We start from the raw sequence: 72,089 nt of genomic DNA on the forward strand, positions 1-72,089 counted from the left end.
TAGCTGGAAGGACAGGTATTAAACTAATAAAGACTCAAAAGTTCTTTAGTTATAATTATGTATTCTTAAGCAGAAATACAATTCTGAAGATGTATAACCTGTTACTATTTTGAAGGTACAACATACCAGCTGGATAACTGATTCTTCAACTGTGGTTCCTAGACTAACTCCAAAGTAAATGAGTGTCTAATAAAATAAAGACTTTTGTTCCCATTCTAGAACTCCTGAATCAGTATCTCTGGGAATTGGACATTATAATATAAATGCTTAGCAAGCTTACCAGGTGTTTTTCATGACCCCAAATTTGAGAGTAACTATCAACACATTTAAAGACCAGGATTATGTATTTTTCACCCACTAGGAGACTAATATAATGCTGGGTGCATGGATACCTTTCAAAAATTTGAATGAAAAGCTAGCTGAGACAAATGGAAATCTGTCTTTTCTGAAAGAAAGACATTTTTATTAAACTCACTCAAATTGCATAGCTAGGTTTTGGTATTCACTCTTAGCATGTCTGTGTGTTCCAGACAGTGGCAGAACAGATGGGTTTTGCAGGGAGACTCCTGTCCAGTGCACACAGCACTACCTGATCCAGCTTCTCTTTGCTATGGTGACCTCCTCTCTTTCTGCTCTGGCCCAGCTCCACAGGCCTCCCTGCATCATACCCAAGGCTCACTCCTCTCAGGACTTTTGAACTTGCTTGTGTCTTCCTGGAACCTTCTTCTGTTAGAAACTCACAGGCTTGCACTCTAACCTTCTATCTTTACTTAAGCGGCACTTCCTAATGAGAACTTTCTTGGGCTGGCCTGTTTAAAACTGCAACTATGTTCTTACCCAGAGTTCTCCATCACCTTCCCTGGTTTATTTCTATCCAAAGCACTTATTACTTTTTAATATGAAAAAATAATTCATTTTATCACATGTCTCCTCAAACTGGATTATAACCTCCATGACAGCAGGGCTTTAGTTGGTTTTGTTCATGCTATAGCTCTAGTGTCTAGAACAGTACCTAAAACATAAGCACTCAATAAACTCTTTTTGACTAACCTAATATGGAGGTTTTTAACCTTCTATTATCTGTATTTGGCATCCTATATAATACATCTGAATGTATGCATTAATGTAATTTCTCTCTTAGAATTTGAATTATTAGGTGACAGAAAATAACATATTTAGTTCTTCAAATTTAGATAAAGTTTACATGCAAATCATGATACCATGGTCCACATAAACAGCAATGGGGGAACATGATTACAAATAGAGTGTAAAGATAAAATGTTGGGACTTAGTAATTGTGCCATCAAAGTTGACAATCTTTTATTCTTGTCAGCCATGGAAGAATGGGTTATCCAAATATTATAAGTTTAAAAAAATTAAATCAGAATAGCATTGAAGAAGTCTTTCCAAAGCTCTTAATACAAGAAAATTTCCTTATACATTTTAGTAAGAGGATGCTTTTTCTTCCTGATATGGTAGATTTCAATTTAAATATGTTTAAACACATAAAATAAGTAAATATTGAAGAATTGGGGGGAACATTCATTTAGTTAAGATGTATGGTACAATATTAGACATTTCTTCCCTCTGTCTCCCCTTATCTATCACTGTGGACCTCCATCTACTCTTTCATTTCTCACTATCTCCTCTGTTGCCATTATAGGGCAAACCACTTCATCTTTCTTCTGGAAAATCGTTACACATTGTACAAACTTCATGTCATAATTTAAAAATTGTTAATTGTTGAAAAAAACTCCCCTTCCATGTGTGGCAATGAGTGCTGCTTCCTGGTATTAGGAGGGTTTGACAGAGGGGAAGTAACCTGAAAACTTGCTCCTTTCTGATCTGGGGAATTGGGCGCAGAGTGTAGGGGTGCAGGAGGGAAGAAGAACCCACAGAAAGAGAAGAATCTGAAAATCACGTCACTTCTTTCTCCATTTCCCACCCCCACGATAGCACCCAGCTATCCTGCACCTTGGAAATACCCAAAAGACACCTTAGGGAGAGAGTCAGGGAGTGGAGAGGGAAGCCTAATGAGAGACATGGTGTTTTATCCAAGAAAGATTAAAACATCAAAGGAACTAACTATCACGTCTGATTAATCTTTATGTAAAATCAAGAATTTAGTTATTTCCACTCCATGTTGATCCATGGGTAAGAGACAGGAGGAAATTAAAGACAAATATGAGAACCTATAAACAAGCAACATAATACATATGTTTTTATGCACATTTGTAATGTTGTTTTAATTAAATTGTGATCCTGCTATAACTAAACCAAATGACCTCAATCCCATGGTTAAAACCCTTAATATCTTTCCCTTACTATAATGTACCCATTTTTAATATGCTAGGCCTAAAGTCTACAGAGTCTGGCCATTGCTTATTTTAAATGATATCATCTTGCTCTAGTTTCTGCCTGAGTCACAAGGTTCCAACAGATATTTCAATTCCTTAAATGTACTAAACACTTTGCAGTAGAGGGTCTGCCTAGCACATTCCCCTTCCCATTTTTCACCTGTCTATTCTAACTTACCCTCCAATGCTTACCTAAAATGCTATTTTCTATGAGTTTTTCTATAATATCTCAATCTTACTTCATTATTATTTTTCTCAGTATTCTTTCCTTCCTAGAACTATAAAATGCTGTAATTTTATGCTTATTTGTGTAAATCTGTTTCATGTCTGTAAGCTCCATGTGTTTGGGGACTATACCCATTTTATTTACACTACCTACTAGGGTCTGGAACATAGTAGACATTCCATACTTTTTCTCATGCAAGCTAGACATAAGTTGTTTTCAAGGTAGCTTTGATATCTGCTCTATCATGTCCCTTTAATTACAACATCAACATTTTGTAGTTATTTATTTATATTCTTTAGCACCATTAATCTTGTCGGGTCTAGTTTGAGCCCAAGTGATTTTAACCTCTAATAAAGTGTCTTACGTGAACTGAATTATTAAATTTATATAAAGTCTTCTTTGGAATGGGAGTAAAAGAAAGAAGTTATGAACTACAGCTAAATGGAAGCTATTTTCATTCTCATCACTGACTTACTTGTATCACTGAGATTTTAAAACACCAATAAACTACTGTTTTAGAGGTTTTCTTAAATCCCAGGGGAAAAAAAGGAGGTGTAGATAAAAAGGAGACCAGTTAGCAATTTTTCTGTTACATTAACATGATGATTTGTGTCTGAAGAAATGAAAAAGAGTGCATTTCGATGTATTGGAAGGTAATTGGTCAAAGTGTAGATGGGTTAATTGAATATTATGGTGAGATTACAAGTATAGATGCACCCAACACCTTAATGGTAAATTTTTGTCATCAAGGTCACAATGCCTCGAAGGTGGCTCTGGAATTTAGCAGAAAATTTATCAGCTGTGGGGTGACAGAGGTTTCCTGTTTGCCTCATCCCCTCAATAGCTCTGTAAACTCAAGTAATTTGCTTAATTCTCTGAACTTTGGAGTCATCTGTTGTAAAATAGGTACACCCAAAACTGGTTTCGAAAACTGCTAATACATATGAAGCACTAAACATTGTCTGCACACAGTAGGTACTCAACTAATGGCAGGTGTTTTAAAGCATAGAGCAGCTCTCGGCACACAGTAAGTGCATAATCACTGTGTGAGGAGGAACCCAGCCTCTGAGTTTTTATGTGGCCTGTAGAAATAAGCAGAATTAGGAGATCTTTTTCTTTTAACTTTTCATTATTTGGAGCATCAAGTGAAAAGTGGTTTTATTTTTATCTCTCCCCAACACTACAGAATAACAAGTAAACTGTTAACGCATTGATAAATGACTATCTCTTGGGCACATCTACCCACAAGTGTAAAGAACTCATTACTGACCTGGGGTCAAGCATGGTATTCTGCATACATAAGATGCTCAATATACCTTTGTTAGTCAGTTAGCTGTCACCTTTTAATAAACATTTATTTCTCAGATTTTAGCCTTTTAACTTTTCTCTTGAGGTTCTCTATTTCTCTTATACACTTTATTGCCTGTGCTCATTTTTTTCCATTTAAAAACTTTAATGGTTTCTGGTTCAACTCTATTTCAGAATCATCCCTGTTGTTCAGACATATATTAAAGATAGCTCAATATCCTTTCATTCAAATTATGCCAAAGAAACAAGGTATAATGATTCTGTACACAAATACATATTAAACCACCATTTTATATTTGAATAACCTAAGAGATCTTTAACTAATTAGTAACATAGTAATTGTCCATCACCTGGGGATGCCATCAGTATGAACTTGCTGGTCACCTCAGGTGAGATAAATCATTCTACATAGAAGTACATGAATGTGATAACATTGCTGACATTCATAATTTGGAATTTAAAAATACAGTCAACAGTTTAATCAAATACTGTTAGTAATAACAGAAAATTCATACATACAATAAAGAAGTATTAGAGCCTTTTTTCAATGTATATACTGCAACTTTAAAATCTTTGTAACTGCTTCTTACTATGTCAAGAAGAGCCCTGTGTAAAGTTTTTGTCTATTTCTTTGAGTTTTCATTCTGAGGGTAGAAGCTGTTTGATCTCTAACAAACACACAAAGTCTCTAGGCAATAGTATTGCTAAATGTGAATCTTTATATTAAACAACCTGCTTAAAAATCTTCTCTCTGAATATTAGTGATCTTGGAGAAGGAAGGTTATATAAAGACCGTTGTTTGGCAATTATAAAAAGAAAATAACCAGCAACCAGAGAATCATTCCATGTCCTTATTGGATCTATTAAAATTATTTACAGGAAGTCCTCAGTTTCTTTTCTCTTCAATTCTGAATAAAAGATTTATGACCTGTCACTTTTCTATTTACTTAAACTTTCTTCTGTGATCCTGATAACTTTTAAAGAAATTACACCAAATTTTAAAAATTAAAGAAAAGTTACACATAATTTGTTTCTTATGTGATATTTGGTAAAACATCAAGATAAACAACTGAGCTTTTGGTTTTCCATACTTTTTTGACTATTGTAAAATGAAGCTACAAAATAAGGCCCTAGTAGGGTAAACACATAGACACTTTGCTGATCTTATGTAAATAGCAGACAGAGAGACTACATTGGAGGGTAAATCATGTGAGCTAAACACAAATAAGACAGTGGTCATATTTCCCAAAAGTAAGCCCTGAGAAATGTTTTACTAGAAATCGATTCAAAGATGAATTTTTGAAAGTGTAGATTTCTCCAAGAAATCAAAAGAAGCTTCAAGTAGAGCACCTATGAAAGTCTATTTCAAAGTGAACATTATTTCCTTCAACTCACTTTTATGTTAAGGTACTTAAAATCATCTTGTAATGTTCTAGGATTATCCTTAATCTTAGCAGGATTTTTGAATTGGGAGTGGGTGGGCTAACACATAGAGACCCTTTGGAAAAGTAGGTTCCTGAAGGTCTCTATTATGGGGCTTGAAATTCTGGGGCTACCCTAGAATTTCAGAAGGTGAGTTTCAAGAGCTAATGCTCATTTACAGGGACACAAACAGGTGATACTTAGGCGCACAACACTGTTTTATCATGTCAGTTTTATCACTGAGACTTGGTTATCAGGCCTTTCCAAGGTAATTTATACGAAGCACCTCTCAAACAGCATTAGTCATCAAAGCTGAGTGGAACAAATATGCAATCAAACTTTATTTATTTAGCTCGAATCTATGAATTAGTTCCTGCTGTTTTAACAAGTATCCAACTGGCATTTGTTAGAATTAAATGATGATCTCCCAGGGAGAAATATAGTATGTTGGCAATCATTAGCATTTTATTGACCAATTTGGAATCACTGAATAAAACTGAAATGAAACAAATGGCTGTTTGTATAGTAAATAAGAATAAGAAAAAAAGAAAAAAAAAAACCTTTCCCCTCTGGCACTGTTAATTCTTTTCAAATGATTAATGAGGAAATATTAACGGGAAGTCAAAAACAACCCCACCTATCAGATTTATCACTAGCCCTCAAAGGGCACAGAACAGAGACTCAATTATTGAAGTTTTTACAGGTTTCCAACTCCTATTTTATATTTGGGAAACGGTGTCCTTAAAATTAACAGAATTGAAAAAACAATTAACAGAATTGAAATGTGCAATATTTATGATCTTCATAAAACTTTTCATTTTGTTTACATAGCTAGTGTTACAAAATTTTGAATATCTGAGTTATTATTTTCCCAAGATGTTTACAATGCTTTAGTAATACTTCCTCTCATAATGTTTCCTGTGTTAAGGGATACTACAAGGACATACAATGGTGTCTCTAGCATTTTTATATTTCCTTAAAGGCAGGGGATTTAGAAGGTTTTGAATTCTTGAGGTGAAGTGGGGACTACAGCAGTACTGTTTTGTAAAGTTATACTGAGGCAGGTAAAAGAAAGGGAGAGGAAAGAAAAGAAAGGGAAAGATGGAAATGGGAATTCATAGCGAGCACTGCTTTCACGGGGAACATTATACATGTCCTCTCATTTACTCCTTACACGCAGCATGGAAAAAAAACAATACTCGAATTTTAACAATAAAACAAACAAGGATAAGTAGAGATATAACTAGCAATTCTGAGAGAGGAAGGCTTTGAACTCAAGCCTTTCTTAAGCTACAGTACATACTTTTTCACTACATCCTGGATGACCAATATTTAGCAGCTCCCCGGACACTGTGTATATGGGAATAGACTGATCGTGAAAGTCGGTGCAGATGCATAAAACTAAACTGCACAGTCCCACCAGGTCTCTTATGATAAGTTAACAGTAGTAGTTGGGAAAAACCAGGGCCCTGAGATATGGCTTGCGTTCAATTAGACAGACACAGATGAGGCTGAGAATTTGAACCCTCAAATCTGCCTGAACGTAGCATTCTGATGGAGCAACCCCTCCTACCATCCTCCCTCTCCAACCACTCATTCCTGCCGAAGAGAACCAGGCCTGTCTCACGTTGGAAACCAAAAAACAATGCGAAATGAAACAAAAATCTTTAAATCATGTTACCTGGTGCAGATACTTCACAAGGAGATGCTGATTCTCTTCAGTATCCACTCCCAACATTCCTCATTGACTCCATTCTCCAAATGAGAATCAGATTCAAACATGACACAGACAAGGGCCTCCACCAGGAGGGAACTGCTTCCACGCCGAGACAGTTGTCAACTTGCAGGAAATTCTCTTCACTAATGCACTAAGGAGTCCATGGCTGAGGGGATCACCAGAATTCACGAAGAGGGCTACGGTGGCTGCTCTCTATGGGCTCAGGAAGACAGCGGGTCTGCTGCCATGGAACTAGGCTCCCTGCGGAAAAGATGGATCCCAGCGTGGAGAGGTCAGGTGCTAGCAGGTTACCCTTAGCTATATAGTGGGCACAATTACCATAATCAACCGCAGAGGTCTACAGCAGTGGCTAATTATTCCCAGGGCTCTGGGAATGAAATTGCTGGGCAACCTCTTAATGCGCTGTTTGACTTTTAAGCAGAACATTCCAGGCCTGCTGAGCAAAATTAAGACTTGAAATACCATGGTGAGGTTCACGGCCTCTTGTTAGGTTCTAAAATGTAAACTATCTCATAGACCCAGAATGATTGGCAGGGAGGCCAGCCCTCTTTGAGGAAAAACCCTTGAAAAGGGCCTCAACCCTGTACTGTGAATCTTCCTCCAAGTCCTCTCCGAAGGCTATAATCCCTTAACAATGTGACTGAGAAAAAGCAAATGGCCAGACCTTACATGATTATTAGATGCTGGCTCTAAGTGGAACCATGTGGTCCTCTGGTCAATTAGGGGTAATGGAGATCAGGTGAGAGATGCAATCTTGGCAAAGCCAATTTTACACTAAATCCATTGGGATTGTTTCTCCTGTTATTTCCCTAGGCCGGAGATATTTTGGAGTAAATATATATACTTAGTAACTGACAGAGTCCTCACATTGGTCCTCTGAGCTATGGAATGAGGGCTATTATTGTAGAAATGTTCCATATAATTTCCTCTAGTGGTGTTCTCCCTCAAGATACTAAATCAAATGATACCAAACCAAAAGCAATACCACATTCCTGGTGGGTACTGCAGACACTATTGTCGCCAACCAAGGACTTAAGAGATAATGGAGTGGATGTTTTTATTTTCTACCCATTTAACTTTCCGGTTTGACTACTGCAAAAGTTAGAGGGATCTTGGAGAATGACTGTGGATTATAACAACCTTTATAACCATCAGAAAATATGACAATTTGTATCTACAGTTCTGGACATGGTGTCTTCACTGGAGCAAGTGAATGGATGCCCTAGACCCTGGTATGCTATCACCCTTCACCCTAAAAAACACTGTTTTTAATGGCCAGCTAATTAACATAATCAGAAACAGATTGTCTTCACACATCACAAACACTATTTACCATCTTTTTTTCTTTTTCAGTTCTATGACAATTCTTTTGCTCTCTGTCATAATCTAGTACAGATGAATTTTCTTTCTTTATCTGGTTGCTTGTGGCACGCTGATCCATTGCATTACGCTAATTGAAACAGGTAAGAAGAAAGTAACAAGCACCATATTTTGATACATGCTGGCCTGCAAAATCCATGAAGTTTCTTGGCGTTTCTTAGGTGGGGAATATCTAGGGATACTCTCTTAAAGTAAAAGATAAGTTGCTGCACTTTTCAATACCCTTCCCCCCAAAATAGGCATAATGGTTGATTAACTTCTTTAGATTTTAAAGCAAATAACATAAAATACCTGGGCATGTTGTTTTGATATGTTTACCAAGTGGTCTTTAAGGCTATAGTATTGAGTGGGGCCCAAAGCCAGAGAAAGCTACACAGCAGGTCTAGGCTGCAGTGCACACTTCCCTGACATATGGTCCTTAGGACCCGGCAGGCACAGTGGTCCTGCGAGGGGCTGTGGTACACGGAAATACTTTGTGAGGTCTCTAGCAAGTGGAAACATGAGAATAGCAGCAGAAACCTGTTGGATTTTAGATTAAATCCATGCCCTATCCTGCCAAATAGCTATACTCGACTTGACAATTAGCTCCTGGCATACTCTTAAGTCCTGGTAAACTCTTAATGCCTAACCACGGGACACCAAGTGATTTTGTGACTCAAGCCGCCGAAATGGAAAAAAAAAAAGACAAGAACAGATGTTAAGGGGTACAATGCTGAGGGGTTGATTGAAAATTGTGTTGATTTTTCTGTGTGTTCTTCTGGTTCAATTCTTTACTTTTCTACACCCTGTTCTGTTCTCTGAGAGGCTGAAAGTATCCCCTGGACTCTCTTGCCCTGTAGCTTCTTGTTGTGTTTGGCCAACGGGATGCAATAAAATGGCAATGGGAAAGATTGATTATTTGTCCATTCCCTACACTTGCTCTCTGCTGAGCTGCTGTTTAGCAGCAGCTGTGTCCCTCTGTCTATGGCCACAGCTCCTTTGCCTATGGCCACAGCTCTAAATTCCTGGAGCAGCCTGAGGATATGTTGGCTTCCCTCTGTCACTAGTTCTTGGGATCTCCAACATTCTCTTTTGTTGCTTTTAATCTTTTCGACACCTTTATAAATAGTTCCTTTATTTAACTGTGGGCTATTACTCCTTTGAGCACGCAGTCATTTTTCCCCCAGAATAAATGACAGAACAAAAAGAGGATTCTGGGGAAATATCACATCATAATCTACCACATACTTAAGGATTTTTCTAGTAAGAGACAAATAAAATTGATCTTTTTAAAAGACACTGTTATCTTGGGGCTTTATATCATAGGCAGCCAAGCATAATCTTCAATGAGGTAATTCCTCACTTTGATAACTCCTTGTTCTACTTGTCTGGAAAGTGCTGCTTTACTGACCACATCCCAGCATCCACTGTATCCCTTGGCTGCCACTCCTTCCTCTGAATGTTAATAGACTTACTGCCTTTACCACTTACTTTTGGCTGAGAATGTCTAAATGTATCATTATCTACCATTCTCATACCATCCACTGTCCCTTAACTAAAACGTTGCAAACATGCCCTGAACTCAGAAGTTAATCAATGTATGTTATTGATAAGAATGACACTTTCCCCATTTATTTCGGAAGAGTCAAATTTCACATCCTTCTAAGTGCAGAAGACTGATAGTTTAAGTATTTTCTTTCTGGGTGCTTGCCCTAAGTCTGTCTTATGACAAGTTGTGTTTTTTCTTTTCCCTGAATCTGCCTGTAAAGTAATGTAGAAGAATGTGATTGGAGGAGGGGTGCTTTAGTAAAGAGAGAAGAAGGAATACAGCAGGGACCCAGGCCCTGTTTCATCCTGTTCCATGATCGTGAGCTGGGACAGCCTTTGGAGTCAATAGCTCCCACAGACCTCTCTGCAGGGTGTGGTCCTGTCAACATCTGCTCACTTGACCCCTGTAAAAACTCCTCTTCATCCACACCTGTTCCTCCACAAGCTACAGAGAAGACTGTCAGCCTCTCACTGAGGATTGATTTTTGTCTGTGCGTGTCTGGCATGTAACTCATGAGACTAGAGGCACTAGAAGGGCAAAGATTTTTCCTGCCTCGGGTATTTCTGTATCCTTAGAAGCTAGCACATGCCTAGCTCATAGCAGAAAATCAAAGAAGTAACTTCAAAGTAGTAAACACATCTTCAAGATAGCACTGGAAATCTAGCACAGTACTCCATGAAATCTTCCTTCCTACTATTTTCATCACCTTCAAATATGCTGTACCTAATGGCGAGATTTTACTCCTCTGTAATTCCATAGTAATTTGTATACGCTTCTCTTATAGAATTTTTTAATGTTACCTCACAATTCTATATGTCTTTCCCACTAGCCTATGTAGTTGTCGAGCACAGCAGCTTTTACAGCTGAGTGTTTTAAACCTTGGGCTCTGAGTCTCAGCTCTGCTACCTCATGGTTTTATCATCTTACTTAAGTTACTTAACATCTCTAAGATTCAGTTTCCTTATTTGTAAACTGTATATAATTCATTCATATATTTATTATGCGCCAGGTGCTAATGAAAGTATTGGACAGAGTTAAGTGGGGGGGGGGAGGAAGAAAGAAAAGGAAAGGAAAGGAAAGGGAAGAGGAGGAAAGGAAAGGAGGAAAGTTCTTGCCCTCATGGAGAGTACATTCTAGCTATGAATGTATTCATATCTATCCATATCTATACCTACAGAACAAATAAACAATAGAAGTTCATACATTTATAGCCACTTTAAAGAAAATAAAGCAAGGTAAGGAAATAGAGCTTGACAGAGCTAGCAAAAAGTCCTGATGTTTATTGGAGAAGCTGATTTGAGGATTGTAGAAGACCCTCAGAATTTTAGGGCTGCTCACACATATTGTTTCTTCTTGATGTATGATAGGATTACACTTTCTACCATCTTTGGAGTTAGGCATGGCCTAGTGACTTGCCTTGAAAGTTAAAAGTTGACTTGCTTTGACAGCAGGGAGCTGCATGCAGAAACTTTCAGAGGGGCCAATTAAGATTTGCCATACCTCCTCTCCCCTGCTGGAAGTACCGCAGAAACGTTTATGGAGAAGGGGCCTCCTTCAGCTTAGGCCTTCATGTTGACTCATGCTGGACATCAGAGGTGACTTAGGGATTGTTTTACAAGAGGATAACCTGTCCTATTCTTACTGATGCAAGCGTTATCATAATGTCTGACACCCAGAAAGTATTTGGTAAATTCTTACTATCATCATTATTAATTTTATTATAGCAACATTTGTATTGCCACTGTAGAAACATAATAGGGAATCGATATCTTTCTCTTAAATGAGTTTAAGGCATTAAAGTGCAAGTCCTTACATTTTTACTGGGAGCTTGCCTGTCTTATAAATAAAAAACCCAACTAATACAGACTGTGACTTCTCAAATTCCAAACCGTCTTTGCTAGATCTATGATATATTTCAGTTTTGTCTTCTTGCTTATCTAGACACAAGAAACATAGTCAAACTCTTTTAAAAAAAAAAACCAAACACATTATTACATGGTTCATGATAGCACAGGCTCTGAAGATAGATACCTGGGCTCTCGTACTAGTGTTTTGTTTTCTTTTTAATAAAAAGGTATTTATTGGTATAAATAAATAAATAAATAAAAAGTGCAAGTCTTTTGGTCCTATCCTCACAACTAGGAAAAGTAATGTTGAAGTATTTCAAATTACCTGTCAGAGGTGGCAGAGTGTCAGCACTTAGACCCAAAGAGGTCCCCTCGGTGGGGAAGATTAAACCATATTTTTAATGTTTTTCTATTGATTAGAAATATAAAACTAGATATACACACTTTAGAAGTCATGGACATAATACATTTAATTATGAATTCAAGAAACCTTTAAAAAATCAAGTATATAAATAAAAAACATTAACTCAAGGGAAATACCATTAGGAATAGTAAAATTTGTCTCAAAATGTCAATAGAAGCTAACAATGGTTATTTTTAGGCATAAAAATTAAATTTTCAAAGAAATAACTAAGTAGCTTCACGGGACAGAAATGTCCTTTTGAACTGAAATGTAGCTCATTTTCGCTTACACCTTTGCAAGGGGACCACAGGAAAAAACTAAAGCATAACTTTCTGTGGTGGCAGAAATTGCTAACAACACCAGAGTAAATCTGCTGGCGGTGAAACATGGAAGGACACATCTGCAGAGGGGCGGGAAATGCAAAACACATCAGAGGCAATTTTTCAGTGGATAAAATTAAATCAAAGGAGAAAGCAAATTTACTGGAACATAAATATAAATGATAAAATGGGAACTACATTTTCTAAAATAAGACTGTGTCTCTTAAATATTTCAGTGGTATCTACATAATCAACTCCATGATTTAAAATTCTACAAATGAAATTCTAAATATCCTATTCGTGATGCATACAAAAAACTACTGACGTGAGTGTATTGTTTCTTTTTTAGAACTCACCATCTACCACAAAAATAACTGCAGCAAAAGAATTAAATTGAATGTGTATTATATGTTAGTAAGGAATACAGTATAATCACAATGGTTGCTTTAACAGGCTTGGCTGGAAACAAAAAGCTTGATTTGAAAATACTCAGGTAATGCTTTCTCTAAGTCATTGAAATAACCAATGCACTTCTCCTGCTCTGGGGCCTGAGCAAGAAGAAATTATTCAATAGCCTAGGACACAGAGTTATACTGTACTTTTAATGTTCCTGTTGTTTGAAAATACATGTTAACCTAGATAGAACAGATTTGTAAAATGTGTTCTGGTAAGAATGAGAAATTTTTACAAATCTGTTTTGCTTCATTTTGAGATTATTTTTAACTTAATTAATTAAAAAAAAATTTTTTTAAACAGTACTGATTATATGACTATGAAAAGGAGCCTTACCCAATCAGCCAAGTTTTCAGCAAGCAGTCCCTAGGAACCGCATGGGTCAATTTTTGTAGGTATTAAAAACACACACACACACAAATCCATACACAAACTAAATCAATAAAAAAAAAATCTAATTCTTAAATTCTATCAATAAAAGCTTATTTTAATTGATATATACCCATTTCAGTTGATAAGCAGCTTTTAGATGCAAGAAGTTGAATATAATAATCTTTTAATCTTTTCAAGTAATAAAACATAAAGAAAAATGATTATTTGCCAAGGGGAAGATACACATATATATTTTATATAAGGTCATACGTATATATGTATATATACATACACACACACATACACACACACACGTGTGTGTGTATGTGTGTGTGTAAGGGGGAGCTTAAATTCTTTGATTTGGGTACCATATTGGAAACAATATGAGCAAAGATTGAATTAATTTAAACAGAAACAAATCATGTTTTCTTTTGTTCTAAAGTGCAAATACCGATCCTCTCCTTTTCCTGAGTTCACTGAGGTTGCCTCAAGTGACTCGACACTACTGAGCTAGCAGGAGCAGTCAAACTTCCCTGAATTTTTAAAATGTGTTAAAATAAAAGACTCTTCCACTAACAACTTCACTAGAATTATCAAATCTTCACCACTGAAGTTTAGTCATTAGGCAGATGGATGGGTTTTTACTCCTCCTATCATTTTTAATTGTCATGGAATTACATTTATCCTCCCTAAACCAGTACAATGTATGCTGTTCTAGGTTCAGTTGAAAGGGATGCACCCTAGAAGAGACAAATTATTCCACTATCACCAAAACATTTATTAAATGTCCATATTTTTAGAAGACAGTATTGAGTGTTATAAACAGGAATTAATTAAGCTCAATTCCTGCCTCATTGCAGGTTAGAGTGTGAGCTGTCCAGAGAGCAATGATGCAGGCATTTTAAGGTCATGCATTAAACAGACAGAAAGAGATAAGTAAGTTTTTACCATGAACATTTGCACTCTTGAACAAAGTATATCAGTGAACTGGGTGAAAAAAACTCAGGAGATGCATGTCACAGTGATTCATGACCACACCACCAATCATGTAGGAAAGACCCTGGCTGAAATCCCAGGACTTGACTGAATGCTGTTCAAATGAAAGCATGATAAGAAGGGGTGGGCACAGTGGAATTTTTCCTAAATCTTCTATATCGCATCTGAGAAATTACTAAAAAGAAAGGATTGCTAACTTGCATCTGCTTTACATGTTTTTAAAATGTTTTATATACTGTGGGGAAGAGGGTCAAATAAGAAATAAACTACTTACTGGCAAACACAGCAGAGAACCACACTAGAGCAATATATACTTTTCATTCTGGTAGAGTGTTAAGTACAGGCTTAGAGAATTACTGCCATTTTATATATCAGAAATCCCTAATACACCGACATATCACTACCTCTCCTTTACTCCACAACTCTAAATGGTTAACAGATCTTATTAATTCTGCCATATCTCTACCTCTCAAGCTCATCCTTCTTCACCATTTTCAGGACAACCAAATTAGCATGGATTGTTAATCCTTTCTTTCTGGATAATTGTAATAACCTCCTAGCCATTTTTCTTTCTAGTCTGTTTACCAATCCTTTCCATAACAGGTCCACACTGCTGACTTGAGATTAATTTTTTTTTCAAAAATACACATCGTATTATACATTTTCCATTTTAAAAATTCAAGAGCTTTCCCACCCCAGTGTTCACAAACTAGTGGTTACCAATGGGGAGAGGGAAGAGAGGAGGGGCAAGATAGGGGTGTATGATTAAGAGGTACAAACTACTATGAATAAAATAGATAACAAGGATACACTGTACAGCACAGGGAATAATAGCCATTATCTTGTGAAAACTTTAATGGAGTATAATCTGTAAAAATACTGAATCACTATGCCATACACCCGAAAGTAATATAATATTGTAAATCAACCACACTTCAATAATAAATAAATAAATAAATAAAATTCAAGAGTTTCCATCAGTTAGGCAATAAAATCTTGACTCCTCAGACTAACACATGAATGACCCTGATATACCAGTTCTGTTTTCAGCCACCTCTGGCTCACTATCTTCCCATTCCCCCATCTCAGCCACAAGTTTGATGAGTTCATTATGATTTTTCTTGCTTATCTGTAGGGGTACATATTGTTTCCTCTGTTCAGAATACTGTCTTCTTTTATCTCCACTTGAAGAACCCTTACTTTACCCCAATATCAAGTCCAAATGTTATCTCTTCTGTGTAGCTTTCCGCTATGTTCAAAGGAAGCTGAGAACTCCTTACTGTTTTACCCATGACATTTTATGGGTATGATTTTTCCACTTAAAAGGCAGACACAAGGTGTTGCTCATATATCCTCACTTGCCAGCACTACCAGTGAAGTAATAATACCATCTTCTCATGACCTGCTGCTTTTGATTTTCAGAGTTCTTTCAAGCACATTGTTTCATTTTATACTTTCAATAAGTTTGTAAAGTATTACACAGCAGATATCTTTCCCATATAGCATAAGGAAATTGAGTGTTAAAGTCAATAAATAACTGAGAGTTTTTGTTTTGTTTTAAATATTTGCTTTGTTTTATTTTACTTATACTTTAATGTGTATCTAGTATATCACTGTCTTTATTATTTTTTTATAGTTGATTTACATATAGTTGAAGTATAGTTGATTTACAATGTTGTGTTAATTTTGGCTGTAGAGCAAAGTGATTCAGTTATACATATATATACATTTTTTTAATATTCTTTTCCATTATGGTTTATAATAGGATATTGAGTATAGATCTCTGTGCTATACAGTAGGACCTTGTTGTTTATAGTCTTTATTATTAACATTACATTTCATCTCATATATACATGTGTGTACTTCCCCGCTGCTGTGGGATAGAAAGAAACATTACCCCTTTGTATATACATGATTTTCTTTGAACATTCATTAAGGATCAGTATATTACAAACCAAAAAATCCCTTAGCTTTCATTTCTTTCATTTTGATTCTACCTCATCATGACATAAACTATGGCTTGACTAATGATCTAACCAAGGTATTATAAAACATTTTAGATAGGTGCTTTAGGATAATGATTTATGAAATAATCATTGAGGTCAACTGCTATGAATGGAGCTTTCCAAAAGTCTTAGTACAAAAGTCCTAATAGATCATATTCTTTGTACACCTTAGGGGAGGTAACCATAAATTTATTTTGATAATGTCTATGTCAGTCAGTATGTTTTATTTCTCTTCTACGCAAAAGACTGAGAATTAATATAAGTGAAAACCTGTGAGTAATACAGCCAAATACAGAAGAAACTAGTCAGTGTTGTCCTTACATTTCTGTGTTGAAAATAAACCAGATTTTGTTTTCATCCTACATGGGAGGGAGAGGGGAAGAAGAATATTAACCAAATATACCAACTCAATTTTCTTTCCAGAAACTGTAAGAGTCTACACAGGGAAAATAATGAGAGGAAGAACATTCAGGCACTTGTAGGACTCTAAAAGGAAAAGCAAATGACAAGATAATAGGTTTTATGAGATAATACTATATTTTCCTATATACAACAAGGTCATTCATGCAGCTTGCAGTGGGCCACATTGCTTTCATTGCTTCCATAGTGGCTGCCACAGTTTTGTCCTGGTTCATTCACATTCCATTGCCCAATCCCTATTTTTGTGCGTAGCCCTGTATTTGTATGCAGATGCCTGGGATCTGTTAGTAACCTTCTTCTGACTAACTGTGTGTGAACAAATATATCTTCTTATCTGAACATTTAGAGTAAAGTTTGGTAAATAGTGCAAGACCCAGGAGGGAAGACAAATCAAAACTAAAATCATAATTTCAACGCCTTGAACTCTTGCTATATATTTTGTCATTCTTGGGCCTTACTCAAATGGTTAATGAGACCCAAACTATTTTAAATGCATGTCTCTAAAATCTAAGTGGGATGCAGCCACATTTGAGTAAAGAGCTATTAAAATGATGATATCATTATATTGTATCTAAGGATAAAACACACTGTAAATATTTAGTCTTTCACAGTCACAAACTACTTAAATGGATGAATATAGTCTATTCATTGGTTTATGGTTCTAATAGCCTCCAGGAAATGTCAAATTCACATGTTGTCCCAGAACACAAGATTTAGCTTTTGGATTTTTAACTTAACTAAAAGACGTATAAAAGCACACAGTGATCTAGCTCCCTATTGGCTCCACATCTGTGTAGGATTATATGCAAACAATATTTGAGCTAGCATTGGTCTCACATCAGTTCACTAACTTGAATGTAGTTAATTTTTTTTTAGAGACAAAAAAAGTGAAGGAAGACAATTTGGAGAAGCACTGTTTTCATCAATAATCTTACATAAGAGGTAAGGCTCAAAGTTGCCAAAATGGAATCTGGAAATAGAGATCCATAGCCTTATGTCTAAAATAAATCATAATTGTTCTGAAAGTGATTAATGCTGGGTGACAGCCAATGTTCCTTTGATAAAATAGAGCTGACTCTGATTCTACAATTGAGTAGACAGGAAATGGCTCACCATTTGGTAATGAATTAACTCTTTCTTAGAGGGCTATAGTAATTCTAAACTATAAGCCACAAAAATGTCTAGGATGCCAGGAAATTAAACAATGTCCAGGGGTAGCAAACAATTGCTCTTTTTCTATCACTGTCTCATGCTGCTCTTGCTTTTACTCTTTTCTTATCTGCAGATTTTGGTGGACAACGTACCTATTGCTCAAGGAGTTTCTTAAAAATTGGCTCTGATTTGGCTGCATCCAAGAGGAAGTTATTAAACAATGGCAGTACTCCTTGGTGGCTTTTCAGCTTGCAAAAGTTGCGCACACACACACAAACACCATATATATATATATATATATACGGCTTATGGAAGGAAACACATTTATTGAGCATCTGCTACATGTCACACACAACCTATGTGTTTGTTTAATCTGATAATAAATAAATGTAAGGCAGATTTCTCCCCAAATTACCCTTTAATATAAGAGCTTTGCCTTACATTCAGGTCTTACAATGTTTCCTGTATTATGGATGTTTTCTCAATTATTAATTTATTATTTATTTATTACATTTTAAAAATTTTATTATTTTTTTCTTCCAGTTTTATTGAGATATAATTGACATACAGCACTGTATAAGTTTAAGGTCTACAGAGGTAGTACGCTCTTTAACATAGGTCTTAGTAGTATTTTTTTGGATCTGTCTCCTCAGGCAAGGGAAACAAAAGCAAAAATAAACAAATGAAACTACATCAAACTAAAAGGCTTTTTAGTGAAAGAAACAAAACAAAAATTCCACCTACTAAATGGGAGAATATACTTGCAAACAATATATCAGATAAAGGGTTAATATCAAAAATACACCGAATAACTCATAAAATTCAACATAAAAAAACAACCTGATTAAAAAATAGGCAGAGAATCTGAATAGACATTTTTCTAAGTTAGATATATTCATGGTCAACAGGGACACGAAATGATGTTCAACATCACTAATCATCAGAGAAATGCAAATCAAACCACAGTGAGATATCCCCTCACACCTGTCAGAATGGCTATTATTAAAAAGACAACAAACAACAAGTGCTGGAGAGGGTGTGGAGAAAAGGGAACCCTTCTGCACTTTTAGTGGGAATGTAAATTGGTGCAACCACTATGGAAAACAGTATGGAGATTCTTCAAAAAATTAAAAATAGAACTACCATAAGATCCAGCAATTCCACTCCTGGGTATTTATTCAAAAAAAGGAAAACACTAATTAGAAAAGACATATGTATCCTATGTTCATTGCAGCATTATTTACAACACCAAGACATGGAAGCAACCTAAGGGCCCATCAGTCAACGAATGGATAAAGATGTGGTATTACATACAATGGAATATTATTCAGTCATAAAAAAGAATGATATTTGCCATATGCAAAAACATGGATGAACCTAGAGGGTACTATGCTATGTGAAATAAGTCAGACAGAGAAAGACAAATACTATATGATTTCACTTATATGTGGAAACTAAAAAACAAATGAACAAACATAACAAAACAAAAACAGAATTACAGAGAACAAATGGGGGTGAGAGGGTGAGGGAAATAGGTAAGGGAGATTAAGAGGTACACACTTCCAGTTGCAAAATAAATAAGTCACCAGTATGAAATGTAAGATGTGGGGAATACAGTCAATAATTATGTAATATCTTTGTATGGTGACTGATGGTAACTAGACTTATTGTAATGATTATTTTGAGATGTATGGAAATGTCAAATCACTATGTTGTGTAACAGGAACTAACAGAGTGCTGTACGTCAATTATACTTCAAAAACAACAAACAAACTCATAGAAAAAGAGATCAGATTTGTTACCAGAGGTGGGGGTAAGGGGAAGGGGAATTGGATGAAGGTAGTCAAAAGTTACAGACTTCATGTTATAAGATAAATAAGTCCTAGGAATGTAACATACAACAAGATGAATATAATCAACTGTACTGTATGTTCTATATGAAAGTTGTGTAGAGAGGAAACCCTAAGAGTTCTCCTCTCAAGGAGAACAGTTTTTTCTATTTCTTTAATTTTGTATCTGTAAGAGATGATGGATGTTCACTAAACGAATTGTGGTAATCATTTCATGATGTATGTAAGTCAAATCATTTTGCTGTACACAAAATATTTTTAAATACTATGTAATAAGCTGGGACACAGGCAGAGCAAATTCCCATAATTTGTCAAATGTAGTCATTAAAATTGTAATAAGATCTTGAGAGTTCCTGATTCCTGGAATGCAAAAAACTATGAAGCTGGGTCCCTGTCATCATATGGTATATTTAAATACCCCTTTTAGACACACATCTCCCCATTCCACACCACACTCCCTATATGCAACATTGTCAAGCCCAGGCTCTTTCTCCCCACGGGCATAACTTAAGTCCATCTAGAAAATGATTTGATCTGCAGAATGCAGATCATTTTAAACTGGAAAGAAGAATAAAGCCTTGGAGACAGCACAGAATGTGGTTTAGTAGTCCAAGTTAAAAATGACTAGAGCATCAGCAGGGGATTTCACTGCTAGACTAGTGTGGTTATTAATGGACAAATGCTCTTTCCTCAACTGGGGAACTGCTTCTACTTTTTGTGGTTATGGGAATAGGAAATGGAAGGAGACAACACTTTACTGGCAGACACATTACTGACCCTGCAGAGGCAGCAAGAATAATGAGCAGAGAAGGTTTTAGAGAAGACAGTCCTGCCAAGCAGAATAACTGCTGCAGGAAGTGCAGGATTCCTTGGACATGATGGTGACTGGGTTGGGTCACCCTCTATTAGAGTAGGATGGATCAAGCAAAAGGACTGGTGAATAAAATCATCCTAGAATGTTGAAATCACTAGGTAAAAAGCCAAAGCATCCTGATTCCTGTCCATTTGTGAGTCATGGTTATTGGAGGGAACCAACCTTTCACTTCACTTATGACACATCTTGACAATTACTTGCTACTCATATATCTGGTATGGTCCTGAGTTCAGATATTCATTCTGTAATCTGAGTATTCTTGATTTTTTGCTGCGATAAATATGGCTATCAAAATAATATAGAATGCAGATTTTAGACTAGTATAACTCTCCAAGATAATGTTTAAAATAAATTAAATGGTCAGGATTTTTTTTTAATTGCAGATTTTAGGAAATAATTTTGGCTGGAAAGAAACAAGTACTAAATGTATGCTTTTAGATTTGATGTTTTGCTTGTTTCACATCTCAAAACTGTTTACTTAGAATCGAATTCTTATGAAAAACATATTTGGAACTAGAGTCAATAAATATAATGCATGAAACAGATAAAGGAGGAATAAATAATGGAAGAACATAAATAAATAAAATTAAATGAGAAAGCAAGTCATGTTACTGTAGGCTAAATAATATCTAGAAGTGGCCCCTCCTTGGGAGATGATAACTCTGTTTAGTGTTTTTCCTTCTCTCTCTTTCACTTTGACTTTGGGAGCCCAGCAAATAGCTTTGCCTGGGAACAAAAATACAATTAAAGGAGTCAGGCGGAGGGACAAACCAGCCCTCACCTCTGCCACTAAGAACTTGAGGCATAAGTGGATAATTTCTGAAGCAAGATGCTTTTGCAGAACTATGTTTTTGAGATGCTTAAAATTCTTCCACGAACAATATATTCTTCCACTTTTGATGTATTATTAAATTTTAGAGCAGAAATGTATCAAGGGTTTTGGGGTCTCCACAAAACAATTTGTTTAAATGAAACTGCCCCTGGAAAGGGTCATAACATTATCTGCAGACTCTTGGGCAGTTTTCTTTGTAATCGTGTTAGAAAATCTGGCTTTCTGGAAAGGAAAAATAAGATGATCCTCTAAGCAGCTACGGAAAAAGAAAACTAGGTACCTCAACTGGGAAGCAATGGACGTAGAAAGGAATCAGAAACGGCCTTTCCCTGGATCTCTGCCTTTTCTGCCATTTGCCCCACTCTGCCTACAAAGGGCTACAGCTCTGCCCACTCCTCCTGATGATATTATTGGCAGTCAGCTGAATGTCTGCACAGAGAACGCCACAGTCACGGCAAGATTGTTTCTGTATTGAAAAAGCAGAAACCAGCTTCTTGGCACTCCTTCAGAATAGATGTAGTTTCCTAACAAAACAGGAATGCTCAATCAGAAGAGTTTTTGGAACTTTTCCATCTGCCATGAAACCTGGTGAATGGTCTGAGTTTTTCCAAAATTACTTGAAATGTCGCTGCTGGGAGGCTGTGCCGATTGTTCCAATTTTCCTTTCAATTTTGCATTTTGTTGGATGCTTCCCTCAAGTCTTCGGTGTAGTTCTATCATTAGTCAGAGCTGGAAGGTTTATTATTTATTTTGACAGTCACCAGCCTATTTTGTCAAGCAGTACACATTACTGCTCCATTTGACAGGTGTTACTCTTAAAATCCTTCAGTTTCTTTTTTCCCCCTCTGAGTGAGGCTTCTATATCTGCTGTCTTGTTTACCTTCCCAAAGGAAGCACAGTACATTTTCTGGTTGATAAAAGCTTTGTTTTGTTGTTACTTTTCAGTGACAGATTAAGCAGCCATTGGCCAAAGGGGGAGAAAAAAAACACCTTTTTTTGATTTAATCTGAATTTTGGTGATGTGCTTAAGCTGGGATCCAACAGGCAATTAAAAAAATAATAATAAAATAAAAATAAAAGAAAGGATAGTGAATGTAATGTAAATAGAGGAAAGAAAGTACTGCCGTTTCACCTACAATATATATATTGTGAGATTAGAAAGGTCAAAACGAGCTTTAAGTTTGGGGTAAGAAGAAATAAGCTGTATAAAATGTTCCAACTCTCCCAGAAGAAGATGCGTTGGCAATGATGATGTAGAAGAGGATACTGGCTCAGGTTAGAACTCAGGCCTTTCTGAGGAAGATGATGTGTGAACTCATTTTAAAATACAAATACTAATACAGACAAAAGAAAAGATGGTGAAGAGCCTTCTATATTGATGCCAATATAGAGATGGGAATTTGATTTTGGACATGCCGATTATAACCTATTATGAAACACTGGGGGATTATTTTTTTTCTGATGTTCATGGTTCCTCACTGCGACCTATTCAGTGCTCTAACTTCCTTTTCTGTTCAAATGTTACTTCCTCAGCAAGCCTTCTCTGACCACCCAATGCAAAACACTTCTCTACCACCTCCTTGGCAGCTCGCTTATCAAGTCCTGTTTTATGTTTCTTAATAGAATGCTTCATTTCCTGTCAGGAAGAAAAAGCAAATATTTGTTTAATTATGTATTGTCAGTCTCTTCTCTCTTTTAGCAGTACTGGGTAACACAGTACCCTACACGTAGTGGACTAAAACAAAACACATTTATTATTTATTTATTTTTTTGCGGTACACGGGCCTCTCACTGTTGTGGCCTCTCCTGTCACGGAGCACAGGCTCCGGACGCGCAGGCTCAGCGGCCACGGCTCACAGGCCCAGCCGCTCCGCGGCATGTGGGATCTTCCCGGACCAAGGAACGAACCCGTATCCCCTGCATCGGCAGGCGGACTCTCAACCACTGTGCCACCAGGGAAGCCCAAAACACATTTATTAATCATAATTTTGTGATTCAGAAATTTGAGCAGGGTTCCTCGGAGGTGACTTCTCTGTGCTCTGTTGTGTCGGTGGCACTCACCCATTCAGATGGTGCCTGGGCTGGAGGATTAGGATGGCCTTACTCCCAGGCTGGGGGTCTTAGTGCTGGGTTGTTGGCTGGGGCCTCTCTCTCCACGTGGCCTCTTTCTCCAGATGGACAGCCTAGACTTCTTTACCAGGTGGCTCAGGATAGCAAAAGAATAAAAGCAGCAGCTGCCATGTCACATAAAGCCTAGGACCTGAACTAGCACAGCATCACTTTTCCCACATTCGATTGATCAAGTAAGTCTAACCCGTATTCCAAGGGAGAAAAAATAGGCTCCAATGTTTAATGTGAGGTGTTGCATGCATGCACAGGCACAGGAGGAATTGTTACAGCCCTCCTTGCCGACTATTCATCACACCTCCTAAAATTTGAATTTCCAGATGGCATCATTTAGTTGTGTGGAATCAAGAATACACTTGCTCATTTATTATTATTTTTCATTATGTCTACAGTGAGACAATGTTGAATACCATACCCACATCTCCAAGACTGATTTCTTTTTTTAACTAGGATTTTTAATTGCTATCTGATAATGGAATATTTTTTCTTATATGTCCTAGTATTGCTTCAGAAACAATATACAAAAGTAAAGCCATCTCTCTTCCCATGCCAGCTTTTTCTCATCATTCTATTCTATAAATGCTATTATCTCAGACTTTTATTATCTCCAAGGATATAAAATGTGGAGTTACCTTTCTCCTCCTTTTGCAATCAGATAGAAAGAGAACCACATTTGAAACTGGCTCTACCTTTTACTGGCAGTGTGAAAGTGAGTAAATCACTTAGCCTTTCTGACCCTATTTATTCATCACTTAAAACTGATATGATACTTTCATCTCAGGGTCATTGTGGAGATTAGTTTTGAAAAAACTTTGAAAAGGCCCGAACACGTTAAGCACACACCAAATGCGAATGTCCAACTTCATGATGTCTTTCTCTAGGGCTCATGCGTCCCATACTTATTGCTAACATTTTCTGTATGCACTGCACCTCCACAATTAGAAACAGTAAACTCCCTGAAGGCAGTGACTCCCCAGGTTCTTTTTTTTTTTGCGGTACGCGGGCCTCTCACCGTTGTGGCCTCTCCCATTGTGGAGCACAGGCTCCAGACGCGCAGGCTCAGCGGCCATGGCTCACGGGCCCAGCCGCTCCACAGCATGTGGGATCTTCCCGGACCAGGGCGCGAACCCGTGTCCCCTGCATCGGCAGGTGGACTCTCAACCACTGTGCCACCACGGAAGCCCCATCCCCAGATTCTTGACACACGACCACACACATCCAGAACTCAGACGTGATAACGTCTGTCCGTTGACTCACATTAACATTAATTACAAAGTTTAAACACCATTTTGGGGGCAGTAAATGTGAATTCACTGGCTTTTTGGAAAAAGAGGCAATATATATTAAATAGTTTTTCGTTGTTTTGTGTTCTACATTATGCTGTGTTCTCTATGCAGCAAACTCTACTGAAAAGAAAACTATACAGGAAAATAAGAGGGCTGGTAAATGTATCTTTTGGTGGGAGCATTTAATCCATTTACATTTAAAGTAATTATACATATGTATGTTCTGATTCCCATTTTCTTAATTGTTTTGGGTTTGTTATTGTAGGTCTTTTCCTTCTCTTGTGTTTCTTGCCTAGAGAAGTTCCTTTAGCATTTGTTGTAAAGCTGGTTTGGTGGTGTTGAACTCTCTCAGCTTTTGCTTGTCTGTAAAGGTTTAAATTTCTCCATCAAATCTGAATGAAATCCCTGCTGGGTAGAGTAATCTTGGTTGTAGGTTTTTCTCCTTCATCACTTTAAATATGTCCTGCCACTCCCTTCTGGCTTGCAGAGCTTCTGCTGAAAGATCAGCTGTTAACCTTATAGGGATTCCCTTGTGTGTTATTTGTTTTTTCCCTTGCTGCTTTTAATGTTTTCTTTGTATTTAATTTTTGATAGTTTGATTAATATGTGTCTTGGTGTATTTCTCCTTGGATTTATCCTGTATGGGACTCTCTGTGCTTCCTGGACTTGATTAACTATTTCCTTTCCCATATTAGGTAAGTTTTCAATTATAATCTCTTCAAATATTTTCTCAGTCCCTTTCTTTTTCTCTTCTTCTTCTGGGACCCCTATAATTCGAATGTTGGTGCATTTAATGTTGTCCCAGAGGTCTCTGAGACTGTCCTCAGCTCTTTTCATTCTTTTTTCTTTATTCTGCTCTGCAGTAGTTATTTCCACTATTTTATCTTCCAGGTCACTTATCCATTCTTCTGCCTCAGTTATTCTGCTATTTATCCCTTCCAGAGTTTTTTTTTTTTTGGCGGTACATGGGCCTCTCACTGTTGTGGCCTCTCCCGTTGTGGAGCACAGGCTCCGGATGCGCAGGCTCAGCAGCCATGGTTCACAGGCCCAGCTGCTCCGCGGCATGTGGGATCTTCCCGGACCAGGGCACGAACCCGTGTTCCCTTCATCAGCAGGCGGAATTTCAACCACTGCGCCACCAGGGAAGCCCTAGAGTATTTTTAATTTCATTTATTGTGTTGTTCATCATTGCTTGTTTCCTCTTTAGTTCTTCTAGGTCCTTGTTAAATGTTTCTTGCATTTTCTCTATTCTATTTCCAAGATTTTGGATCATCTTTACTATCATTATTCTGAATTCTTTTTCAGGTAGCCTGCCTATTTCCTCTTCATTTGTTAGGTCTGGTGGGTTTTTATCTTGCTCCTTCATCTGCTGTGTGTCTTTCTGTCTTTTCATTTTGCTTATCTTACTGTGTTTGGGGTCTCCTTTTTGCAGGCTGCAGGTTCGTAGTTCCCGTTGTTTTTGGTGTCTGTCCCCAGTGGCTAAGGTTGGTTCAGTGGGTTGTGTAGGTTTCCTGGTGGAGGGGACTAATGCCTGTGTTCTGGTGGATGAAGCTGGATCTTTTCTTTCTGGTGGGAAGGTCCACGTCTGGTGGTGTGTTTTGGGGTGTCTGTGGCCTTATTATGATTTTAGGCAGCCTCTCTGCTAATGGATGGGGCTGTGTTCCTGTCTTGCTAGTTGTTTGGCATAGGATGTCCAGCACTGTAGCTTGCCGGTCGTTGAGTGAAGCTGGGTGTTGGTGTTGAGATGGAGATCTCTGGGAGATTTTCACCGTTTGATATTACGTGGAGCTGGGAGGTGTCTTGTGGACCAGTGTCCTGAAGTTGGCTCTCCCACCTCAGAGGCACAGCCCTGATGCCCGGCTGGAGCACAAAGAGACTGTGCTCCACATGGCTCAGAATAAAAGGGAGAAAAAATAGAAAGAAAGAAAGAAAGAAGAAAGAAAGAGGATAAAATAAAATAAATTAAAATAAAGTTATTAAAATAAAAAATAAAACTATTAAGAAAAAAATTTTAAAAAGTAAAAAAAAACCAAAAAACAGATGGACAGAACCCTAGGACAAATGGTGAAAGCAAAGCTATACAGACAAAATCTCACACAGAAGCATACACATACACACTCACAAAAAGAGGAAAAGGGGAAAAAATAATCTATCTTGCTCCCAAAGTCCACCTCCTCAATTTGGGATGATTCGTTGTCTATTCATGTATTCCACAGATGCAGGGTACATCAAGTTGATTGTGGAGATTTAATTCACTGCTCCTGAGGCTGCTGGGAGAGAGTTCCCTTTCTCTTCTTTGTTCGCACAGCTCCTGGGGTTCAGCTTTGGATTTGGCCCCGCCTCTGCGTGTAGGTTGCCTGAGGGCGCCTGTTCTTTGCTCAGACAGGACGGGGTTAAAGGAGCCGCTGATTCGGGGGCTCTGTCTCACTCAGGCCCAGGGGAGGGAGGGGCCCGGAGTGAGGGGTGAGCCTGCGGCGGCAGAGGCCGGCGTGACGTTGCACCAGCCTGAGGCGTGCTGTGTGTTTTCCCGGGGAAGTTGTCCCTGGATCACGGGACCCTGGCCGTGGCGGGCTGCACAGGCTCCCCGGAAGGGGTGTGTGGATAGTGACCTGTGCTCACACACAGGCTTCTTGGTGGCGGCGGCAGCAGCCCTTAGCGTCTCCGGCCCGTCTCTGGGGTCCGCGCTGATAGCCGCGGCTCGCGCCCGTCTCTGGAGCTCCTTTAAGCAGAGGGCTGGTTATTGTAAAGGGGACGACTGATTTTGATGGCCAGAGGAAAGTTTTTCAAAACCTGATGCCAGATGTTGGGTCAATCTTGGGAGTTATATTCATTTTAGCTTTACATTAAGATCTTTATATCTCCTTTTTAAAAGTCCTTAATATTAAAATTATATTTAATTAAATTAATTAAATAATTAAATATAAATATAATTAAATAAATAATTAAATATTTAATTAAAATATAAAATTAAAAGTCAGCAATGATAGTTTTAGGAAAAAACATTTTAGAGACCAAATACTTTTTTTTTCCTTCTCTGAAATATGATTATTTCAATTACTAGTAGCAACAATTAATCACTAAGTGATTCATCAGCCTGCAGCTGGGATTGGAGAGCTGACTTCCTTTCTTTATTCCTATTTTATGTTCTGTGCTCAGCAAGGATTGAGTAATAGCAAACTAATAACTTTTCCCTACCCTCAGCACCTTTTTCTCATACCAACAAAGAAGAAAATTTTGAGTAATTTTTCCCAAGTACATTTTCCCTCACACATTTCTGAACGGAATTGTAGAATTACAAGTGTTAATCCATTTTGCTATAAGAATAAGGCATTATAGAAAAAGATGGTTCCTTAAGATTTGACCTACCATTCTTAGTTATTTTTCACTAAACAACTCATGCTTGAGGCATGGCTAAATAACTGACTCCAAATGGATAATGGTTTTCTATTTCTTGGCTACCTGGCATTTTGAACTTCATGTGAATGACATGTAAAATGCTAGATTAATGTCCATGGTCAGAGAACAGCTATTAGCAAATCCATTAGTTAGATATTGTATATACTTTTAAAGTTTTCAATAAGCTCCCCCCCACTACTTCTAATGTATGAAGTCAAAACTAATTTAGAAATGTATCTGATTCATATGACTCCGGATTTACACTATATTAACATAAACCCATCTACTCAGTAATGGATCATCTTCAGATGTTCTAGTGTTCTGATTATCAATATGTTTCATTGCCTAGAATTCAGTTAGAGGGTATTGTAACCTGTTATGTCATTCCTAGGAGGTGCCAGCAGGTTGGCCTGGGAGCAGCATACTCACCCCGCACTCCAGAAAAAGAGTAAATTCATTTAGAGCAAGGTTCTCATGTAAACAATCCACAGACTTAGAACCATCTACAAATGTCAAAGCAGAATTTGTGTCACCGGGCATTTTCTATACCCTTCATCAATTTCTCCAACATATTAAAATAAATCCTCTTAGTGGAAATCAGAAGTTCTCTTCAGTGCTGAATTGCCTTCTATTTAATCACATTCATTTATTCACTTAATTAAAGCCCAGTATGCCTTGAAAATGTTAGCTACAAGATCTGTAGACTAAGGATTTTTTTTCTCCTACTCTCCTTAGTGTAACTGAAATTATAATTAGTATACATTAGCAATATTATACACGTCAAAAATTTAGAAGGGTCTGAGACGTACTCTACCTGTGTTGCAAGTTAGCTTGCCGCAGTTTCGTGGTTGCTGGCAGAAGCCAGGAGACTGCAGGAATAAAAGACTTTATTAGTCACAGCAATAGCAGTTGTCAGCATTTATGCTGGTGCCCCATAGGACAATGTGAAATGAGCCAAGTGCCTGCACACACACAATGGTTTGTATTCCAGGAGTGGGATTCCAACCTTAGGGAAACTGAATCTTTTATAATGGGCAGTAAACCTGCCTGATCTTTGCCTCCAAGAGAAACACTATCTTTGTCATACTGAGCAATAAACAGGCAAGACCTATGGAGACGTGTCTTCTAATGATATCCACCTCTCCATCCAACACTGTCTTGGCATCCGGAAAATTTTTCCTCTGAGCATAGCCCTCTGTCAGCCACATTGATTAATCTGGCTGATAGAGATTAGGGCTAAATATGTTCCATTTGGCTCACACTACATTTTTAAGGCTGATATCAATAGGGCTCTGAGCTGCAGTATGCGGAAATTTGCAGTATTAACATCAACTGTCCCAGACCCAACCAGCTGAGCAGATCTCACAAACCATCTGGATCTACCTCAGAAATCTAGGTGTTTTTCTCCTTAAATTTCCACATTGACCTTTCAACTTGGCCTATGGCCTTAGTCTGGTACAGCAGGAGTTTTAGAGATTACACAAGACTCTACCTTGGCACTCAAGGAGAAAATTTAAGGGCATCATCTGTCACAAGCCTGATCACTGAGTTACTACTAACCTGAATACATTCTAGGACTGAGGCAGTGTCTTTGATCACCTCAACTAATATCAAAGACAAATTTTCTAGTTGGACAACTCACATTGTAGGGAAAACTGACTGCAAGGTGGGTGCAAGTACAGATCAGTTCCCTTTCTGGAAAGCTTCCACAAGTAATCATTTTGGGAAGATGGCGCAGTCATCTAAGGGCTATGTTATTCTCTAGGAGTATTTCCTTAAAAACTTGGAGGTCTCTTGTGACCACTCCTAAGGTTATAATCACCATTTGGGGGAGAGAAATAAGCTAATGCTTGGTTTCCACACAAGACATTAGTCCTAAGGGTACACGTGGTATCCCTAAAAAGAAAGTGCTATTGGAGCCACTGAAGGGGCGGGGGGAGTCTACATCATCCAGTAGCACACGTTGACTCCGCTCCAATGTGGCCTCATAACCAGCTAGTAGATCTTATGTTTCTCAGTTTAGTTTGAACGATTGAATCTAGTTATTGTTTTTGAAGGTAATGTCTGAGGACAGTCAGTCTGCTCTGTCCTACTTTTCTGCATCATCAGCTGGGTGGCTTTTATCCACTCTGTAGCATCACTGAACTACCGTACTTGGCACAGGGGTGAAGCAGATACTAAAGGTGTTGACAGGAATTGTACTGTGAAGTGTAGGGACCAGGGCCGTCATCTGCCCCTTTGATAGGCTTCTGGGAATTTTAAGAGGAATGGCAATCCAGTGGTGGCCAGAGATGCCTGGTGGGGGAGAACAGGTCCTGAAATCAGTTAACTTTAAGTGCTCATTAGTTTGAGAGAGATACATGAGGGCTTTTATCTTGAGGAAGACTCCAGGGATGGTCTGAAAGAAAAAAAAGTATTAATGTTCCTTTCTCATCCATGTCTCCCGGAGTGTAAGATGTTCCCTCTCCAGTTCCAGGGTGATGCTCTTCCTCCACTGCCATAAAATATCTGTGTCCCATTACAGTAGCTATAACTTCACCTTTTTCAATTATCCACTGCTCACACTCAGAAGGGATAGGTGCAGAAGTGCAAAAGTGACAAAGGCAATTTAATAGAACTTACAGAGCTCCCTTATTTCCCTCACTTTGGCCAGCGTGGGCTACTGTAGAGGATCTTGGCAAGCAATGTTCTCAACCAAGTGGTCGTGATCTTTATGATTTAACTATGTCACTGTTGCAAGAGGCATCTCTGGATGTATGGTGCTTCCCTTTGCCAGAGATTCCAATCAGCAATATCATCATTCACAGAGGTCATTTGTGTAGAGATCATGCAAAGCTCACTTGATAGCTTCCAACCCACAGTTTTGGTCTGGGTCCCATTCAAAGGATGCATATTTGTGAACTAGCCAATATCATGTTCCAAGTAGAATGCCCACTCGAGACATGTACAGTCTTCAATACTCAAAGAGTTCTATAAATTGTTGGATCTCTCTTTGAGGAGGGGCCAAGAGACAGTTTTTCCTTGATTGCCAGAGGGGTTGAGAGCTTTGATATACACTTACATAGTCTCAAGATACTCCTTGGCTAGCACGTCTCTAAATTTTGTTGGGGTTTATCAGCCACTTCTGCTGGGAGAAATGTAATAACACTGAAGTCAAGACCGTTTACACTGAGGCTTCAAAGTTGCAAACCTGCAGGCTGTCATCTATTTAGTGAAGACTTCAGACTTCATAAAGTAGAGACATTAATGTTACCTAGGCCACCCCCCTGAAGGCAAATGTCAGGGGAGCGTAGGTACCCCCAGGGGAGTACTGCAAATGCATACTGGAGGCCTTGCTGCATGAAGCTACACTGGTCTTGATCCTCAGGTGCCAGTGGGATAGAAAATAAAGTTTTGCCAATGTTTAACACAGCATACCAAGTGACATCAGTAGGTGTAACGGAAATCATCTGTGGGGCTATAGTAGCAACAACAAGACTCAGTTGCCAATAATCCACTATAAGCCTCCATCTCCCATTATTATTTTTCACTGGCCACACAGGGCTGTTGTGGTGGTATTGCAACCTATCCTTGCTATCTTTAAGGCCTTGAGACTGTGATTTCCACTTGTCGTCCTTGGATTATACATCACTTCTGATGGACCACCTTGGAGGAGACAGGCAGAGGATCTGGTTTACATGTCCCACTAACAATTTTCTATATGTGACACTTCCTAATTGGGAGAATCCACTCTGGATTCAGTAAACACATATAAATTAATAAAATTGTACATTCAGGAGCAGAAATCACAACGGTACATTGAACTGACCCAAAGGGCCCCATCCACAAAACATATTAACTCCCCTTCCCTAATGTGTACCCAGCCCAAACCTCATTACCTAAATCTGGGTATCCCTTGAACTACAGAATCAGGAGGGATTGTGACTTGGGACCTTTCTCCAACAGAATTATACACATTTGAATTTTTTCCTTCCTCCAAATTCCCCTGAAAATCTAGATGGAAGCATATGGCCTTTGGTTTTTCATGGAGTCAAGGGACACCTAGAACTCATCCAAAATCATCTTTCCCTTTAAAGTGGCTGAAGACGGGTTAATGAAGAGGGCGGAATGAGAGAGCCTGGAGGAATCAGAAAGCAAGTCATGTTTACTTTCCATTGTGAGCAGAGTGGTGTCTACATACAGCTCAACTAAATGAACCTCCAATGTTTTCAGTCCACCCAAAGCCGTATATGAGCACCAAGGTTACACATACTGACACCAGCTATTTTAGCTTTGGGGAACCTTTGATCCAACTGCCATAGTCACATTGCTTTCTGGTCGAGGCTGTGGATTTATTCCCTTTGGATTGTTTGGATGTGACATATGCAGTGGAGACTTTTTTTATTCCACCTTAACCTAGGACATCTGAAGTTCCATTATCAAAATAACAACTTAAGTTCTTTCCCAGTTTCAATGTAAGGCCTAGGGGAGTTTTCCAAGGTGACATTGCTTACTGAACAAATTTACTAGGCTTCTTTGGGTCCATTTCTTACTCATTAGTGGGTCACTTTCATCAGCATTGTAAAGCTCACCCAGGGCAGTAAGAGCACAAATCCTTATCAATGCTGCTTTCCCAAAGGAGTTTTCTTTCTCATGGAAATCTACCTGAAAGGGCCAAAGCTCCCTCATAGTAGCTAGGACCCCCTGCACAAAGCCCTGAGACCATCTATTGTCGTCTCTGAAAACATCTAGTGTTGGCATGCTAGACTGCAGAAGGCACTAAGTCACAAGACCACCCTTCTATCGCCATTCTTCCTTAATAGGTATTATATGCCCAAGTCAGGCATTATTTCCCGTGTCTATCTACCCAGCCAACTAACCAAAATTCTAATGGCTTGCCTGCTTTCTACTCTCAGTGGTCATGAAGTTCCCTCTACTCTTCCTCAGCACATCTCTTTTTTTTTTTTTTTTTTGCGGTACGCGGGCCTCTCACTGTTGTGGCCTCTCCCGTTGCGGAGCACAGGCTCCGGACGTGCAGGCTCAGCGGCCATGGCTCACGGGCCCAGCCGCTCCGCGGCATGTGGAATCTTCCCGGACCGGGGCACGAACCTGTGTCCCCTGCATCGGCAGGCGGACTCTCAACCACTACACCACCAGGAAAGCCCATCAGCACATCTCTTTTTAATGAATGGTGGTAGAACTTTCTGCCACCGAACTCCAGGACAAGTCCTAGTACCAGTTAATGCAAAGAAATAGGCCTGAGGATGATCAGTGGATGAGAGCCTTCAGTTTCCCCTCTTACAAAAGAATTAGCAATACCTAGGGCATCATTTGAAATTGTCTTTACATCTACTTCCTAGTGCTTGGCCTGAAATCATCTCCACAATTCCTCTTAAGTAAAATAAAATAAAATGGAGGACTTTTTATACCCACTGGATCTTCTCACATAAACTTCCCTCTTCTAACTTCCCTCTTCTCCTGTTAATCAGCCATGAGACCCTTATCTTTATTCTTGCAGAAAACCATGTCTCCACCAGCATCCCATCTCTCAGGACAATGGAGGGGTTTGAGATTTTACCTGACTAGCAAGTTATTCTGCCTCTCTTTCATAAATACTCAGAGAAGGCAAAAAATAAATAAATAAAAAATAACCCCCTGGGATAGGAGACAAAGGACTTTATTATTTCCAATGACAGTAATAGCCAGACTGTCAGTGTTTACACTGGTTCCCCAAGCTCCAATTCCCATAGGGTGGCACGAAGAGGTTCAGCTGACATCTGAACATGTAGTGGGTGTGAGACACAAAACATGAGTTAGAGAAACCAAGTCCTCTGTAATAGGTAGAAAACATGCCTACGTTTTAACCAAAGATAAACATGTTTCCATTATACTGGGCAGTGATATAAACCAACAAGAACAACAAAAACAAAGAAACAAAACAAAAAATAAAACTGCCTTTTGCTCCAGAGGCAGAAACTACCTCTATCTCCTGAGGTTGTTTGCTATACTAACATCCTTGAAATAATAGTCCAGAACAAAGGCCTGTGCCTCTGCTCATAAGGCATGCAGAAATGTGAGAAACTTGTGGATAACTGTCTCCCAAAAACATTCCCCTGTAAAAATGTATTGAAGTGCATTTTCTGTCTATGTTTTTGTTTCTGTCTCTGTCTCTTTCTCTTACACACACACACACACACTCCCCCCCCAAAACATTGAAGAAGTGTTTTTGAGGTATCTTATAGCTTTAAAATAATTCCAAGAAGTTTTACAATAAAAATATCAGGATATTCATATAATATGAACGTTAGAATTTCTTTAATAGTTGATAAAATAAAAAAACCTGTTTTTCCAGTAATTATTAATGGGAAATGGAATGAATTCTAACTATATTAATAACATAGATAAGAAGAATGACTGCAGGGACTGACATGGGGAAATATCCAAAGTCACAGATTAGGAGCATTATGTGTAGCTAAGCAGGTATCAAGCTGGGAAAATTGGCTGGAATGAGAAAGTTTGGCAAATATTTGAAAAAAGAAAACAATTTGAGTTAAATTTATAAACGAAAAGAAATCCAGTCAGTTAAGTGATGGAGGATGAGTGAGGATGAAGCAGTACCGCTTCACTGAGCAAGATAATAGTCTGCTCAGAGTATTCTGGACCCTGGAATTTTAGAGACTAAAGATTTAAGGTGGCTATAAAAGAATGAATTGTAGTGGTTGACACAGGAAGGATGAATAAGGATATCAATTGATGCCTACTCAATGTAAGGAAAATCTGGCAATATTTCAGAGATGATGAGAGTCCAAACTATATATGGAAGAAGAAAAAATTCTTCTTGGAATGTTTCAGTACAGAAGCCATTTAACTCACGTGGAAGTGAAGGTCTTTGGGACAGCCATCTATTTCACAGGACATAAAGATCTTCTCTAGTGGGAGTTAACAGGTTTGGCCCTTCCAGCTCCTGTCTGAAGATATATGCAGCACAAGTTTAGGAAATGCCTATTATTATATTGTTTTATTGTATCATAAATATTCATAGCATCATACCACAGAGGAAAATTGTGCCAAAGGAGAGAGAGAATTCCAGCATCAATGAGCTTATGGAGCAATGTAATATGCAGAAAGAACAGAAGGAGAAATGTAATATACTGACTTTTAATTTTTATTTGAGACTGATGCGCATGGCTATCTAAAGCTAGCCTCATTAGCAGAGGAGCAAAATAAATATACCAGTACAGGAGGGAAGCACACTACAAATTCCAAATTCTAGATTTGACAGACTTATTTATTGCATACCTATGATGAAAATGTAACTATTACCATTTATAATTATGCTTTGCAGTCAGGTTTTGTTTTTTCCTTTGTAAAAATGCACATATGTAATGTGCAAGAGACATTGGATAGGGACAGTTTAATTATCCTCTCAAAAACAAATATCTTTGTACAGTCAAAGGTACCACACAGGGTGTACACATAAGATGGGCATTTCCTTTTTGATATTCCCAGCTGGGCCTGCCTTGAAACTGAAAACTAAAAGGGGCAAATGCAGAAGTTAATACATCAAGACTTAGTCTTCCTAAAATATTTTGCATCTCAAGAATAAACCCATAATGAAATACATTTCATTTCGGCTTAGCTTTCTCAAAAGCCACCTACTCCAATTGCTTCAAATCATGCTGCCTATGCAATCTATCTTGCAACAAAGTCTAAATTAGTTTGTATCTGTATTACAGAAGCTAAACACAGCTGAAAGGTAGGTCTGTGAAAAGACATTTGTGTACATTGTCATATACACAACAAAGCAGATCTTCTGGTTTGAATTCCAACTTTGGGATCCAGTTCTATCAGTTCTATCAGTAGCTTTGTGTAGTTCTATCAGTAGCTTTGTGTAGACATGAGCATACAGTGGAACTGACTGTGAATTCTAAGAATGTGGGTCCAGTTTGATTATATTTGCAATGTCTCTATGCAAACCACTAGAGGAAGGGGCATTGTCAAATAAATAATAATAATATAATAGCTAACATTTATTCATTTTTTTCTACTTATCAGGCACGAGATAAACATTTATATGCAATTTCTTATTTAATTATCACCCCAGTCCTATGAGGCAGGTACAATTATCTATTATCTCTATTATATACATGAGGGAAAGCAGGCTTAGAAGGTTATGTAACTTTCCTGAACTCATAAACCTGTTAAAAGATAGTATCAGGACTTAGGCCAAGGTCTCTATGACCTTGGAATCCAAAATCTATGAATGACCTTGAGAAACACTTAAGTACAATCTAGGATTCTGCAAAGAAATGAATCTAAAATTGACTAGAGAAAGAAAGATGAGTCATGCAATTCAAACTCAATTTGTTAGAACATATTATTAAAAATGTTTTGTTATACTCTCCCACACTGGGAAGTTATCTTTATCAAGAATCCTGAGTCACGGAGTGCAAATCCAACCTGGCAAAGTGCCCTGCAAATACATGCTGCTGTAGGTGATTCAGCATTAAACATCACCTTTTTCAGAATCTCACATTCAGTCCATTATTATAATTCCAATGGTACTGTCAATATCTCAATTTTATAGCTGAGTATCAATACCTTGAGTAACAATACCTTGTTATATAAAATTTTCTTAATTTAAAGAAATACCTTATAAAAGTTTTAAGTTAAATATAGAGTCTATGTTTAGGGCAAACCATTGAGTATAGAGCAGTCTTACTTAGGAATTCAATACATATTGATCAGAAATAATAGTTTTTTAATCTTGCAAAATGACTTACCTAATAAAATGTTTAAATGACGTTTATAATAAATACAGATTGAGGCTGGACAGTTACATGATTTAATCGTGCTCTAATATCTGAATTATTTTCCTTCGAAAGTAAAATGAACTCTGATTAAAATTTTAATGGAGTAAATTAATCATCACTTCATATGAAAGTTATAAGAAAGTATTAAAAATAACTGGAACTACAATAATTTGTTAATGGATACACAAGATAAAAGATGTAAATTTTAACATCAAAATTATAAAATGTGTGTGTGCATGGGTGGGATAGTAAAAATGTAAAGCTTTATTATGCATTCAAAGTTAATTTATTAACAAGCTTAAAATAAACGGTTATAAATATGAGATGTTTTATGTAAGCCTCATGGTAATCACAAAGCAAAAACCTATGTAAATACACAAAAGATAAAGAGAAGGGAATCTAAGCATACCACTACAGAAAATCATATCAAAAGAAGAGAGCAAGGGAAGAAGAAAGAAACAAAGGAATTATAAAACAGTCACAGAACAACAAATAAAATGGAGAAATAAGTCTTTACCTTTCAACAATTACTCTAAATGTAAGTGGACTAAATTCTCCAATCAAAAGGCATAGAGTAGCTGAATGGGTTAAAAAACACAACATTCAAATATATGCTAACTACAAGAGACTTCAGCTTTAAGGACACATACAGACTGAAACTGAAGGGATGGAAGAAGGTATTCCATGAAATGAAGCCCCAAAGAGAGTAGGGGTAGCTATACTTATACCAGATAAAATAGTCTGCAATAAGAGACAAAGGAGGTTATTATATAATATTAAAGGAGGCAATCCAACAAAAGGATATAACATTTGTAAGTATTTATGTACCCATATTGGATCCCCTAAATATATAAGGCAAATATTAACAGATCTGAAGACAGAAATAGACAGCAGTACAATAATAGTAGACGACTTTGATACCCTACTTTCAACAATTGATAGATCATCCAGATGAAAAAATCAATAAGGAAACATTGGACTTAAACTACACACTAGACCAGATGGACCTAACAGACATATACAAAACATTCCATCCAAAAACACAGAATAGGCATTCTTCTCAATTGCACATAGAACATTCTCCAGGATATATCATGTGTTGAATCTGAATGAGGCTGCAGCACCTGTGCAGACATGGCCAAGTGGGGCAGGGGACCTGCCCTGGATCATGGAGGAGTGGGAGGACAGACCAACATGAATGACTGGCAATGGACAGAGCAAGATGTCATCAGCTGGTCCAAGGGGAAGTTCCATGAGCTACTGGTGGTCACTGTTGTAGAGAATAGGCTGGCTGCTGCAAGATCAGTAAGCTGAAGCAAGTGGAAGGTGAGGTTTTCTGCAGCAACTAGAAAGGAAAGCTTATTTCATTTTATGATTGAATATCAAACTGGGTTATAAAGGTAAAATTAAAGAATCTAGAGCAAAGCACAAGGGATTGATAGAAATATTCAACCTTTCTGAAGAAAATGAAGTAGATGACATTGAGGCAAATGTGAGTAAAAATAAAGATGGGGACATTATGAAAACTGAAGGTACTGTCAAGAGCAGGGAGGCTTTTTGAGACTGCCTGAAGGCACGTAGGAAGGAATTTAAGATGGGAATGATTTACTAACAAAGCTATGACAACTCAGGAATTGCCACTTGTTAAAAGGAGACTGAGTGAGAATACCTTGCAGGCCTCATCTCCCATGGCATTGGGCATCAGGATTCCCAATGTGGTGGCACTGCACATGATGGAACTATTTGATACATTTGTAGAGAAGCTGTATAGTGTCTTCAATGTGAAAGTTTGGTGCACAAATTTTACAAGGTTCCTGCTGTATTAGAAGATGAAAAGGGAAGGAAATCACAAATGTTTGATGGGAAAATCACCGTAGATATATGGAATTGTTAACAAATGAAAATATAATCATTGAGTGGAGATGTAGGAACTGGCCAGAAGTTGAACTGAATTTTGTGCCCCATCCAAAGTAAGTGAAATTACAATTGAAATGTAAAGGACTTCCTGTTTGTAAAGAAGAAAACATGAGATTCCATTGGCAGAAGCAGCATTTTGAAGAAATGAAAGGTTTACTGCAGCTGACCACCCTAGATGGTTGAATTAGTTAGAAGATGTTATAAGGGCATTACTTTTTGTAATCAGAAAGTGTCAAGTTAACATCTTCCCTATTATTACTTTTAAAAACGAAGACAAAAACTCTTAATTCATATTGGATGAAATCCATGAACTTATATAGAATTTAAAGCATTGTTTGTATCTTTACTATGACTAGACTCTGCATTGAGTTAAAAGCAGCAAGCAACCTGAAATTAGGTATTAACATTACCTCCCATAGATGATCCTCTGGGGATAGATTGAGTTCCTGAGTACAGATAGTTGAAGTTTCCCAAGCTAAAGGTTGTCCTAAAAAACTTACTTTCAGCTGTGGTTTTAGCTCAGGAAGACAAAAATAATAAATGGCATGTTGATACCATTTCCCTTAAAAAACAAACAAAAAATTATCTTTCTTTTTCCTCTAAAATATATTTGCTTTTTTTCTTTGTGTTTTTATGTTTTGGTAGATAAATTCTACCTGACTTCTCATTGTTTACTTGAAAAGAGCAACAAACTTACTATCTGTTTAAATTATTCTCCTAAAAAGTCAGCAAAAAAAATTAAGCACAGTGTTTACTGTACTAGTAGTACTTTAGAACTGAAGAAGTCATTTTTGTTTACATTTTGAAATTGAACCCAGAAAGGAAATAGCCCATTCATTATAGGGCTACAAAGTTCAAACTACAATTTTTTAACAACCCCTTCATTCTCCCTCTTCTGTGAATACTGGATGGATATCAATAATATATTAGCTTCAAAAAGGAAAGAGTTAAAAAACTACATAATGGACTGGGCAGGGAAACAAAAGACCCAGATTACTGCTAGTACTAGTCTGGGCCTCGTTTGTAAGGTCACAGTAATCCTAACAAACCTCATTCTCACCTTCCTGCAGTGTGAAGAAACCATACAAATAGCTATGAAATAAAGCCCTTGGCTATTCTTCAGCATTCCAGCATGGTCATGGAATCTCCATCTGTGCATAGACAGGTCTGATGCTCACTAGAGGGTTGGAAATAATCACAGAAGGGGCCAGACTTGGACACAGCTCAGTCAGAAAGCTCTGTATAAAATGAGAAAAAGGGTTTCCTTGAATGTGGGGATCAGTTTAGAATGCTCACAAGCTTCATGAACAAATCGAGATGGTCTCTGAGGTAAACCCTCAAAGTCTCCCAGGAGTTCTTGGACTAAGAGGTGTTCATCCATGACTCTACTATAAACTTGCTTGGTCCCTTGTTGGAAATAATTCTTCCAGAATTTTTTTCAATCTCGATATATATATCTGTGCAAAATTTCGTGGCTGGAAAAGCTTCTGTGCTGCTGACTCCCTCCCTGAGATACAGGTAACCCACACATACCGAGACATAAGCACTGATCAATTGCCTCTAAATTTCCAGAGAACAGAGGCCTGTTCTCAGCATAAGAAGTCCAATCTCCCAGGGGCCTGTGCAGAAGCAGCCAATCGAGAGGTGCCCAGGCTTTATGTGAAGGAGATTCATATGTTGCCTTGTATCCTGCAACCTTGTTATAATCACTTATTAACTCCATCATTTTTTTTTTTGTCCTCTCATTTGGATTTTCTAAACAGTTGTCTTCTATGAACAAACACAGTTTTATTTCTTCCTTCCCAAGCTGTATATCTTTTATTTCCTTTTCTTTTCTTATTGCATTAGCTAGTACTTCGAGTACAATGGTGAAAAAGAGTTGGTTAGGGAGGATATCCTTGCCTTGTACTTGTAGGAAAGGTTTTATGTTAGCTGTAGGTTTTTTGATAAGAATATTTATCAAATTGGGGAAATTATCCTCTGTTCCTTGTCTGCTGAGAGTTCTTATCATGAATGGGTGTTGGATTTTGCCAAGTGCCTTTCTGCATCTAATGATATAATCATATGATTTTTTTTTTGTTTATTGATGTAATTGATTACATTATTTAATTTTTGAATGTTGAGCTAACCTGGCATACCTGGGAAAAATCTCACTTGGTCATGGTATATAATGCATTTTATACATTGTGGGATTCAATTTGCAAATATTTTGTTGAGGATTTTTGCATCAGTGTTCAAGAGAGATAATGGTCTTAGTTTTCTTTTCTGGTAATGTCTTTGTCTGGTTTTGATATTAGGGTAATTCTGGCCTCTAACTCATTCTTAAGAATGAGTTAGATTGTACCTCCCCTGTTTCTATCATCTTTAAAAGATTTTAGAGAATTAGTACAAATTCTTCCTTAAATGTTTGGTAGAATTCACTGGTCTGGTGCTTTATGTTTTGGAAGGTTATTAATTGTTAATTCAACTTCTGTAATAGGTTTAGACTGACTCAGATTGTTTCTTCTTGGGTGAAAAATTGGGTCATTCAAGGAATTTGTCCATTCCATCTAGGTTTTCAGATTTGTGGGCATAGAGTTGTTTACAGTATTCCTTTAACTTTTTTTTAACATCCAAAGGATCTCTAGTGAGGCCTTTGCTTTCATTTCTGATACAGTACTTTTTATCCTCTTTTTTCTTAGCCTGCTAGAGTTGTATACATATTTTTTACTAATCTTTCCAAAGAAAAAGATTTTAGTTTCATCAATTTTCTCCATTGATTTTCTGTTTTCAATTTTGTTGATTTCTGCTCTAATTCTAATGATTTATTTTCTTCAGCTTACTTTGGATTTAATTTGCTCTTCTTTTTCCAGTTTCCCAAGCTAGAAATGCAGATTATTGATTTAGATCTTTCCTCTTTTCTAATATATTTATTCAATGATATTTTCCTCTAAGCACTGCTTTCACTGTATCTCACAAATTTTGATAAGTTGTGTTTTCATTTAGCTCAAAATATTTTAAAATTTCTCTGGAGAATTTTTTCATTGACCTATGTGTTGTTTAGAAGTGTGTTGTTTAATCTCCACTTATTTGGGGATTTTCCAGTTATCTTTCTCTTACTGATTTCTAGTTTAACCCCACTGTAGTCTGAGAGCAGATAATGTGTGAACTCTATTTATTCTTTTAAATTTGTTAAAGTGTGTTTTATGGTCCAGAACATGGCATCTTGGTGAATGTGTATTCTGCTGTTGTTGGTTGAAGCAGTCTATAGATGTCAATTATATCCAGTTGATTGATGGTATCCTTGAATTCAACTGTGTCCTTACTGATTTGTTTCCTGCTGGATCTTCCACTTCTTATAAATTAGTATTTTTTTAATCCTTGAAATTCACACATTTCACCAGATTATGACTAACTAGATCCCCCCTCCCTCCTTCCTTCCTTCCCTTTCTGTCTCTTTCTTTCTTTCTACTTTTATTTTTTGTCCAATATTGAAGGGACATTTTTAATCATCAGAATTGATCTTCAGTTGGGGTAAATTTGTTGATTTTAATGTATACAAAACATTTTTCATTAAAATGATACATTGGACTGAAATTTCAATATTGTAAAAATCATTTCACACCAATTCATTTATTTTCAACTTATCGTTGTACAGAAACACTTTATATTATTGGTATTATTTGTTTGTTATTTTTTTCTTCTCTGCATGTCATTTACCTTTTAATGTTTTATGGCATCTGTCATTTTACAGAAGTTTTAAATATTCTTGTAAGCAAAACTGTTACTGTTTTCTAGTTTATTCCTTCTTAGGGAAAGTATTGTTTATGTCAAGGTTGTAGAAATACTCCCCTACAGACCTCCCAGAAATTCATTTATTTTCCTTTTTATTTAATGCTTCAATCCATCTGGAAACTACTTGTGTGTGTGTGTGTGTGTGTGTATGTGTGTGTGTGTGTATGTGAGTGTTAGATCTCTAACCTGATCTTTTTTTGACACTAATCAATATATAATATATCTTTTCCTCAATGATTTTAAAGATCATGCTCATGATAAGCAAAATTTGTACATGTACATAAATCTATTGTTATTTCATACTTCCTATTCTATTTTACTGAACTATTTGCCTATTTCTGTGTATACACTACAATGTTTTGCTTGTTTGACTTTATAGCATGATTTGACATTTTCCAGACCACTAATTCTCAATATTAAGTTGTTCCATATCACTAGGGAATATTGGGAAGGTGTGGGGGTATTTTATGGTGTCACAATGACTGATGGTGTGCCACTAGCATTTACCCAGTGAAAGCCAGAGATGTTAAGACATTCCAATAAGTAAAAGAATCCCACCCAACAAAGAATTATTTTAACCAAAATGTTAACAATATCTCTATTTGAGAAAACTTGTTTAAGGAAAAGCAAAAATAAAACAAAGCAAAAAACAAAAAATATCAAATGAAAAAAGTTTAGAATCAGTTGGACAAATACAATTAAAAAGTGAATTTGAATTTTTAAAAAAAATTAACTGATTTGGAGGAGAACTAACAATTAAGAAAAATTAAGAATTAGGATTGAAACTCCTCATTCAGGAAAAAAAAAATCTTGGTATATTTCATGTCTTCAGGAAACATCCCCCCCTCAACTTAGGTTTTACACATCCTCATCAGATTAATCCATAGGAATCTTACAGGTTTTGCTACCACTGTGAATGGAATTTGTCCTTTATTTTACATCATAATTTTCTATTATATATTTTCACTGCGTTTTCTAGTAGTTGAATCTTGTGTATATGAATGGGAAAGCCATTGATTTTTCTTTATTGGTGTATTCAATTACTTTTTAGAACTATTTTATTAGGCCTAATTTAAACATTTTGTTCCATTTATTCCCTTGTGTTTTTGAGATAGACGATCATGTTTTTTGCAAGAGTAATTTTTTCCTACCATTGTAATGTCTCATATATGTATTGCTTCGTATAATTACATTACCTAGGAACTCAGTCGGTAGTAATAGTGGTATGCTTCTCACTATAATGGCACTGCCACTAACATTTTAGCATCAAGTATATTGTTGGCTCTGTTCCTACTAGATATGCTTAACCAAATTTTCTTTCTATTCCAGCATATTAACTATTTTTATAAAGAAACTTCCATCTGAAGACAAGTATCAGCTCTGAGAAAAATACTCATTCAATTTTTATGACTTAATTGTTTAACATAAGATGAAAAGTGAAAGACATCTAATTGACTAATTTGTTCCAATAGCAGTTCTTAAATTAATTATAGTAACAACTGTCTAAATGCTCTCTTTTCTTTGTATTTACATATTTGTATTTTTTTTTAAACTTAAAGTGGCTCTTACCTCTCTACTACTACTACTACTACTAGTTAACTAACACCTAAAAGTGCATACTATATGCTGGGTACAACCTGTACCTGTTTTGTGTGTGTTACTCATCTTTTCCTCATGACATCCTCAGAGGTAGATATTATTATCTTCATTTTAGAGATAATGAACCAGTTACAGGAAGGATAAGTGACTTTCTCAAGGTCATACAACTGATAATTGAGCATAATGGAAGATATTAAATAAAGATGGCATATTAATCAAATGTCTCTTAATATCCCTTCCCCCTTAATCTCAAATAATGAATGCCTCTATTACATTCCTGTGTATCACCAACAGAGATTACCCTTAGTTTCTCTTCTGTTTGCTTTGCATTCTTTTTCATGCTTACCCGTGATCTATATTTGGATTTATGTCCTTTGGATTTATCATCTATCACTTTCTGGTGTGTGTAGCAGTGGTAGTATGCAGCAGCAGATCTGTACCATGGCACCATTGGTACCTAAGGGGCATCCAAACAAGTGCATTTCTTCAACATCATCTCGGCTGCAGGTCCTCCCACAAAGCTTCTGTTGTCTTCTGCCCATTTTCCTAGCAGGTCTTCCATCCTGCCAGTTAATTCTATGAGCTATCCAACATTCCTTCAGTAAATTAATTTTCTCCTTTTATTAGCTAGAAGAGCTGTTTTTGCTGCTCACAACGAAGATCCCAACTGAGAGAGAAATTGTTACCAAGGAATGGGGTGCATCGTTAGATACCTGCAAGGGAATATGGGAACCATCAGTTGTTTATCTGGCATAGCTGGGTCAGCTAGTCAAAATCTTGCTCAAATGCCAAGATGGGAATTCTTCAGCAGTGAAAAACCTAATCAAATCATTGCCTGTGGTCACCTGGCATCAAGTGCGCAGGGCAGGCATGACTTATGGGAATTGAGTTGCTCTTACCACAGAACAGTAGGATGACATGAGGAATTTATGGACTTAGGAAAGGAGCAGCTGTTTCAAACATAATGGGCAGCTTAAAGAAAGAGAATGACAAGTTAAAATCCTTGAATTCTAGGCTCATAGCACTGATTGAAATCCAGGGAGTTTCTAGGATCAAGATAAAAGAATCTCTTATCTTTTGTTGCTGCAGGGACTGAGCTGGGTAAAAAACAAAATGTGGTCTTAGAGATAGTAAAATTAAGACTATCAGTTGAATTCACAGCTTTTCCTTCTCTCTCATGTGGAAATTAAAGAACTGGTAGGAAGAGTATGTTGGCACCCTGAACAATTCCTACCCATAGTCCATTGACACTGAAGAACATGCAAAGAAGCATCCTCATCCCTCTCCCTAAAGACACCTATAGCCACTTACCAAAGTAAAGGTTCCCTGGTGAAAGGGAAATGCTTATTCAGGCTTTAAGCATATATTAACTCATTGTACCTATTGGAGGATACTCTTTCTTCACAACCTACAGGGCCACTTGTGAATCTCATGGTACAAAATAATGCCACAGGAAGTCCAGTTTTCTCTGGTGCTAGTATATCATGTAGACCTTGACAATTGTTTCACACTGCCTTAAGCAAGGACCTATAAGAATTTATGGGAAGTGGCTGCTAGTTTTTGTAGATAATAAGGAATCTCAAAGGATAAGTATTTTGGAGAGGAAGGAGAAGCAGGGAAGAATTTTTTTGAAATGGGCTTGGAACCTAAAGAATATACATGCTCAAAGGACATCTTCACTCATAATAATTAGGTAGACAAGAGAACATGATCTCTCAGTGTCAGTCATCTCCCTTCTATAATATCTTCAGAACTTGCCTAATGAACTATGTGGCTATGGTGAACAAGATGGATGCAATTCACAAGTGCAACAACACAGAAGTCCCTTTACCAGCGTATAAAGACATTTTTCCAAAAGTAATAAATATGAACCTATAATATTGTACCATAATACCTCTGTGCAACAGTTGATGATTTATTTTTTTTCTTTTACTTCTTTTGTCGTGGAGAGTTCCTGTGATGTGGATTAGTTACTTATTCTGTATTTGGATTTAGATTTGATTTCTCCATTCATCATGCCTCAAGGCAGCATTTTCATGAATGTTGTAATCAACTGAATACCTTATTCAACATGATATCGCTCATAATTTCTTCCAAACAAGGAACTCAATTTCCCATGAAAGAAATACGACAATGGGGGTAGTGCTCTTAGGTTACTTTAGTCTTATCATATACCTTATTGAAGAATCAGTTATGGCACCAGATCATAGGATGCTACCTATGATTTGAAACATTGACCAGTATATGGTGCTATTTCTTTCATAATAAGTATATATAGTTCCCCAAACAAAGGAATAAAATTGTAATTAGCACCTCTCACTGTTAAACCTAATCAGCCATTCTCATTTGTAGAAAAATTCTCATCCCTGAGATTGGGAACTACTAGTTTAGACATTAGTAATAACCATGGGAAAAATGTTCTACCAGGGGATTCAGCAATGGTTACATGTAAGTCAACAACACCATCTAGACAATTCAGTCTCATGAAACTGAGCCAGCAGGCAAAAAAAGGGGTTACTGTATTGGATTGGGTCATTAGATTCTGGAAATCAAGAGAAAAGAGAATAATGATGCGTCAAGGAGGATGCGTTCTTAAATGGTCCCTGAGGAATTTTCATACAACCATACCTACTGGTAAAATACTGGGACTCTGGGCTTCCCTGGTGGCGCAGTGGTTGAGAGTCCGCCTGCCGATGCAGGGGACACGGGTTCGTGCCCCGGTCCGGGAAGATCCCACATGCCGCGGAGCGACTGGGCCCGTGAGCCATGGCCGCCGAGCCTGCGCGTCCGGAGCCTGTGCTCCGCAACGGGAGAGGGCACAAGAGTGAGAGGCCTCACTCCGCGTACCGCAAAAAAAAAAAAAAAAAAAAAATACTGGTACTCTGTAGAGATAGGACTAGCAAGAACTTGGAACTCCTAGGAATAAAGGGTTGATCACTTTACTGGCTAAAGAACTCCACAACAGCTGATGGCAAAGGAAATATACAGTTTAAAGAAAAATAAAAGTGATATTGGGACTTCTCTGGCGGTCCAGTGTTTACAACTCCACGCTTCCAATGCAGGGGGCACAGGTTTGATCTCTGGTTGGGGAACTAAGATCCCACATGCCTCGCGGTGCAGACAAAAAAAAAATAAAGTGATATATATATATATATATATATATATATATATATATACACACACACACATATATACACACTCATATATACATATATGGATATATTATTTTGTGATCATTGTAAAAATGAGTATTGGCTCCAATGTATACATCATTTCTCTGCGAACTTTTTTATTTAAAATATATATACATAATTGTAACCTCTTTCTCCTTTCAGTTCCTTTTCTTTCAGTCACTACTGCCACAGGAATAAGTGATGGTTAACTTTATAATTTCAGACATATTTTGTTGAATATCAAGACTGGATTCAAGAGAACTAGGGTCAGGACGGATGTTACTGAAGGATCCTAGACTTGGAGCTAGATGCCGTGATGGAAGAGACTTAGAGTTTTCTCTTTTTGAGACACTGGTAAAACGGACTTTTGCTATGAGAGGAAACTGCATTGTGGTAGGAGTTTTTTCTTTCAAAATAGGAAGAACATTTTATATGAATGTTGGATTGCCAAAGGGATACTTTTTAGTGAGCATATTTCAGGGCCAAAATACAAATGTTTAACTTATTTGGGAATAAAGTCTCCACTATGTAAATCTTGGAGGGGGCCAAGGTTCAAGGAGAGACAAAAGGGTCAAAGACTTTTTTCCTCTGACAGGTAGAGCAGGGCAAGGGACCTACCTTTCACCAACCACATGCCCCCTTATCCCCTTTACTCAATTTATTTAAGCTGAAAAAAAGTTTACACATTTCCCCCAACTTCCACTTCCTGCCTCTGGCAACCACCAATCTGTTTTCTGTATCTAGAAGCTTGTGTTTTGCTTGTTTGTTTTTAGTTTTCATATATGAGAGGTCATGTGGTGTTTGTCTTTGTTTTTTTTTTGGCTGCGCTGGGTCTTCATTGGGGAGTGCGGGCTTCTCTAGGTGTGGCGTGTGGGCTTAACTCCCCAGCAGCATGTGGGATCTTAGTTCCCTGACCAGGGATCGAACCCACGTCCCCTGCATTGGAAGGCAGATTCTTAACCACTGGACCACCAGGGAAGTCCCGGTATTTGTCCCTCTATGTCCTTCACTTAGCATAACGCTCTTAATGTCCATCCATCATGTCACAAACACAGATTTCTTTCTTTTTTATGGCTGAATGCTATTCCATTGTATATGTATACCACAATTTCTTTATCTATTCATCCATCAATGGACGCTTAGGTTGTTTCCATATATTGGATACTGTAAATAATGCTGCAATGAACATGGGGGTACATATTGTATTTTCAAATTTGTGTTTTTGATTTATTTGGATAAATACTCAGAAGTGGAATTGTTGGATCATATGGTAGCTCTATTTTTAATTTTTTAAGAAACCTCATATTGTTTTCCATAGCGGTTGTACCAATTTAATCCCACCAACAGTGCTCAAGGGTTCTTTTCTCCACATACTCATCAACACTTCTGATTTCTTGTATTTTTGGTAACAGCCATTCTAACAGGTGTAATGTGATATCTCATTATGCTTTTGATTTGCATTTCCATATGATTAATGATGCTGAGCATCTTTTCATGTACCTGTTTGCCATCTGTATGCTTCTTTGGAAAAATATCTATTCAGATCTTCTGCCCTTTATTTAACTGAAACATTTTATTTTATTTTATTTTTTGCTATTCAGTTGTATGGGTTCTTCATATGTTTTGGATATTAGCTTATTATCAGATATATAGTTATATATATGTATATAATATATAATAATTTGCAAATATTTTCTCTCATTCAATATGTTGCCTTTTCATTTGGTTGATGGTTTCCTTTGCTGTGCAGAAGCTTTTTAGTTTGATGTAGTTTCACTTGTTTATTTCTGCTTCTGTTGCTTTTGCTTTTAGTGTCAGATTCAAAAACTCATTACCAAGACCTATGTCAAGAGGTTTACTGCCTATGTTTTCTTCCAGGAGTTTTATGGTTTCAGATATTACATTCAAGTCTTTAATCCATTTTGAGTTAATTTTTGTTGTGGTCCAATTTAATTCTTTTGCATGTGGCTGTCTAATTTTTCCAATGCTATGTTTTGAAGAGATTGTTCCTTCCCCACTGTATTTTTGGCTCCTTTGTCATAAATTAATTGACCATATAAACGTAGGTTTATTTCTGGGCTTGTTATTCTGTTCCTTTGATCTATGTGTCTGCTTTTAATGCCAATACCATACTGTTTTAATCACTATAGCTTTGTAATATAGATTGAAATCAGAGACCATGATGCCTCCAGCATTGTCCTTTTTTTTTTTCTTTCTCAAGATTGCTTTGGCTATTTGTACTTGGTTTTGCATTTGTACAAATTTGTATTTGGTTCCATACAAATTTAAAATTGTTTCTTCTATTTCTGTGAAAAATACCATTGGAATTTTGATAGGGTTTGCACTGAATCTATACATTGCTTTGGGTAGTATGGGCCTTATAACAATATTAATTCTTCCAGTTCATGAGCACAGAATACGTTTTCATTTATTTGTGTCTTCTTCAATTTCTTTCATTAATGTTTTGTAGTTCTCAGCATACAGATTTTTAACCTCCTTGGTTAAATTTATTTTTTGGTATTACATTCTTTTAGATGCAGTTGTAAATGGGATTGTTTTCTTAATTTCTCTTCCTGATAATTTGCTACTACTGTATGGAAATGCAACAGATTTTTGCATATTGATTTTGTGTTCTGTAACTTTACTGAATTTGTTTATTAGTTCTAACAGATTCTTGATGAGTTTTTAAATTTTCCTGTATATAAAATCATGCCCCTGGCAAATAGTTACAGTTTAATTCTTCCTTTCCAATTTGGATACTTTATTTTTCTTGCCTAATTTAAATGCCACTCTAAAAGTCCCATATTATTACCTTTATCATGGCACTTCTTACATAATATTATAATTGCTTTCTTTGTCATATTAAATGCCCTATTAGAAATACGACTAAAACTTACCTGCAGTTAAGGCAGACTAGCCTCACACAGGGCCTGGTGTACAGTGAAAACCCTGAAACTGTGTTTTCACTAAAGGAGTGTAGTTGATTTTCTGGCTGTTACCCTATGCCAGTTATTAAGTCATTGCCTCTCAGCCATTGCCTCTCAGCTCAAACTCTCTCTTCTAGAGTGTTCTGTGATGCTGGGGTTGGAAATCTGTCAGCTTTGCAGTTGCCTCTCTGTTTGTGTTGGCCAGTAGGAAGCACAAAAGGGACCTGTAAGGATGTAGGAGGAAGAGGGACTTGTTTCATCTTGTTTGCTCGCTGTTGGCTTCCTGTCCCTATCAGCATCACCTTGGCCTCTTCTCACCTCTTCCCTTTGGAGGCACTAGTTTGCTTTAGTAAAATGTTGAATTGAGTTTGCAGTTTTTCAACACTTTCAACACCAGCCTTAGTGTGTGCCTGCAGAAGCTCCAGCACCTTCTGATGTTGTTCAGTATCCCTCTTCAGGGTTCTGGGTCCTAGTCTGGTGACATTTCTCCTCCAAGCTAAGAGATACCAGTTTAGGTCAAGCAGTGGTTCCTTCTCTGAGGTCTGAGTTTCAACTCTGCAGGGTGCCTACTCCAAGTTTATACATTTGCACTCCTTCCCGAAGCCCTAGGATGGTAGCTGCAGACTGTTGACAGTCCTTCTATAATAACTTAATTTTTCTTTTTGCCTTTTTTCATTCTTCAATACCTAACTAACAATCCTTTACATATATTGTTTCTGTTAAGTTACCTAATTTTATTTTGTCTCCTGACTGATACAAACTCCTTCCCAGGTTAACAGATGGAAAATCATGTTTGATGGGACCTAGAACTTCTGTTGTGGCCTGTTTAAACCCCAACTGGCTCTGAAAAGTGCATCTTTCTGCGTATGTTTCTGTATGTGATATATTGACTCAAAACTAGAAAAATCCAGGTGCTAAAGCCAATTTGAATTGTATTTCCAGTATTCACAATCAAAAGATGTAATGAGGATGTTCATGTTTTACTATTTTTCTTTTTGTACTGTTTGAATAATCTACAAGAGAATCATGTATCAATCAAGGTCCTGTAGAAAACAGACTACTTATTCAAATTGGATAATTTTAGATAAATTTAATTAAAGGAATATTTACAAAAGCTAGCCTAGGGTATAGGGAAACCAGAGAGATAATGCAGTTCCCCAAGTCAAGTTACACGGAGAGATCTGTTACCACTCTTAGATCTGAAAGGACTAAAACCCATAGAGAGATCTGTTGGTAAGAATCACATGCCAGGGGGCTTCCCTGGTGGCGCAGTGGTTGAGAATCTACCTGCCAATGCAGGGGACACGGGTTTGAGCCCTGGTCTGGGAGGATCCCACATGCCGCGGAGCAATTAGGCCCGTGAGCCACAACTACTGAGCCTGCGCATCTGGAGCTTGTGCTCCGCAGCAAGAGAGGCCGCGATAGTGAGAGGCCCGGGCACCGCGATGAAGAGTGGCCCCCGCTTGCCACAACTAGATAAAGCCCTCGCACAGAAATGAAGACCCAACACAGCCAAAAATAAATAAATTAATTAATAAACTCCTACCCCCAACATCTTCTTAAAAAAAAAAAAAAAAAAGAATCACATGCCAAGAGCTGTGACCTTTGGCTGAGGTACACAGTCAACCTGCAGAGAAGGAGCTAGGGAATAAACTCCCCTACCCACTTCTGATCTCCCACCAGGGGTCCGCATTAGCAGAAATCAACTGGAAACTAGAGGGCAAGGAATTGCTCGATGCAGGTCACAGAGGTCAGTCTCCTAGAGGTCTAGCAGGGTAGATAAAAGGGAACAGAGGATCTGGAGGAAGGAATGGGGGATACCTTGCACAACTGGGTTAATTTCAAATGCAATGAAAATGTTTTTAATAACAGTGACATATTCAGGAAGAAATTCTTTTGAATAAATAAAGAAAATATACTGAGGGCAGCAAGAGGGTGGGGTGGGAAACGGAGAGGAACACATTCACAAAACATCTCTGGAAACACAGAAGTTAAATATCAAAGAGAAACACTGTCATCTGAAAACATGAAAGGAGTTGGAAATATAAGCGTTCTAACTAACATTTTTATTTTTAACAATAAATACAGATTTTTAACAAACTCCCATCTTGATTCTGGAAAGCATTTTAGTGGTAAGTAGCATAAAGAAACACTGAAACAGTTTGACAAATACCTCCACACATATATAATGTGTATATATGTATGTTTAACATTTCAAAATATAATATGTGGTAAGTTGCAGAGCATTTATAATTAATAAAGCTGTTTTCACAACCCTCTAGAAGAATATTTTTCCAGGATAGCTGACTGCATAACGCTGAGCATGATTTATTTATAGAGTACAAATGAAGACATATCTAATCATCATAATTAATTGGTATTTTTGTGCTTTGAGGCCTAATCACAAAATCTTTCATATGCTGGCTCAAAGTAACCCAGCTATGTGGCAAACATTTAGGACAATCCCTGTTTGTTGTTTCTAATATACAGCTCTATCATACTGATTTATTTATTCAATATTTCTAGCTGTTCTTATATGATGGCAGTACAGGAAGCCCATCTGGTCAATCCATGTTTTAAAAAAGACTTTCTTGAATGAACCAACCAACAAAAAGAAACCAGAGGAATTACATTTGGCATAGCAGATGAAAACTTGAGGTGTTTACATTATTTATTGTGTTGCATTATTATCAGATATTTATAAGAATTTTGATTATCTTGAAGTCAAAGCAGACTTTTAAAGGAGCCTAAAATATACATTTCTCCCGTCATATTTACTTGTTAACTTTCCTTTCTCTTTTACTTGTATGAAAAGTAATTCAAACACATCATTATAAGACAGATTAGGATTTTATTTATTTTGTCTACCTTGTTATAATTATTGAGAGTTTCTGAGGAAGACCCTCACAGTATTATCTTTCACGTTTGGATACTGAAACAGGAAGAAATTACACAAAGAATAAACATGGATACCAAGTGTCTCTTTTATTATGAATAAAAGTCAGGTTTAGGACATGCATTATAGTTTCAGAATTAGACTGGTCCTTACCTTCCATTCATAGGCAGCCTCGTGTGGAGACCTGTCCTGGGAGAACAGGGTATAACTCATGCTCTCTTTCAGCAGCTTTCCCAGAAGAGGAAGAAGGGCAGAGTGGAGTCACATATGCCCAGCTATTCCTTGCCAAATTTACAAATTCCTTAGATCACTCCACTTCCCAAGGATGGAATGAGCAAAGAGAGAGAAACCAGTTATCGATACACTAATTGAGCTCCTTTTCAAGGAGAGTTGGGGATAAACGTTTTAGTTCTGCTAAAAAGAAACAAAGAAAAACAATATTTTATATTTGCTAACAGCTGTATTCAGATTAAATGATTCTTTGAATATTTTAGGATTAAAATATTCTTAACATTTCTTCTTACATGTCTAGTGCTAATTAATTGATCCAAAATATGGCTATTGATCCAAAACACTTGGCTATTAAGATTCCCTCCCTTTGCTATTCACCCAGGTAAAGTGTGTGGTAAAAGTTAATTATACTGTGGGTCTCATGGAGCAAGAGTTGTGACCAGAGGATGAGCAGGTGGCTAGTGTGGTCTTCCACAGTGAACCGGTTTCTTCAAAAGTAGCCAGGTGGTGACCATAGTAGGCAGGTGATCGGGTGTAGATATGGCAGAAAATAGCCAAGGTCATCCCACTGACTTCAACAGGGTCTATGTATTGTATTTTTTCAGGATATTCTGATACAGGGCATCATTCAGGATGTTCAGAATTTGCCTTTACCCACACTGTAATGGTAATGGGTAATCCTAAATATCCAGCTGTTGTGAAAACTAAGATGGGCCAACCTGATCCTGCTTGGCTGTAAGGAAGGCAGTCAACAGAGATTTTCAGCAGTCAGCACTTTCAGGATGTGTCTCAACTCCAGTGCCACTAAGCTTCCCACAACAGCCTCCATCCAGTGGCTGAGTGAGGTGTGGGTAAAAAGGCCAGGCCATTTTGGCCCAAGGCAGGTCAACTCTGATACTCTGATGGGCAAGATGGGTCCAGACTTTGTCAGGTCTGCATCTCAATCTGACTTCTTTCTCACATTTATATTGAAGCCCTCCTGAGAAACCACTAGAATGACAAGAAAAAGTGAATACTCCATCAACAAAAAGGAATCAAACAAACAGAGAGAGTGATTAATAAAACTGGCCTTAATTAATCTCATTAAATTATTTGAAAATTCATGTATTATGAAAATTTGGGGAAAAAGGGGGCATATTTCTAAATTAATGCATCTGTGAATATGTGAATTTGTGAATACAATAAACATGGTATGAATTGTATAACTATAGTCAGCTTTGGCTGCTATAGCAAAATACCACTGTGTGGCTTAAACAACAGACATTAATTTCTTATAGTTCTGGAGGCTGGGAAGTCCAAGATCCAGGTGCCAGCTGGTTTGATTCCTGGTGAGGGCCCTACTCCTGGCTTGCAGATGGCTTTCTCTTTGTGTCTGCACAAGGCAAAGAGAGTGGTGATCTCTCTTCCTCTTCTTATAAAGCTACTGACCTCTTCATGAGGGCCCCACCCCATGACCTCATTTAACCCTAATTAGTTCCCCAAAGGTCTTATCTCCGAATGCTATTACATTAAAGGGAAGGGCTTTAATATATACATTCTGAGGGGACACAATTCAATCGATAGCACTATTCACACAAAAACATTTTGAGATGAACAGAAAAATTACTTTCCCAGATTGTGGAGAAATGTTCAGATTTCAGAGGGTATTGTCATAAGAATGCTGAACTGAGAGTAAAGAGACCTGGGGCTGAGTTCCAATCACAGGGCTGAATGCTTGCATGACTTGGCATGAGTTAGGAAATGTCTGCAACTTTGACTTTCTTCAGGAGTACAATGGGGGTATCTGGAGAACTTTCCACAGGGTTGTTGTATATTTCTAAATGAGATAAGGAATATGTTGTATCAAAACAATAATGGAACATTAAAGGTAAAATATCATTAAGATGATTTCATTTTAGAGATTGATATGATATATTAACTAAGTTTTTAAAGCAGTTATGAGAGTGACAAATAGATTAGAGGAAAGAACAACTTCGAGAAAAGAAGAGTTAGTGTGCAAGAAAGAATTTTCGGGGACTATATTTGAAACTCTCTACCACTTACTATCTTATTAACCTTTCTACATTCCTTGCTGGATATTGTTCTTCCTCAAATGTTATATTTCCTCTCAAAATAGATTCTATGAGATTTTACAATGTATTTTTTGCATTCAATTTCTCTAACCACTTAAACTGAGTTGACTGGTTTCATAAGCAGTACTGTCAAAACTGATGGGTAATTCATTAAAGAAAAAAACCAAGAAAACACACACACACATACAATGTGAAATTGGGAAGAGAGACATGACATATTAAGAGGCCCTTGTGATGGCGTTAGAGCATTGGGTTAATTATTACTTCCCAGAAGTTAATGATGAGAATGACTGGCTAAAACTTGTGAGTGAGTGAGGAAAAGGAACACAAATAAACTCAATAGTAATTTGTCTTACAAGTGTAAGAAAATATCATCTCCCTAGAATGTAACTATTTATTATCATGGATTGATAGATAACCTTTAGGGACTATGTCCAGTCAGCTTTAGACACTGATAAGGAGTATGCTGTAGCACTTTCTTGATTTGCACTACAAAGAAGATATTTTCTAATTGAACACTTTGCTAAATTTTGATTAAATGTAAGCATACATTTTCTCCTTTGCCTCCACCATCTTCCTTTACTTGTTAAACATTTGTCATCCATCTTTACAAATTACACAGAAGACACAAAAGCTCTTACAGCTTAAAAATAATAAACTATGCATAGGAGATATACAAGTTTAGCTAGCACAGAGACAAAAAGACCTGCTGTGTTTTATGCCCTGTTTATTTATCCCAACTATGCAAGCAGGATCACCCAAATAGTTTGACAGATAATGATTGAGGTTGTAAAAATTACTGTGGCTAATTGTGTTTACTCTGTTTCATTAAGCTAATTGAAAATCAAGGTGGAATCTCCCTCTAGATAGATTCTATATTTTATTACATTTAAAGAATCATAAAACAGCTATGTCATCCTCAATTTTCAAAAATAATTATATTGTTTTTGAAACTGTCAGAACGTATTTCCTGACTGTGTATAACATAAACAGGTAAGCAATCTGATATGTTCTCTGTTTAGCCATTAAAAGACATGGTAGTTCTCTGGCTTCTGTTTGGCAAGTGCATCAATTGCATCTTACAACGTTTGCCTATGGTGAGGCATCTATTGTGACAGTATTCAGAATACTAGAGATTTATATTCTATAAAGGGTCTCCAGAGCTTAACTTCACCATTAGGGTTACACATTGTACAAATTTTGATGAAAATCATATCTTTTTCTTTTCCCTCCCAAGATAAAAGGAATAATTTAAATTCACTTCAAGAATACCAAACTTTGGTAATCAGTCATCTTCTTTTGTTCTCCAAGTTTGCAATTAACATTTAAACAAAACTTCAATCTGGTGGATAGACTGGTTTAGGTTTTTGACTTCATTGATCTATCAGTTTGAAAACTGACAATTAATTTGTTTGCTTCCACCTCCCCTTCCCCAATCCCTGCCTCTGACTGAGCTGTTTATCTGAGTTACCTATTAGCCTGGTTTTATGTATTAGCATAGTCTCAGATGAAGAAGCTTATCCAAATATATTTGCACTTTGATAAAGCACTTGTTCAACAGAAGAGACCATAAAAGTATTTATAGTTTTGATACGTATTAGTCAATAAAATCGTTATTCATTGAAATGTAACTGGGTGCAGTCTTAGATGGGGAGCAAGCTCCAAAGGGAAAGTAGAGCTCTTTGCCTGCTTGTGGGAAAGATAAATCTACATCCAGCACTATCCACATTGTAAGGATGCTGAGAAGCAGACAGCTGGATGAATTCCTGAATCACATCTCACACAGCTGCTGCTTCATTTTCTGTAAGAGTAGAACTATGCTGATTAAGCCATGAGTATTTGAAGAGTTTTTTTTTTTTTCCTTCTTCTTTTTAAAAAACTTTTCTGGCCATCTGTAAGTCATAGAAGAACAGGAATGGGTGGCTTTCTCCCTTCAGCACCAGGTCATCAATCCAAATACTCCTCCCCCACATATAATTTTGTCCTGGCCAAACTATTTTCCATCCTTTGACTGGATTTTGCATTTCCTTCTCTTTCATCCTGGTTCTTTCGACTGAAATTATTTACTCCAATATTCATTTATAAAAGCATCAATTACCACATTTTCATTGAAACCTTTGCTTATCACCTGCTTTCCCATAATGATGAATTCTTAGAGGGCTTTGCTTATACTACTGTTATGGGATTTTTCACACAACCTACCTATTCAAACAGGAGGCAAGAAAGTGCAGTTTTCTTGTGTTCCCAGGAGGAAAATAACAAGATACTGAATAAAGCTAGTAGTGTCTACCACAGGTTTCTAACCTTTATAACATTTAATTTAAAGTTCAGCAAAATAAGTCTCTAAAGTAGTTGTTAAATGAATGAGTAAATCAATAAATTATCATGGAATACAGCATTATTTTAAAACTAACTGCATAAATGTTATAATTCAATATTAATTCAAGCCAACAAATATTTATTGAGCATCTACTATGTGACATACTTAGTTCTATGTTTAGGGATGCAGCAGTGATCAAAACAGATAAAACCTATTCCTTACATTCTAGTGAGTAGAGAGATAATTAAAAATAAATAAGTAAATAGAATAATTTCTAAGAACGCAGTCTCAGTGGAGACTGACTTCATCTTATCCTATGGGAAAGCTCTGGACGCAAACTGCACCACAGAGTTAGTCCTGGAGGCAGGGGTCCAGACTCTTTTACCCTACCTATCAGTCACTGACCATTTTCTGTTGTGGGCCTGTAAGAGGGTGCAGCCTCAGGAGGAGGCAGCTCCTATTTTGTGTAATTTGATCTGCAGAGGGGACCACAGTCATCTGTGTATTATTATTAGCCAATCCTTACAACATCTGGAAAAGGAGGTCAACCTAGGTCACCAAGAACTTTTACCACAACCACATTGGCCACTGAACTGATTGTGGCTTTGGTGAGGGTTGGCAAGTGGAGAAAAAGAAAAACCAGTTAGTAGACTCTTTTAATACTACAAACAAGGGGAGAAAGTGGAGTAATCTGCATCGGACTTAGAAAAGTGAAGTTGAAGGAAAGTAGAGAGATTTAAGATGTATTTTGGAAGGAGAGTATTGAGACTAGATGTATGAAATGAGGATATGTGAGGTTTTTCTGTATGTATGGCTAGATACTTCCATTTATAGAGGCAATTTAGGGAGGAATAAACATGAAATATTATACATCTTTCCAAGATCCCCCAACATAACTTCTTTTTTAGAAACACTTCATTTTCATATATAACTTGCAGAAAACAGAGTAGAGAGTGTTCAAGGGGAGTAAGTAAAAGTGAAGAAGGAGGTACAGGTCAGGAAAAAAGGAGTAAAGAGAAAATAGGGTAGAGAAAAAATAGATAAGGGAAGGGGAAAGAAATAAAAACATGTATGACATGAATGAAAAAAAGTAAGAGCAGAGATATTTAGTGTGAGGAGGTTAAGGAAGAGAGAAAAGTGCAAGTAGAAGGCTACCTACAGAGCTGTTGTTCTCAAAGTGTGATCTGAGGATACCTGGAGAACCCTGAGACCTTTTCAGGGGTCTGTGAGGTCCTCCTTTGTCCCACTACATATGTGTTTAGGGTCAGACTTTCTTCATATACTCCAACCAAACAGTGTATTGCAACAGACAGACTACAGAAGCAGGTATGAGAATCCAGTGATTTTCTATCATCCAGGTGCTAAACTGATTTGCAAAAATGCAAAACAATGTCCCTCATAATTTAAAAAAATATAGCTATTCTTCATAAAGGATCTAATTTATTTTAACATATAATATACTTTCGTTATTTTTAAAAGAGTATTTTAAAATTTTCTCATAGAAACAAAGTTTTTTAGGGTTCTCATTAGATTTTAAGAGGAAAAACGGTCCTGTGACCAAAATGTTTCAGAACCACTGTTGTAGAGATTATCTAGAGTTTGTGGCAAATGGTAATTAACACTCTTTTACAAAAATGCCATTCATTTGGAAAAAATATGTTACCATCTGGTTATGCAGTAATCATATTTCAGAGGTTCTATTCTGAAAAAAAAATAGCCAAAGTTATAGAAAAGAAGTAAGATACTCTGACTGTCAGCAATTTGTCCACAGCTAGGCCAACTCAAATTTACTTACTGAATGTAGACAAGTCAATATAGAAACGGGTCCAATACAAGAGAGCATTTTGTTTCTCTCTCCTATTTTCTTTTTTTTTTTCAATGTTCCATAGTTGAAAATAGCAGGTATTTTACAGTGTAAGAAAGGAGGCATCCAAAATTCATTTGTATGCCACGGAATTCTCTGAACCTATGTATTACTTTTGGTGAAGTATGAAACTCATTTAAGACATCTTAAGAGGAAGAGATTTCAACATGAGGACATGTAAGATCTAATAACAGAGCTTTAACACCGTTATGGGCAGAAGGTGTTCTAGGGATCCAGCTAAATAAATACTGATTCTCACTCTTTCCTCCTTAATGCCCTTTACATTTCTCTTACTTCTCCTATTTTCATCACATGGTATTATCCCCTGTATTTTCCAGGTCCAATTCTGTAGAGAGCCATTTGTTCCAATCATAAGAGCCCTCAGGCAAGGGCTCCATCGGGGCTATTGGCAGCACTGTGCCCACCCTCAAATCATCTTCAGCTGCCCCTCTCAAAATTTATCTCTAGTCTGTAGCCAGGAAAGTTCCAGTGAGAAGGCAGCAGAGGCCATGGAAGACACCACAGTACATGGTTTATTTTTTACATTTATTTAATAATTTTTAAAAGAAGCGAGACGTTTTCAAAAATCACAAAATTGATTATAATCTTGAGAGCTCTTATGGTTGGAATTCAATTGTAACATAGTTCTCTTGTTATTCAGGCCAAATTGTTTTTCCATTTAATGTTGTTTTAATGTAGATTTCCATGTCTTGGCCTAAAATTAGGTGTGGAGAAATCCAAGTTTTTTCCTCCAGGTCTACTCTTAAATATCTTAAAATTGTTCCTTTTCTTTGGTTAAACATATACTTTACTCATTCTATCAAAAGACAGTTTTTGAAGAATTAGTCAAAAGGAAAGGAAACAGATCCAAAATTAGACAGAAACTTCTGGGTAAAAAAACCCCATGGATGCAGATGTTGCCATAATGTAATGTAGATATCAATAGTAGATTAACAAGTTACAGACTAGTCCTGATTTACAATGGTTTGCCTTAAGATTTATTGACTTCACAATGGTGCAAAAGTGATAGCATTTGGTAGAAACTGTACTTGGAATTTTGAATTTTGTTCTTTTCCAGGGCTAAAACTATGAGATTACATACTCTCGTGATGTTGGGCAGAGGCAGCAAGATACTGCTCCTAGTCAACCACGTGATCACCAGCCTGTACCCATACAACCATTCTGAGTACATTGTTCAATAAGTTATATGACATATTCAACACTTTATTATAAAATAGGCTTTGTGTGGGATGATTTTGCCCAATTGTAGGCTAACGTAAGTGTTCTGAGCATGTTTAAGGTAGGCTAGGCTAAGCTACCATGTTTGTAGTTTAGGTGTATTAGATGCATTTTTTGACTTAAAGATACTTTCAATTTATGATGGGTGTATTGAGACATAACCCCATGTAAGTTGAGGAAGATCTGTATTTAAAAAATGTCTGCCATTTAGTGCTTAAAAGCAGGGTCTATAAAGAAAAATCTTTTGCCATATAACAGGTACTATTGTAAATTTTGGCCAGGTAATATTCTCATAGATGTGATAGGGAATATTAGTCATGTAGTCATTATCATAATGACCCCTGAAAAATAAAAACATAATATATAAAGCATGATGATACGTACACAGTGGTATTGATTCAGATTTGCAGAAGCAGGCAGCTTCCTGTTCTACTGTACTAATGTAAGTGTTAGATTTCAACTGGTGCAGATGTGTGCTGGAAGTGCAGAATTAACTTCTACTGAGACACATAATCATAGATTGTTTCTAGGTTTAAATTCAATCTGTTTATCAGAAGATGCTTTTTGCATACCATTTTAAGCCATGAAAACAGATTTTTTTCCAGCTTTATTGAGATACAATTGACAAAACATTGTGTAAGTTTAAGATATGCAATGTGACAATTTGATACGTTAACAAATCCATGACCTCACACAGTTATCTTTTTTGTGTGTATGTGAATAAAACATTAAAGCTTTATCCTCATAGCAACTTTCAATCATATAATACAGTATTGTTAGCTACAGTCACCATACTCTACAGGAGATTCCTGGAACTAACTCATTTTATAACTGAAAATTTGCTCCCTTTGATCAATATCTCCCCATCTCCTCCACCCCTAACTCCTGCTACTCTATTCTCTGTTTTTGTGAGTTCAACTTTTCTGAATTTTTTTTGAATTTGGAAAAAGATATTTAGAGATAAGAGATAGATTTTACTTTTACAAATAGACATTTTGATATCTAAATATGTTCAAATACTGTTGATTTACTTTAACTTTGGATTAAAAACTCATTAATGTGGCAAATAAATTATAGGGAGGAAAGTTCAATTAGATTTATAAAAATAATACAAGGGTAGGTGCACAAATATTCATGATAATACTCAATGAAAAGTTGCTAGGTAGAGATCTGTTAATCTATATAAGATTAATATATGGTAAATCATGCATTATTATAACAAAATATATTTTAAAATATATTAAATTTCCTCCAGATATCTCCTTTGCTCTATTAGTATTCATAATTTATTCATTTTTTTCTCCCTTTACTTTAAGGTCTCATTCTATTTAAATTATCATAAATTCTCTATTAGTGAAAAATTATATTGCAAAGATTTTACTGAATTTCTGGGGTACTGGTCCATTTTAATTTTGAAATTAAACTATAAACTTCTGTTAAAGTACACGATAAAGGGAGTTAACAGAATCAGGATAGTGATTAAGTAAGTTTAAAATAAATATGTATGCAGTAGTTATCTCATAATTCCCACAACTCTGGAGTATAGGTATAATCCCTCTCTCTCTCTCTCTCTCACAGACACACACACACACACACACACAAGTGAGGAAATGTGGAGATGGAGGTTCAAATAGTTTAACTTTGCTAACCCCATACAACTAATTTCACTTCAAAATCTGCTTTATGGTAAACAAATTGGATTTCTTCTTGCTTTGAGAAATTTAGTGAGAAAAAGACAATTAGAGAGACTCCTGAATTCTGCGGTGGAAGACTTAGCTATAGAAGCTAAGTGTTTCTTAAAAAAAAAGTCCCTAAACCTCTCCATCTTCTAGCTTTCTCTTCTGTAAAGCGGGTTAATATCATCTACTTTATAAATGTGTGAGAATTATATACCAAGAGACCTTTCTTACCTGGGTGTATTTTTTAAAAAAGATTGTAGCATAATGAAAAGCCAAAGGGGAAAGACACTCATTTGACATTATGTGCAGGTGGGAAAGAGAACTATATTAATGATGGGTTTTTGCTGCAAAAACTCAGTCAGATGGTACAATGCCAATCTTGTCTCTCCCAATGGTATCAATGAGAGCTCCATGACAAAGAAAAGTGGTTTTATGCACTTGAATCTAGATAGACAACTGTATTTGGTTTCTACTGCTATGTAACACATTTTTACATATTTAGTGAGAGAAAACAACACTCTCACAGTTTCTTTAAGTCAGAAGTTTGGCCATGTCTTAGCTGGGTCCTTTGCCTCGGGTCTCACAAGGATGATATCAAGACGTCAGCTGGGGCTCTAATCTCATCTGAAGCTCACAGTCATCTTTCAAGCTCTCTGGCTGTTGGCACAATTCATTTCCTTAGAGATGTAGGTTAAAGACATTTGGCTTCTAGAGGTCATCCATTGGTCTCTGCCACATGACCCTCTCTCCACAACATAGCAATTTGATTTCTTCAAGGCTAACATAAGAACATCTACTGCTGCCTCTTATCTTTTACCTTCAGATCCTCTTTTAAATGCCTCACCTGACTAGGTCAGGCCCATCAAGGTAAACTTCTTTTTGATTAGCACAAACTCAATTAAATAGAAACCTTAATTATATCTGGAAATTCCCCTTTTCTTTTCCATATATAGTAACCTAATCACAGGAGTGATCTCATATTTATAGGTCTTCACCTGTGACTTCAGGGGAGGAATTACAGAATGGGGTCATGTTACAATTTCATCATAGTTGACACTGTGATTGTCTTTTCATTATCTATTTTACTTCTTTCTTTTATATAGCAGTCATACAGTTTTGGGACAATATGTTGTCTCCTGGAGTGAGTTCTAATTAGAATCAGCAAGTGCCTTATAAGTATTTTTAACTTCATCGACAATGATAAATGCATAAACATGTTAGGTGACGACCTAATTCAGATACACATATACACACATATAAATGAAAACATCTAGGGTTACTATATGTAATTCACTCTATTCTATTCTATTCTGTTCGATTCTTGTCTAGTATAGTCTATGTCATTCCACAATGAAATGCTAGTTGCAATTCAACAAATTAATATCACAAACCCATTAATGTCACCATAGGAAGTGGAAAAACACTGGATTAGGCCAATCACTGTGATTCCATTCCCTTGCCAGTGCCTATTGTAAGAGAGCTAAGCATTTCACCTCTTAAAACAAAAGCAAACTAAAAATTCAAAGGGAATGAGTCCTTCAGTGGGATAATTAGTAGGAAAATTGAGGTTTATAAAAGCAAAGAAATCAGCCAGAATCTGGAATACATGAGAACGCATGTAAAAATACTTGCAAATATAATGAAAGACACATTACAAATTAATATTTTGTTATCCTACTATGGCTGCCCTAAATTTTCAGTAAGCCATGCCAGAGTTGATGGTGCCTCTATTCATTCTTTATACTCTTCTCAATTGAGTAAAGCAAGATTGTGGCTGAAGTCTTGTCTCATTTCATTTATTTTATGCTGCTATGCTTAGGAATATAATGGGAGACTTGGAAGCCGGTGTCAGACTTCTTTTCTATGTGCACAATGGCAGTACTAGTTGTCTGAAATTCAGATTTAGAGGATCAGATTTGCGTGCCATGTGAAGATTAATTGTACAAATGTCAGTCTTTTTTGGGTTCATTAAATTATGATACTTAATTAACATCAATGTCAGTGAAAGAAAAAAATACGCAAAGCTTTCCTAAAAGCTGTTCATATTCAAATACATGTTGATTGATAGAAGCCTATTGTTTCCTAGTGCCTAGTAATGTTCTTCACTGCATATATTACCTGGAAACTTCACCAAACACTGAGATATTTGGAACTCTAATGAAAAAATAGCTTCTCTTGTTAGATCAAAAATGCAATTTTATGAGCAGACCTAGTGATTCTCCCTATCCATCTATTGAGCATGTATCTAAAACTTGATTGATTTCAACACATTCTTTACCAGCCAGTTATTGGTTACAGAATCCCATGAATAAAAATAAGAATCTATTTGTTGGTTGGCATATCAGAACATGTTAGGAAGGCATGGTTTCAATTTATGAAGTATCATATTGACTTTATTCCTAGGTAATATGGAATAATAATGAAACTGCAACTATGTGATTAATTAATTTGAATTGACTTATCCAATAGAATTTAAAGTAATCTTGTAAAATACTCAGTAAATGATTACTAAATAATGAAAACAATGGCCCAAGTATAGGGTTAGACTTTAAAGAAATCACGCTGCTAACAAGTAAGAGTGTTAATGGAAACATGAATCTAGTCACATTTTTCTTGAGTCTTATTACTGGTTACATAAAATGAATTAGTTCTATGATATTTTTAACAAGTGAATAATTCTAAATTCTTTTGCAGAATAGGAAGAAACATGAAGTGATGAAACATATTGAACAATGCAGATGGTGGATATACATGATTAGTTTCAATGCATATTTGCATGATTTGAGATGAATAGGTTATAGTAATCACAATTACCCTGTAGCAGGGTAGAGAATAAAGGATGGAGAGACAAATTAAATAAAAATCAAATGTGTTCATTAGGAGTCACAAAATATATGGCATGTTTTTATTTAGCTTGTAAATACATTGTTTGTCAAAGCCTTCAGCACATGGCAAAATGAATTATTTCTTTCCTTCTACTCCTAAATGCTTTAAAGCCATTAAAAAGAATAATGCAGCACTAGAGGATAGGCCTAGAAATAGAAAAAATAGAGAAAATCTCAGACAAGAGGATCTATGAACCAGCAATCTAAGTCCTAATGAGAGAGGAAAACTATAAGAATAGATTCAAATAAAAGCTACAGTTGTAATATAATATTAACCTCCAAACAAAATGTAATTAAGTGTAGAGGCAAGATCTAGTTCCATAAACAGCTATCCATAATCATATACAATTGGCATGCCATTATTTTCTATTAGAAATAAAAGAGTAAATGAGAATAAAATGCAATATAAAATGTCTGATAGAATTGAGCTCCTAATTAAGTTTTTAACTGAATTAAGTAAGCATCTCCCGTTCACTTTTTCTTTATGTTTCATGTATAGGCTGTTAAAAAATGCTTGGCATAAAAGGGTTAATCTCCAAAATATGCAAGCAGCTCATGCATCTCAATATCAAAAAAACAAACAACCCAATCGAAAAATGGGCAGAAGACCTAAATAGACATTTCTCCAAAGAAGATATACAGATTGCCAACAAACACATGAAAGGATGCTCAACATCACTAATCATTAGAGAAATGCAACTCAAAACTACAATGAAGTATCACCTCACACTGGTCAGAATGGCTATCATAAAAAAATCTACAAACAATAAATGCTGGAGAAGGTGTGGAGAAAACAGAACCCTCTTGCACTGTTGGTGGGAATGTAAATTGATACAGCCACTATGGAGAACTGTATGGAGGTTCCTTAAAAAACTAAAAATAGAACTACCATATGACCCAGCAATCCCACTACTGGGCATATACCCTGAGAAAACCATAATTCAAAAAGAGTCATGTACCACAATGTCCATTGCAGCTCTATTTACAATAGCCAGGACATGGAAGCAGCCTTTGTGTCCATCGACAGATGAATGGATAAAGAAGATGTGGCACATATATACAATGGAATATTACTCAGCCATAAAAAGAAACGAAATTGAGTTTTTGTAGTGAGGTGTATGGACCTAGAGTCTGTCATACAGAGTGAAGTAAGTCAGAAAGAGAAAAACAAATACCGTATGCTAACACATATATATGGAATCTGAAAAAAAAATGGTTCTGAAGAACCTAGGGGCAGGACAGGAATAAAAACACAGATGTAGAGAATGGACTTGAGGACACAGGGAGGGGGAAGGGTAAGCTGGGATGAAGTGAGAGAGTGGCATGGAATATATACACTACCAAATGTAAAATAGATAGCTAGTGGGAAGCAGCCGCATAGCACAGGGAGATCAGGTTGGTGCTTTGTTACCACCTAGAGGGATGGGATAGGGAGGGTGGGAGGGAGACGCAAGAGGGAGGGGATATGGGGATATATGTATACATATAGCTGATTCACTTTGTGATACAGTGGAAACTAACACACCATTGTAAAGTAATTATACTCCAATAAAGATGTTAAAGAAAATGCTTGGCTTAATTACAGTCAAAATAGATGTATGTTTGCCTTTTCTAAACAACATGAAGTTTGTCAGGAAATGAAGAACCCACCACAGCCAAATTACTGGATCCTAGCATTGCTCATGCAAGCAAGAAAGACCTATGGCCTCTTAAGCTGGAAAAATAATTATACTTTTGTGACCTTTTCTTTGTCCAGCACATAGTTTACAACAACAGCTTATGGCACATCAAAACTAATCCTATATGGGCACTCAAGCATAAGCAGTTGTTTAACCTACTGAATAGTATTGTAGGATCTTCACTAACATTCCCTGTATTAGTAAATTTTAAAGACATGTTTAAATCCTTCACCATTTGTAGAGGGTGACTTTTTCCTCCAAACTGGCCACATTTCATTGGACCATTACACTTTGGCCTTTTTTAATAGGCTTGAAGTCTCTATATTTCAGTTCCTAGAAAGTCTCTATTTTGTGGCTGAGGGAACATATAATGGGATATGTAGTCTTTCACCTGTGAGTTTTACGTTTAAATCCAGTGTACATTGTCAGTAATCAGGTATTATTGCATCTCATGACCATTCTAGAACTGCTACAAAAGATTTAGTTGCCTCAATTTAATTTCTAGTGAACATGCTGTTTTCATTACTTCAAACTAGAACTATGTCTGGCTGATAGTCTCAGCTGGGTCTACAATTAAATGGGTCAAAAAATAAGCTACGGGCTTCCCTGGTGGCACAGTGGTTGTGAATCCACCTGCCAACGCAGGGGACATGGGTTCAAGCCCTGGCCCAGGAAGATCCCTCATGAGGGCCCAGGGATCCCTCATCCCTAAGCCCGTGCGCCATAACTACTAAGCCTGTGCTCTAGTGCCCGCGAGCCACAGCTACTGAAGCTCACGTGCCTAGAGCCTGTGCTCCGCAACAAGAGAAGCCACCACAATGAGAAGCCCGTGCACCGCAACAAAGAGTAGCTTCCACTTGCCACAACTAGCGGAAGCCCGCGCACAGCAACAAAGACCCAACGCAGCCAATAAATAAATTAATTAATTAGTTAATTTTAAAAAATTCACACAACTGTGAATCTTAGTTGTGTGTGGAAGTTCTAGTTCGTTTGGGAAGCTTGGCTCTTTCTATATTTTCCAATAACTGTAGAAACAAATAAGGTATTTTAACTCAAAAATTTTCATTAATATATATTTTTAAAAAGTTAGAAATTGATTAAGCTATTAAACTTTAAAGAAAACTATGTTTTACCTATATTAAAAAAAATACTCGGGACTTCTGGCTCTGACCACAATGAAGTAGCTGGCATTATTTTTATTATAGGAGCCTCATTTTCCTATAATAAACAACTATAAATACTGGTAATGTATATAAAACAACTTTTACAAGTGTTAGTAAGCAATAGAGAGCTACAACTCTTGAGAAAAAAAACAGCACATGAAGTAAGCCACACATTTACCTTGACTTTCTCTCAGAAATTATTTTCCAAGTTTTATAAGGGAAACAGAGCTTAAGCTGAGGGGGAACCGTCTTACTTAATGGGGAAGCAGAGATTGCTATACCAGTTTGCCAAAGGGGGCTGAATTGCAGGGCAGGATATAGAAAAGATGGGAGCCACAAAGACAAAATCTCAAAATTCTGCACAAAAACTTCCAACAGATCCTTGGCTAACTGATAAGTCACACATACACAATGCAAGACTCTGGGAGGCATATAGAGCTGAAGAGAACTTCAAAAGTTGTAAACTGCTATGGAGATACTAGAGTTCCAGCCCAACCAGAGTGGCATGACCTTGATGACAAATTCAGGCATTGGGTTGAGACTTCCAAAAGGGCAAGCTCTTGGAGTCAGGGCTACACCTAAGAAGTACCAAGTTAAAATAGACCTATCCCAGAAGAAGTTTGAAACCATATCTTGAGGTGATTTAACTGCATATTGGAAAATAAAATAACCTTCATTAGAGGAATATAACATAATCTAGGGCCTCAGCAATGGCCAGCATCCAATACAGATACAGATCCACTAGGCATGTGAATAAGAAAGAAACAGCTAATAGATATTCAAGAGATAAAATAGTCTGTAATTACAGACCCAGAGAGGAACCTGATATCAATGTTAACAGACAAAATTTCAAATATAATTAAATGCTAAATTAAATATTAAGGAAAATAGAGAAAATGTGAACACAATGGACTAATAGATGGAGTAATTAAACAGGGTATGAGACTCACTAAAAAGAATTGAAGGACACTTTAGGACTCTAAATACAGTACCTGAAATTAAGAACTCATTTGATAGCTCTTGATTTTCATCAAAGGGGTCACTATAATTCAATGGGTTAAGGAAAATACTTTAAATAAATGGAGCTATAGCAAGTTGATATCTATATGGCAAATCATGAACCTTGACTCTTATTTCACTCCATAAATAAAAATTAATTTGAAATGGATACAAAGCCCTAAATGTGAAAGTTAGAACAATAAACTTCTGTAATCAAACATATGAAAATATCTTCATACTTTGGAGAATGCAAAAATATATTAGTAATATACAAAGCTACTACTAATAAAAGGAAAACATATAAATTTAACTTTATCAAAATTTGAAGTTCTGCTCATCCAAGATACCATTAAAGTTGTAAATTTAAGGCAGAAACTGGTAGAAGATATTTGCAATACATATATCTGACAAAGAATTTTATCCAGAGTTCATAAATAACTCCTACCAATCAATTTGAAAAAGACATATAACTTTTTTTCCTTTTTTTTAATGGACAGGAGACTTAGACTTGAAAAAAATCAAAAGTAAAAAAGAATATTTGAATGGTCAATCAGATTTTTCCTCAACATAATTTATCACCAGGGAAATGGAAATAAATTTATAAATTAGAGTTAATTTACAACTAAAACATGCTTTCCAGATCAGGTCAACTAACTGAACTGCCAAAATCAAAGGTTGACAATCATGTAGAGACTCCAAAACTCTCCTATATAACTGGTAGGAGCTTGAAAATTATAAGCAATTTGCAAAGTGTTTGATAGTGTTTTATAAGTTGACACAGCAATTCCATTACTAGGTATATACCCAAGAAAAATAAGTATATTTGTCCAATTCACAGCCAGTTTATTCACAACAGGCCATTGCTGGAAACAACCATGCTAAAACTCAAAAACAGCAGAATGGATAAACTGTGATACAGTCATTCAATGGAATACTACTCAGAAATAAAGACATTGAAATATTGATACATATAACAGCATGGATAAGCCACAAAAAGACTTATGTGTTTTGAAATTAGCCAGGAAACAGGAATATGTAGTGATTTAATTTTTTTAAGGTTAAGAAATAAGGAAGGCAAAGTTGATTTATGAGATAGAAATCATAGAAATGATTACCTCTCTGAAGGGCAAAGGGAAGGGAGGTAATTGACACAAAGGACTGTTCTAGGGTAATGGAAATATTACCATCCTGAAGTGTGTTTACATTAGTATATATTCATATACAAGATTCATTAACCTGTATACTTAAGATTTGTACATTTCAATGTATGTCAATTATATATCAATTTTTAAAACCATTGGATAGCTTTAACGGTTGCTTAGAAGCTGCAAAAAAAATCTGATTTGTGAATTCAAATGCAGGTGAATTAAAAATGTCCAATATAAGTAAGCACAGAGAGAAAATAAAAAGAATGAAAAAACAAAGTGAGAGACACGTGGGACACTGTTAGATGATCTTATGTATTCTTAATTGGAGTCCCAGCAGGACAGCTGAGAGAGAACAAGTGATATTTGGGGAAACAAAAGTTGAGGTTTTCTAAAACAGACTAAAGACATTAATCCACAATTTTATGTATCACAGTGAACTCTAGCCAGAAAAAAATGTAAAGAAAAACAATGTCTATATTATGGTCAAATTGCTAAAACCCAAAAATAAAATCTTTAAAACATCAAGAAGAAAAAAAAGATACAATACCTTGAATGGATCAAGAGAAGTATGATAGACTTTTCAACAGATTCTATGGAAGCCAAGAGACAGTGGATTGACATCTTTAAAATGTTAAAGGGAAAAAAAAACTAGCTCACCTAGAACTCTACATTTATTTAAAATATATTTTAAAAAATGAGATGATACAACTTAAAAAAAACTCCAAGAGTATCTGTCACTAACAGGTTTACACTACAACAAATACAGAAAGATCTTTAGCCTAAAAAATTGATCTCATGTGGAATCATGGAAGTACAAGAATGAATTAACAGCATAGAATGAATGTATGTGAAAATATTAGAGGACACTGACTATTGAAAGCAAACTGAATTTCAATGCCTTATGGGGTTTATAACATATGAAGAAATAAAATATATGACAACAATAGAATAAAGGTGGGCATGATAGATGGAATTAAACTCTTCCAGGGGTTTTTGCATTGTTTGGGATATCGCAAAAATAACAATATATAGTAGACACTAATAAGTTAAGAATATATGTTGTAATTTTAGTGTAAGCAGTATAAGAATAAAACTAAAATGGGTCATGGAAAAGCTTATAGAAGAGATAAAGTGGTTAATGTGTCATTCTTCATTGACACAAAAGAAATAAGTGATGGAGGAATAAAGGAACGAAAATATCACCGGTACAAATAGAAAGCAAAATGATAGAGCGAAACCCATTATATCAAGAACTGCAGTAAGCAATGCTTGTGAAGATCTCACATAGGAGCAAAACATACTTATAAAGTGTAGCCTTGTGTTAAATATTCAAAAGTCCAGCATCTACAATTTTAAAAAAATTAAAGAAGACACATTTTAAAGTCTAGTGTTCATTCACATGTTTGAGTATTTTGCCATGTTCAATTTATTGTGTAAGC

At 36.7% G+C, this 72,089-nt stretch overlaps 1 pseudogene; it reads left to right on the forward strand.

Annotated features, from left to right (window-relative positions):
• Positions 1-21,779: 21,779 nt before the first annotated feature.
• Positions 21,780-39,355, forward strand: LOC111168084 (activator of 90 kDa heat shock protein ATPase homolog 2 pseudogene; annotated as a pseudogene).
• Positions 39,356-72,089: the final 32,734 nt, after the last annotated feature.

The sequence above is a fragment of the Delphinapterus leucas genome, chromosome 12 (genome assembly GCF_059928025.1).
Source record: "Delphinapterus leucas isolate spDelLeu-1000000601 "Yukka" chromosome 12, BTC_Dleu_Yukka2, whole genome shotgun sequence".
Classification (NCBI taxonomy): Eukaryota; Metazoa; Chordata; class Mammalia; order Artiodactyla; family Monodontidae; genus Delphinapterus; species Delphinapterus leucas.